Source organism: Triticum aestivum, chromosome 7A, assembly GCF_018294505.1.
Source record: "Triticum aestivum cultivar Chinese Spring chromosome 7A, IWGSC CS RefSeq v2.1, whole genome shotgun sequence".
NCBI lineage: Eukaryota > Viridiplantae > Streptophyta > Magnoliopsida > Poales > Poaceae > Triticum > Triticum aestivum.
Genome location: NC_057812.1, coordinates 593,916,049 through 593,988,137, shown reverse-complemented (window position 1 = coordinate 593,988,137; position 72,089 = coordinate 593,916,049).

Here is a 72,089-nt window from a genome sequence, read left to right as displayed (position 1 = left end):
TTGAAGATATATAAAAACAAATAGAATGATTTATAAAGATTCATATAGGAATACAAAATGGATTCGAATTTAGTTGCCAGGGTAAAAGTGGATGCTTATTATCCCAAAATTCGAAAGAAACAGCAAAATATCCACTCCCACATCGGCTGCCCGAAGCCAAGTGTTTGGGAGATGGAAATTACTGTCTACCCATTACACGAACAATCCATCGGCCCGATTTCCATTGCTCTAAATAGGGGTAGGTTAGTACCTTCAACTAGACATGACACGACCGCCTCTGAGCCCATTCCGACACGGTGGTCGTAAAACATGGGCGGCAAAACTCATTTGATTCAAGCTCGTCCGAAAGACCTTTGTTTCTCCCTCCATTCCCCATTCATACACGGTGGGCGGCAAAACACCCTCTCCTCGTCCGAAATAGATGTAGGGTAATATTTTAAATAGGGGCAGATGTGTAACTTCCATCAGACAAGACATGCAAATTTGAAATGGGGGATAAGTTCGTAACTTTTCCATATTTCGGACTGGCGCGTCCCAAAAACATGGTTCCCCGTACCTCTCCCTCCATTTTCCCATTAATACATCGTCCGCGCTAGAACACCCCATTCCCACACCAGCCTCCGTCCGCCACCCCATCCATCACCGCCATCCTCCACCACATCCATCGCCACCGTCCTCCACCATGCCGGAGCGCCTACCAAGACCGCGTCATCTACTGCTAGAGATGGACGTTTCTCATCCACGGCGATGGACCAATAGCCTTGCATCGCGTCCTATCGCTTCATCGGTGCCGTCGTCCTCTTTGTCGGGGCCGCTCACACGACCTTCTCTTCCACCGCAACGGGACTTATCCCCCAATGCACCCATCTACAATCGCAGATCTGCTTCAACGCCACCAACAGCCATCACACCCCCTATGCCTACACGGCACCACAAGAGAGGTGGTACTTTATATCTCCTCAACTTTTTGATCTCAACCGGAAAATAGATCTTAACTTGGTTACTCTACTTTCTTTTCAGCTCTTAGAATTTAGTTCTTAGTTCGAAGCAAACAATGGATGCTAAATATCATTTCTCCGGTTTGCAGCTTCAAATCTGCCATGGCACAGCCATAATACGGTTTAATTGATCATGCTTAGGGTTTAATTGATCATTTTGGTTCCGTGGTGGTTTCTTTAATAGAAATCAGAGGGGAAACCCTCTTTTGCTAAAAAATATATGGTGAGAGTTTCCCTCTTTTATGATCACTATACGATCAGAATACATGCTTCGTGTCATAATAACACTACTCCACACATCAAGCTAAACAAGGTTAGTTGTTCAAATACGAATCTGATATTATTAAAACAGACTTGTTTAATTGGTCAGCTAAATGTTCCTAAATTAGTTTTGAAAATACACGTTTGCCGCTCGGGTGTATATCTCTGTGTGTTGTCTAGTCAGCGCGGTTGGCGAGGTGAACTTTGCATATGTAGGGGTTTATAGGGAGACACTCTCCGAGTTGAAACCGCAATGCATTCCATAGATAATCTGACTACTTTTTATGTTTTCATGAATCTCAGATTCTGAACAGCATCATAATTATTATGAGCTTGCACGCATGAAAATAATAAAGCAGAACAATGCCATGGCTGTCAAACTTGGCATTAAGGGACTGAAATCAAGTCTGGATGCAATGCAATGCAAACACTCTCCACCTACAGATTCATACTCAGAATATGATCCTAATAGTGATTCTGATCTAGAGGGAAACCTAAGTTAATGTAGCTCCCTAGTGGAGGAGTCAGAGGAAGATGCCCTATCTTATTCCCCCATCAAGGTACCTGCTCTAACTTTCCAACGTTACATTGCTAGCTGATACGTCCATTTTTGCATCATGCTTTTATATCATTATTTATTGCATTATGGACTGTTATTTCACTTTATGTCACAATACTTATGGCTATTCTCTCTTATTTTACAAGGTTTACATAAGGATGGAGAATGCCGGCAGCTGGAATTCTGGGCTGGAAAACGAGAAAATATTAGAGACCTATTCTGTGCAACTCCAAAAGTCCTGAAACTCCACGGAACTTCTTAAAATAAATAAAGAAAAATCCTCGGCAAAGATGAAGGCCACGGGGCCCACACCCTGCTCAAGAGGGTGGGGGTGCCCCCCAGGGCGCGCCCCCTACCTCGTGGGCCCCCTGGTGGCTCTCCGACGCCCATCTTCTCCTATATGAAGTCTTTCGATGAGAAAAAATAAGAAGGAACTTTTCAGGACGAGACTCCGCCGCCACGAGGCGGAACCTTGGCGGATCCAATCTAGAGCTCCGGCAGAGCTGTTCTGCCGGGGATACTTCCCTCTGGGAGGGGGAAATCATCACCATCGTCATCACCAACGCTCCTCTCATCGGGAGAGGGCAATCTCCATCAACATCTTCACTAGCACCATCTCATCTCCAAACCCTAGTTCATCTCTTATATCCAATTCTTGTCTCAAAGTCCGGGATTGGTGCTAGCAGGTTGCTAGTAGTGTTGATTACTCCTTGTAGTTGATGCTAGTTGGTTTAATTGGTGGAAGATCATATGTTCAGATCCTATATGCATATTATTACCCCTCTGATTATGAGCATGAATATACTTTGTGAGTAATTACGTTCGTTCTTGAGGACAAGCAAGAAGTCTTGCTATGAGTAGTCATGTGAATTTGGTATTCGTTTGATATTTTGATAAGATGTATGTTGTCTAGCCTCTAGTGGTGTTATGTGAACGTCGACTACATAACACTTCACCATTATTTGGGCCTAGAGGAAGGCATTGGGAAGTAATAAGTAGATGATGGGTTGCTAGAGTGACAGAAGATTAAACCCTAGTGTATGCGTTGCTTCGTAAGGGGCTGATTTGGATCATATGTTTCGTGCTATGGTTAGGTTTACCTTAATACTTTTGTTGTAGTTGCGGATGCTTGCAATAGAGTTTAATCATAAGTGGGATGCTTGTTCAAGTAAGAACAACACCCAAGCACCGGTCCACCCAGATATCAAATTATCAAAGTATCGAACACGAATCATATGAACATGGTGAAAACTAGCTTGACGATATTCCCATGTGTCCTCGGGAGCGCTTTTCCTATTATAAGAGTTTGTTCCGGCTTGTCCTTTGCTACAAAAGGATTGGGACATCTTGCTGCACTTTATTTACTTTTGTTACTTGTTGCTCGTTACAATTTATCCTATCACAAAACTATCTGTTACTACTTATTTCAGTATTTGCAGAGAATACCTTGCTGAAAACCGCTTATCATTTCCTTCTGCTCCTCGTTGGGTTTGACACTCTTACTTATCGAAAGGACTATGATAGATCCCCTATACTTGTGGGTCATCAAGACTCTTTTCTGGCGTCGTTGCCAGGGAGTGTAGTGCCTTTGGTAGGTGGAATTTGGTAATGGATAGTAATTCTCTGAGGGGCTTGTTCGTGGTATCTTCACCCCGTCCAGTAGAGCAAAGAGTTGCTCCTCAACCTACTGAACCTATTGAAAATGAAATTCCTTATGATTATCCTTCGGGTATGATAGAAAAACTGCTAGCTAATCCTTTTATAGGATATGGAACAAAGCATCCTGATGAGCACTTAATATATGTGTATGAAGTCTATGGATTATTTAAGCTTGCAGGTATACCCGATGATGTTGCTAAGAAGAAGGTCTTCCCTTTATCTTTGAAGGGAGTCGCATTGATATGGTATAGGCTATGTGATGATATGAGGTCATGGGACTATAAAAGATTGAAGCTGGAATTTCATCGAAAGTATTACCCTATGCATCTTGTTCATCGTGATCGCAATTATATATATGATTTCTGGCCTCGCGAAGGAGAAAGCATCGCTCAAGCTTGGGGGAGGCTTAAATCAATGTTATATTCATTCCCCAATCATGAGCTCCCGAGAGAAATAATTATGCAAAGTTTTTATGCTCGTCTTTCTGACAACAACGCACCATGATCGATACTTCTTGTGCTGGCTCTTTTATGATGAATACTATTGAATTCAGATGGAATTTATTGGATAGAATTAAATGCAACTCTGAAGATTGGGACCTCGACGAAGGTAAGGAGTCAGGTATGACACCTAAGTTTGATTGTGTTAAATCTTTTATGGATACCGATATTTTCCGTAAGTTTAGCACTAAATATGGACTTGACTCTGAGATAGTAGCTTCTTTCTGTGAATCTTTTGCTACTTATGTTGATCTCCCTAAGGAGAAGTGGTTTAAATATCATCCTCCCATAGAATTAAAAGTAGCTGCACCTATTAAAGTTGAAGAAAATACTGTCACTTATAATGATCCTATTGTTCCTACTTCTTATATTGAGAAAACACCTTTCCCTGTTAGAATAAAGGATCATGCTAAAGCTTCAACTTTTGTTCGTAAAAGCAATATTAGAACTTATACACCTCCTAAGCAAGTTAAAGTAGAACCTAATATTGCAATTGTTAAAGATCTCTTGTCTGATAATATAGATGGGCATGTTATTCAGTTCGATGGTGAAACTGCTAGAATTGCTAAGCCTTGTGATAAAGATAAACATAGACCTGTGGTAGGCGTGCCTGTTATTTTTGTTAAAATAGGAGATCATTATTATCATGGCTTATGTGATATGTGTGCTAGTGCTACTGTTATACCTTATGACTTGTATGAAGAAATTAAGAATGAAATTGCACCTGCTGAGTTAGAAGATATTGATGTCACAATTAAACTTGCCAATAGAGATACTATTTCAGCGATGGGAATTGTTAGAGATGTTGAAGTCTTGTGTGGGAAATCTAAATATCCTGCTGATTTTCTTGTTCTTACTTCTCCACAAGATAGCTATTGTCCCATTATAATTGGTAGACCCTTCTTAAATACTGTCAATGCTACCATAGATTGCACTAAGAATGTTGTTACTGTTGGCTTGGATGATATGGTTCATGAGTTTAATTTCTCTAAATTTAGTAAACAATATCGTGAGGAAGAATTATCTAGTAAGGTTGAAATTATTGGTCTTGCTTCTATTGCTGTACCTCCTAGTGATCCTTTAGAACACTATTTGCTAGACCATGAAAATGATATGTTCATGAATGAAAGAAGGGAAATAGACAAAGTATTCTTTAAACAGGAACCTATTCTGCATCACAGCTTGCCTGTTGAAATCTTAGGGGATCCTCCTCCACCCAAGGGTGATCCCGTGTTTGAGCTTAAACCGTTGCCTGGTAATCTTAAATATGCATATCTTGATGAAAAGAAGATATATCCTGTTATTATTAGTGCTAACCTTTCAGAGCATGAAGAAGAAAGATTACTGAAAACTCTGAAGAAGCATCGTGCTGCTATTGGATATACTCTTGATGATCTTAAGGGCATTAGTCCCACTCTATGTCAACATAAAATAAATTTGGAAGCAGATGCCAAACCAGTTCGTGATCCTCAACGACATCTGAATCCTAAAATGAAAGAAGTGGTAAGAAAAGAAATACTAAAGCTTCTGGAGGCAGGTATAATCTATCCCGTTGCTGTAGTGAGTGGGTAAGTCCTGTCCATTGTGTCCCTAAGAAGGGAGGTATTACTGTTGTTCCTAATGATAAAGATGAATTGATTCCACAAAGAATTATCACAGATTATAGGATGGTAATTGATTTCCGCAAATTAAATAAAGCTACTAAGAAAGATCAATACCCCTTACCTTTTATTGATCAAATGCTAGAAAGATTATGCAAACATACACACTATTGCTTTCTAGATGGTTATTCTGGTTTCTCTCAAATACCTGTGTCGGCTAGAGGTCAATCAAAGACTACTTTTACTTTCCCTTTTGGTAATTTTGCTTATAGACGTATGCCTTTTGGTTTATGTAATGCACCTGCTACCTTTCAAAGATGCATGATGGCTATATTCTTTGACTTTTGCAAAAAGATTTGTGAGGTTTTCATGGACGACTTTTCCGTCTATGGTTCCTCTTTTGATGATTGCTTGAGCAATCTTGATCGAGTTTTGAAGAGATGTGAAGAAACTAATCTTGTCTAGAATTGGGAAAAGTGCCACTTTATGGTTAATGAAGGTATTGTCTTGGGGGACAATGTTTCTGAAAGAGGTATTGAAGTTGATAAAGCCAAGGTTGATGCTATTGAAAAGATGCCATGTCCCAAGGACATCAAAGGTATAAGGAGTTTCCTTGGTACCCCGGATTTTATAGGAGGTTCATTAAGGACTTCTCAAAAATTTCTCGGCCTCTGACTAATTTATTGCAAAAAGATATACCATTTGTCTTTGATAATGATTGTGGAGAAGCATTTGAAATACTTAAGAAAGCATTAGTCACTGCACCTATTGTTCAGCCACCTGATTGGAACCTACCTTTTGAAATTATGTGTGATGCTAGTGATTATGCTGTAGGTGTTGTTCTAGGGTAAAGAGTTGATAAGAAATTAAATGTTATTCATTATGCTAGTAAGACTCTAGACAATGCTCAAAGAAATTATGCTACTACTGAAAAGGAGCTTTTAGCAGTTGTATTTGCTTGTGATAAGTTCAGATCTAATATTGTTGATTCTAAAGTAACTATTCAAACTGATCATGCTGCTATTAAATATCTTATGGAAAAGAAAGATACTAAGCCTAGACTTATTAGATGGGTTCTCTTGCTACAAGAATTTGATTTGCATATTGTTGATAGAAAGGGAGCTAAGAACCCCATTGCAGACAACTTGTCTAGGTTAGAAAATATTCTTGATGGCCCACTACCTGTTAATGATAGCTTTCCTGATGAACAATTAAATGTTATAAGTACTTCTCGTAGTACTCCATGGTATGCTGATTATGCTAATTATATTGTTGCTAAGTTTATACCACCTAGCTTCACATACCAACAAAAGAAAAAGTTCTTCTCTGATTTGAGACATCACTTTTGGGATGACCCACATCTTTATAAAGAAGGAGTAGATGGTGTTATTAGATGTTGTGTACCTGAGCATGAACAAGAAAAGATCCTACGCAAGTGCCATTCTGAGTCTTATGGAGGACACCACGCTGGAGATAGAACTGCACATAAGGTATTGCAATCTGGTTTTTATTGGCCTACTCTCTTCAAGGATGCCCGTAAGTTTGTCTTATCTTGTGATGAATGTCAAAGAATTGGTAATATTAGTACACATCAAGAAATGCCTATGAATTATTCTCTTGTTATTGAACCATTTGATGTTTGGGGCTTTGATTATATGTGACCTTTTCCTGCCTCTAATGGATACACACATATTCTAGTTGCTGTTGATTACATTACTAAGTGGGTATAAGCTATTCCAACTAGTAGTGTTGACCATAACACTTCTATTAAAATGCTTAAAGAAGTTATTTTTCCGAGGTTTGGAGTCCCTAGATATTTAATGACTGATGGTGGTTCACACTTTATTCATGGTGCTTTCCGTAAAATGCTTGCTAAATATGATGTTAATCATAGAATTGCATATCCTTATCACCCACAGTCTAGTGGTCAAGTAGAGTTGAGCAATAGAGAGCTCAAATTAATTTTGCAAAAGACTGTTAATAGGTCTAGAAAGAATTGGTCCAAGAAACTTGATGATGCATTATGGGCTTATAGAACTGCATACAAAAATCCTATGGGTATGTCTCCGTATAAAATGGTTTATGGAAAAGCATGTCACTTACCTCTTGAACTAGAACATAAGGCATATTGGGCTATTAAAGAGCTCAACTATGATTTAAAACTTGCCGGTGAGAAGAGGTTATTTGATATTAGCTCACTTGATGAATGGAGAACCCAAGCTTATGAAAATGCCAAGTTGTTTAAAGAAAAATTTAAAAGATGGCATGACAAAAGGATACAAAAGCATGAGTTTAATGTAGGTGATTATGTATTGCTATACAACTCTCGTTTAAGATTTTTTGCAGGAAAACTTCTCTCTAAATGGGAAGGCCCCTATGTTATCAAAGAGGTCTATCGTTCTGGTGCCATAAGGACCAACAACTTCGAGGGCACAAATCCGAAGGTGGTAAATGGTCAAAGAATTAAACATTATATCTCAGGTAATTCCATAAATGTTGAAACCAATATTATTGAAACCATAATCCTGGAGGAATACATAAGAGACACTTTCCGGAATGTTTCAGACTCCGAAAAGAATAGGTATGTGGTACGGTAAGTAAACCGACTCCAAAACAATTTTTAAGGCAATATTTCTCCATTTTGGAATGTTTAGAAAAATAGAAAAATAAGTAGCAGTCCGGGAAGGACACGAGGGTGGTGGGCGCCCCCTACCTCGTGATCACCTCGTGTGATTTACAGACTCCGTTTTCTTGCATGTTACGTATTTTGGTTGGTAAAAATTCATTATATAATCTCCCGGGGGTTTTGACTCCCGTATCACACAAAAATCTTCTGTCTTTGTTTCGAGCTGTTTTTCTGACAGATCTAGATTATCATGATGTCCCCAAGTGCTTCCAAGGACAAGTTCTTCGAGAAGGTCATCAACCCTTACCTCGCGGAGGTGCTGCGACACCCTCAAACCATTGATATGCGGGATGGGTTGTTGCACATCCGCGATGTTGAGGGACCAAAGGGAACCGGAAGCGTGGAGACGAGGCTCGAAGCAATGGAGCAACAAATTTTCAAGTGCCAGGGGATGGTGGAGCGTGGAATCAACGCTAGCCACACGATGCTCGCGGAGTTCACTAACAACTACAAGCCTGATGCCAAGAACACCGAGGAGGCCATCTTCAAGCTACATGAGAAGATCGAGCACCTCCAAGCCCAAATCTATGACCTGCAAAACCAAAACTGTGAGTATGAATATAGATTCAAAAGAATGATTTTGGCTGCAGATTCGAGGATTCTGGAGACTCGATCATCCTTCTATGTTGGTGAACCTATGCCTTGGAAGATGGATGACAAGCTTGCATCATCAACAACACCTCCACCTTCTTCACCGACAAAGGAAACATAATCACATGGGTATGGGCACTCCCCTTGGCAACTACCAAGCTTGGGGGAGTTGCCCCGGTATCGTATCACAATCACAACTCCTATCTTTACCGTTTTTCTTAGTTCGATCCTATTAGTAGTATCTTGATCTAGTAGAATAAAGTTTATGGCATCATCTAGTTTTGAGTTTTGCTTTATGATCTCTCTATGTAATTGAGTTAGTGAGCTATATATAATAAAGATTAGTGTTGAGTCAAGGGCTTGATTATTTTGCCATGATCTTGGGTGAATAAAAGAAACAGAAAAAGAATAAAAAAGAAACAAAGATTTCATATGGATTTTATTGAAAGTAATGACTTCACATAGAAAGAGTATGATGATTAAAAGTTGTTGGGAGTTGGCAGACATAGCTTTGGTCATTGTTGCAATTAATAGGAAGTAATAAGGAAAGAGAGGTTTCACATATAGATATATTATCATTGACATCTTTTATGATTGGGAGCACTCATTAGAATATGACATGCTAAAGAGTTGATGTTGGACAAGGAAGACAATGTAATGAGTTATGTCTTTCTTATATCTGAGATAAAGTATGTTATCATGGATCCTCTAACTTGTTGAGCTTGCCTCTCCCCCTCATGCTAGCCAAATTCTCAGCACTAAGTACAAATACTACTTGTTCTTCCAAAATCCTTAAACCAGTTTTGCCATGAGAGTCCACCATATCTACCTATGGATTGAGTAAGATCCTTCAAGTAAGTTGTCATCGGTGCAAAGAAATAAAAATTGCTCTAAATATGTATGATTGATTGGAGTGGGAGAAATAAGCTTTATACGATCTTGTGATGTGGAAGTAATAAAAGCGACAGACTGCATAATAAATGTTCATATCACAAGGGGCAATATAAAGTGACGTTCTTTCGCATTGAGATTTTATGCATCCAACCATAAAAGCGCATGGCAACCTCTGCTTCCCTCTGCGAAGGGCCTATCCTTTATTATTATCTTCTACCTGATGCAAGAGTCATGGTGATCTTCATCTTTTCTTTTTCATTTTATCCTTTGGCAAGCTCAGCATGTTGGAAAGAACATGATATATATATATATATATATATATATCTAATTGGATGTAGGGGAGCGCGAACCATTATTGTTGACATTACCCTTGAGGTAAAAGGTTGTGGGGCAAAACTATAAGCCCCTATCTTTCTCTGTGTCTGATTAAAACTCCGTAACCACAAGTATCGCGTGAGTGTTAGCAATTATGGAGGACTAAATCATAGTTGAGTATATGGACTTGATTTTTAGCTAAGACATAGACTCTTTCCAATGTTATTATAAATTGCAGTTGCTTCAATGACTGAGATTATAGTTTGTTGGAGCCCAATAAGGTTTATGATTTATACTTTTGCATTGTGAATAGATCATCACTTGAACATAAGTAGTCATATGATAAAATCTATATATGTTGCTGTTATGAGAATAATCATGATGCCTTCATGTCCGTATTTTATTTTTATCGACGCCTCTACCTCTAAACATGAGGACATATTTATTGTTATCGGCTTTTCGCTTGAGGACAAGCGAGGTCTAAGCTTGGGGGAGTTGATACATCCATTTTGCATCATGCTTTTATATCAATATTTATTGCATTATGGACTGTTATTTCACTTTATGTCACAATACTTATGGCTATTCTCTCTTATTTTACAAGGTTTACATAAGGAGGGAGAATGCCGGCAGCTGGAATTCTGGACTGGAAAAGGAGCAAATATTAGAGACCTATTCTACGCAACTCCAAAAGTCCTGAAACTCCACGGAACGTCTTAAAATAAATAAAGAAAAATCCTCGGCAAAGATGAAGGCCAGGGGGCCCACACCCTGCTCAAGAGGGTGGGGGTGCCCCCCCAAGGCGCGCCCCCTACCTCGTGGGCCCCCTGGTGGCTCTCCGACGCCCATCTTCTCCTATATGAAGTCTTTCGATGAGAAAAAATAAGAAGGAACTTTTCGGGACGAGACTCCGCCGCCACGAGGCGGAACCTTGGCGGATCCAATCTAGAGCTCCGGCAGAGCTGTTCTGCCGGGGATACTTCCCTCTGGGAGGGGGAAATCATCACCATCGTCATCACCAACGCTCCTCTCATCGGGAGAAGGCAATCTCCATCAACATCTTCACCAGCACCATCTCATCTCCAAACCCTAGTTCATCTCTTATATCCAATTCTTGTCTCAAAGTCCGGGATTGGTGCTAGCAGGTTGCTAGTAGTGTTGATTACTCCTTGTAGTTGATGCTAGTTGGTTTAATTGGTGGAAGATCATATGTTCAGATCCTATATGCATATTATTACCCCTCTGATTATGAGCATGAATATACTTTGTGAGTAATTACGTTCGTTCTTGAGGACAAGGGAGAAGTCTTGCTATGAGTAGTCATGTGAATTTGGTATTCGTTTGATATTTTGATAAGATGTATGTTGTCTAGCCTCTAGTGGTGTTATGTGAACGTCGACTACATAACACTTCACCATTATTTGGGCCTAGAGGAAGGCATTGGGAAGTAATAAGTAGATGATGGGTTGCTAGGGTGACAGAAGCTTAAACCCTAGTTTATACATTGCTTCGTAAGGGGCTGATTTGGATCCATATGTTTCATGCTATGGTTAGGTTTACCTTAATACTTTTGTTGTAGTTGCGGATGGTTGGAATAGAGGTTAATCATAAGTGGGATGCTTGTTCAAGTAAGAACAGCACCCAAGCACCGGTCCACCCACATATCAAATTATCAAAGTATCGAACGCGAATCATATGAACGTGATGAAAACTAGCTTGATGATATTCCCATGTGTCCTCGGGAGCGCTTTTCCTATTATAAGAGTTTGTTCCGGCTTGTCCTTTGCTACAAAAGGATTGGGCCATCTTGCTGCACTTTATTTACTTTTGTTACTTGTTGCTGGTTACAATTTATCCTATCGCAAAACTATCTGTTACCACTTATTTCAGTACTTGCAGAGAATACCTTGATGAAAACCGCTTATCATTTCCTTCTGCTCCTCGTTGGGTTCGACACTCTTACTTATCGAAAGGACTACGATAGATCCCCTATACTTGTGGGTCATCACACGCACATACCTTGCAACTGATGCTTTGCATTGCTTCTACTTTGTTGAACTGCCATTAGCTTAGTTTACACATCGTGTATGTCACTACTAGGAAAAGGGCTATAGATAGGATTGATACTAATGGCGCACCATGGAAGCAGTGCGCCACTACTATATACTAATGGTGCACCGGTTGGTGATGCGCCATTAGTGTGGAAGACACTAATGGCGCACCAGAAACAGGGTGCGCCACTAGTATTAAATTATTATTTTTTTCCATTTTTCCATACATACTAATGGCGCATCAGGTCGAAGTGTGCCATTACTAGTTCTAAGTAGTAATGGCGCACCAAGCAGACAGTGCACCATTACTGTAATTTTTTTTATTCTTTTTTTTTTGCAAAACTGCTAATGGCGCATCGTTTCACAGTGCGCCATTACTAGTTTAAACTAGTAATGGCGCACTATTACCCGGTGCGCCATTAGTATATATATATATATTTTTACTTTTTTGCAAAACTACTAATGGTGGACCACCTACAGGTGCGCCATTAGTAACCAGGGTTACTAATGGCGCATTTGCTGGTGGTGCGCCATTAGTAACCTGGGACCCCAATAAGATATTTTGGACAGCCCCACACCTACCCACTCACTTTCCCCACTTCATTCCCTCCACCTCCTTCTCCAAGCTTTCGGCCATCTCCTCCTCCTCACCTCATTTCCACCATAGATTCATCAAAATTAAGTGGTGAAATTACATTTTTTCATAGGTAAGTAAGGGGAAAGCTATCTTCATGATGTAGATCTACTTTTTTTCTCCCTAGCTCGCTCCAACAACGTGCACATGCACTTTTTGTGGCCTAGCTAGATCTATGTATGTTTGTGGGGTTGCATGTGTTTGTGGTGTTGCATATATGTTTGTGTTTCAAGGTACCAGTATTTGAAATGCGATAGTTGCCAATATTTTGCCGGAATGTTTTGATTCATTTCCGTTTCGGCGAGAATTTTGGCACTATGCATTCTTTTTGGTCCTATTTTTAGGGAAGGTCATGCCAAAAATTTTCTTGGTTCTAAAATATCCTTTTGCTCTACCCCGCAGGTGACCATGGTCCGCATGATGACTGAAGGCATCGTGAATAGGTTTTTGAGCTCCGCCAAGGCCGAGATGCTTCAAAAGAATGAGACGGAGATAAGATGTCCGTGTCGAAGATGCAAGCTGAAGAGCCTTATTGCAGATCCGGATTCCGGGCAGGTGCGGGACCACCTGCTCTTGCGTGGTTTCATGGATGGCTATCGGTGGCAAGGTGATGAAGATGACTATGAAGTCATCTAGGGGGGGCGGGCAAGAAATGAGGAAGGGCAACAAGACAAGTACCACCGCGGCGAGGGCGGGTGAGAAGACGAAGAATCTCCAGGACATGATCACGACGGTGATGCTGTACACAGTCATCATGTAGAAGATGTCGTACATGATGATGAGGAAGATCTAGACGAAGGGCATGATCATGAAGATGAAGATGCCGGAGCAGACGACGATGGAGGCTGGGTGCAGGACCCTCATATTCAAGAGCTGCTTCTCAAGCAGACGGATAACGCAAGAGCTGCCGCCCGAGAGAAAGCCAAGCTGGATCAACTGGAGATAGATGCGGTTACTCCATTGTATGAAGGATGCAGGCCCGAGGATACCCGCCTGAAAGTAACGCTCATGGCTCTGGAGATGAAGGTAAAACACAAAATGACCGACTGATGCTTCGACGAGAACATGTCATTCTGGCACGAACGTCTTCCCAAGGGGAACAAGTTCCCGACCAGCTTCGAGGAGGCGAAGAAAATCATGTGTCCTCTGGATTTACCGCGCGTGAAATACCATGTGTGCATGAAAAATTGTATCATTTATTGGGACGAGCACGCGGAGTCTACCATATGTCTGGTGTGCGGTGTCACTCGATACAAGAAGAGGAAGAAAGCTCCTCGAAAATCGGTGTGGTACTTTCCGGTCACTCCTCGTCTGCAGCGGTATTTTGCGGACCCTAAGGTAGCAAACCTCCCGCGTTGGCACGCGGATAGGGAGGAGAAGAAGCGGGAAGATGACAGAAATGATCCGGAGATAAATAAAAAAGACAAGATGCCAAGTCACCCTAAGGATGCGAGCCAGTGGTAGGCGTTGAACTTCGAATACCCAGAATTTGGGAAGGATCCAAGGAACATCGTGCTGGGCGCGAGCACCGATGGCGTCCATCCGTTTGGCAGCCAGAGAAGCACACATAGCACCTGGCCTGTGTTTGTGTGGATGTACAACCTTCCCCCTGGTTGTGCATGAAGAGGAAGTACATTCACATGAGTATGCTAATTGAAGGGCCGAAACAACCAGGGAACGACATCAATCTGTGTATGGGGCTGCTGAAGGAGGAGCTAGACACGCTATGGAAAACGCCAGCCAATACGTGGGACGCCGCAGAGAAAGAATTTTCCCTATGAGAGCCGCACTACTCACGACGGTGCACGACTATCTCGGTTACGGATATCTCGCGGGGCAGGTAGTCCACGGATTTTCTGGATGCGTAAGGTGCATGGATGACACAACGTATCGCCAGCTAGATAGAGATCCCGGGTCTTCGAAAACCATGTTCATGGGACATCGAAGGTGGCTTCGCGATGATGACCCGTGGAGGAAACGCAAGGATCTGTTCGATGGTGAAACCGAACCCCGAAAACGCCCGTGTACGAGGAGCGGCGAGGAAATAGACGAGCTGTTGAAAAATTGGAAAGACTGCCCACTGCCGGGAAAGAAGCAAAAGGCGCCAGAGCTGGGAAAGAAGCGAAAGGCGCCAGAGCCACTGCTGAAGGTATGGAAAACGAGGTCTGTTTTCTGGGACTTGCCGTACTAGAAGATCCACCGTGTGCCTCACAGCCTTGATGTCATGCATATCACGAAGAACGTGATCGAGAGTCTGCTTGGTACCCTGCTCAACATGCCAGAGAGGACCAAAGATGGGCCGAAAGCAAGGGCAGACTTGAAATCAATGGGCATTAGGCAGGAGCTTCACGCTAATGATGATGATGATGATGATGATGCGAAGCAGGACACAGAAAGTCATCGCAAAGGCAAAAAGGCCAAGAAGACCGGAAATGACTACCCTCCCGCGTGCTTCACTCTATGTCAGGAGGAGATCGAGCAGTTTTTCACCTGCCTCCTAGGAGTAAAACTTCCTTACGGTTACGCGGGGAAGATAAGCAGATACCTAGACCCAGCGAAGCAGAAGTTCAGCGGGATGAAGTCTCACGACTGTCACGTGCTGATGACGCAGATACTTCCAGTTGCAATCCGTGGGATCATGGAAGCGCACGTCCGTGAAACGCTATTTGGCCTATGCAACTTTTTCGACATCATCTCTCAAAAGTCGATTGGCGTGAGGCAACTCAGAAGGATACAGGAAGAGATCGTGGTCATACTATGCGAGCTTGAGATGTACTTCCTGCCCGCATTCTTCGACGTTATGGTGCATCCGCTGGTCCATATCGTGGAGGATATCATCCAACTCGGGCCGACGTTCCTTCACAGCATGATGCCGTTCGAAAGGATGAATGGTGTCATCAAAGGATACGTTCGCAACATGTCACGTCCAGAGGGAAGTATAGCCAGGGGCTTTCTGACCAAAGAGTGCATCTCCTACTGCACGAATTATCTAGGCATCGAGAACCCCGTTGGTCTGCCCGTCAACAGGCACCTCGGCAGGCTCGCTGGATGGGGTCACCGTGAGGGTCACCGCGAAATGCTTGTCGACTTCGAGGGTCGACTCGCCGACTTTGAAAGAGAAAACCTAGTCGCGCTACAACACATAGACGTGGTCGATCCTTGGGTGGTAGAGCACAAAACCTTTATTGAGAAGACGTACAATGACCGAGGCCAATAGAGGACGGATGGAGATATACTCAAAGAGCACAACTCATGTTTCACGCATTGGTTCAAGCAGAAGCTTCTGTCGTACCCTTTACATGAAGATTCTTCCTCGGAAGAACAACTCATATGCGCCTTGTCACAGGGCGCCAAGCACAACCTGATGACCTATGAGGCGTACGATATCAACGGCTACACATTCTACACCGAGGACAAGGACATGAAGAGCGATGGTTATCAGAACTCTGGGGTAACGATGGAATCCTACACCGGTAGCAACAAGGACAGATACTACGGAAGGATCGAGGAGATCCGGGAGCTAAGCTACGCTGGAGAGAAGGTCCCGATGTTCCGTGTCAGATGGGCCAAGAGCGTCCTAAAAGAAGACCGGTATATCACCACCATGGTTATACCCGAAGCCAAATCCAAGACCGCAGGCGCAAACGTCACCGCGAAAAATGAGCCATGGGTACTGGCTTCCCAAGTGGACCAATGCTTCTTCATTACCGACCCGTCAAAGCCTAGTCGTGTTGTCGTGAGGAGAGGCAAAAGGAAGATCATCGAAATGGATGGAGTAGCCAATGAGCAAGACTTCGACAAGTACTGCGACCCGAAGATCGAACATGACGACGACGATGAAGTAGCAGCATACACCACAAGAAGAAGCAGGACCACCCTACCTAAAAGATGTCCGTTCCACAGAAGAACTCCATTTGCAAAAAAGACGGGCAAGAAGATTGTGAACAGATAGCTAGCTAGCTAAGATCGATTGTATTTAAGTCGTAGTCTTCATTTCTCGATTGTATTACATGGGCATTTTTTGAACTCATGAATATTTTTAAATTTCATGGGCACTTTTCGAATTCATCAATATTTTTTCAAATTTGATGAATATTTTTAAATCTCGATCGCTATCTCCCTTCATCTCGATCTCGATCCCCCCCCCCCGCGCCCTCCCCCGCTAGCTCCACCGCCGCCGATGACCCACCGCACCCTCCCCCGCTCCACCGCCGCCGCCGACCCACCGCACCCTCTCCGCCCCGCTCCACCGCCGCCGAACACCCCCCGCACCCTCCGCCGCTAGCTCCACCGCCGCCGACGACCCACCGCACCCTCCCCCACTCCACTATCGCTGCCGACCCACCGCACCCTCCCCGTCCCGCTCCACCACCGCCGAGCACCCCCATTTGATGATATTTTTTCATATTCATAAAAAAATTATTGCTGTTTTTATAAAAAATATTAAAAAATAGCTACAAAAAAATAATAATAATAAACATACTAATGGCGCACCGCTCGTGTAGTGCGCCATTGCTATCTAAAAAAACATTCTAATGGCGCACCGCTCTGGTAGTGCGCCATTGCTATATAAAAAACATTCTAATGGCACACCGCTCTGGGATGCACCATTGCTATCTAGAAAAAACATTCTAATGGCGCACCACTCGGGGGTGCGCCATTAGTAATCTTCCCCCCTAGCTCTACCTAGCCCAACCCCTTCGTCCCTCCCTCTCACCAGATCTAGTCCCCCCCCCCCGCACGCTGCCCCGCCCCACGTCGCCGCCGCCCCTACATGCGCCGCCGCCCCCACGCCCGCCACCACTGTAGCTCCGCCATAGCCGACGCCTCCACGACCTCGCCGTCGCCGACAGCCTCCCCGCGTCGGCACTTGCCCTGTGCCGCCTCTACCTCAGTCCGGGCACGGGGTGCAGGACGACGACCGCGGCCGCCGGCCTCCCCACGACCAACCGAGGCACCCAAGAGGATTCCCCGACGACCAATCGAGCCACTCCTTCGATGCCGCCACCGCCAACCCCAACCCTGACCCCAACCCCTCCGGCGACCGGCCGCGCCCGCCCAGGTACCTCTCCTCCTTCCTCCTTCCTCCCGCTCCACCCTTCCTCCCCATTCCATCCCTCCCTCCCCTCGACTGTGTCTGTTATCTTCTGATGATATTTGACAGCTTATGGATAGAAATGCATATTTCAGTGTATATAGCTATTAACACTTGCAAGTTACTGCACTGCTAGCTAAATTCTGGTTAGTAAGTCTGTATCCGCCTCCTGTTTAAATTTTGTGATGCGTGTGGCTGTCTAAGTACCTACACAAAATTCCCCATGGAGAAAATGATATAGCTCCTCCTACAACATGTATAGATCAATTAGTTCAGTTCTAGTGCTGCTGAACTTTTGCACCATACAAAAATGTACTACTAGTTGAAAATCTTTACTTGAGAGAGCTTCATAAGTAGAAGGTTCCAAAGAATAAAAACCAGTAGTAGCACAATAGCACAGTAGTACTGCCACCTCCCAGTAAACAGCAGGGTCTCTGATCAGCAATGTAGTCAATTAGTCAGGGCCTGAAAGCCTGCAAATGCATGTACACACAGGTAGGGAATGTAAGATGAAGCATGTACTTTACCAACTAATCTAATGGGCTGGCACAAAGTGAAAACCAAAACAATAGTTAATCAAGCAGAGGTAGATTAGATTAGATGGCAAAAAGCACAAATGTCCCTGCCTATGCATTTTTCTCTCAAGTTGAGCTGGTAAGTTTCAGATGTTCAATGATGTTGTAGGAAAAAATTGGATGAAGAAAGATGTGTGTGGCTGCCTGAGAGAAGTATTTGCACAAACAAATTATAATTAATGTGTTGATGAAATTTTGGGTTTTCAAATTGGAACCAAAAACCAACCCATACCTTTAGACTCTTTTGGAATTTCCCAAACATTTTTTTGTTTGTTCCCTTTCACTGTTTGGGGACTTTTGACTTCAGAATGAACCTTACTAAGATTCAATTAAGACTAATTAACTACATTTGATGTCACTATATTCTATGAATAACTTCAGTTATGATCTGTACTGGAAAACTTCAGTTGACACTCATTTTTCAGTTAACTCCTTACAGTTCAGATCATATTTTGATTCTCAATAATAGTGGACTTTTAAGGCTTTCTTAGAGGCAATACTAGTGGATTTTAGGCTTTTTTACATGCAATAATAGTGGAGTTTTAGGCTTTTTTGGAGGAGTGTGTTTCATGCCGGCCTACAGTGATGAATTAGTCAGAGGATTGTGCCAAAGCTACCCATTGTATCTATTTGCTTGTCCTTCAAATAGGGGCAAGACTATTACAGAAAAATTACTTGCAAGCATATTGTGATTTACTTGCAAGCATATTGTGCCTTAGTTATAGAAAAATTACTTGCAAGCATATTGTAACTATTTTCACTCTGTCTTGATGGTTTTTGACTACAGAATCTGTGGTGACCCACACTCTGTTGGTTTACACTAATTGAGTTCGCTCGTGAAGGGCCGCTGCTCCTTGAGGCCCTTGAGAGGCCCTTCGTGTCGTGATGATTTTGCAGGTACCCCAAGAGGTCCTTGAGTTTGCCGGAATGTCGATTAACTTCCGTTCCAGCAAATTCCGGTACTCCATATGTCCTATTTTCAGCAAAGGTCATGCTGAAATTTTCCGTGAATTTTAGCATGACTTTGCTAAAAATCGGACATATGAGGTACTTGCTACTAATGCATGGGCCGGGGTATCTTAGTACTTAGTTAAGTAGGATCAACTGCCCCTTTATTCTTTCTTTATTAAACCATAGGTGGCAATAGAGCCAAGTGATTAGGCCCAACCTAGGGTGCCTCGGCATCGATAAACCCTAAATGATGAAAACTTAACTTGGCTGCCCCGGATGCCTCGGTGTCGATGATAACCTAAATGATGTACGCTAAGGCTTTTAGGGTGCCTCGGCGTCGACAAACCCTAAATGATGAAAACTTAGGCTTTTAGGGTGCCTCGGTGTCGACAAACCCTAAATGATGAGACCATGATCTTGTTCCTTGACAATAACCAACTTTTTGACCAAACTTTTTTCCTATTTAGAGCGAAACATGGCCCACAACGATGAGGCCGGTGGTTCGGGCGGCAAGCAATTCTGGGAGCTGTCCCAGGAGATGGAGGAACAACCTCACCGCTATGAGGATGCCGTGGAAGACACCGATCCTGATTACACAACCCCTAGTGGCGTCGGGGATGACACCACTGATGGTGCCGCCGAGGATGCCACCACTGATTATGGCGGCGCACACATAGATGGTAGCCAACCGAAGAAGCAAAGGAAGTACCGGCGCCCGAATGCGCTCCGCACCGTCAAGGAGGAATTCACTCAAGTGGACTCCGACGGGAATCCAACGGAGCCCAAACATATAGTCAAGGGGTACTCGGTTCAGCTCGGGTGCATTCTCTGGAGCACCGTCTCGATCAATACCGAGAACCTTAGGCATAAATACCGAGGGAATTTGCACAACCTCCTTTTCACGAAGCTGCACGAACAATACAAGTTCCCCACTGAATTTGAAAACACACGCCTCTCAGGGAATAAAGTGAACAGTGCCGCCCTCACGAAGATGAGCACGGCCCTGTCTACTTGGAAAAGCGCAATGAAGAGAATGATTGATAAAGGTGATAGTTATGAGAAGATCAAGGCAAAATATCCTTTGATGAGCGAAGATGAGTACAAGGAGTTCAAGATCAAGTGCGAGAGCAGTGCAACCTCCAAATCAAGTCAGTGGGAGAAAGAAATGCGGGAGTTGAACTTAGGGGAACACAAACTCGGTCCCGGCGGTTACAGAGTGGCGGAGCCTATATGGGACAAGGAGGACGCGGAGCATGCCGAGCAAGGCCTACCGCGCCACTTCGAGAAATACAGCGGTGACAAGCAGACCAGGAACTATGTCAGGGCCCGGTACAAGGAGGACCCGATAACAAAGGAGCTTACCACGGATCCGAAGACCAGGGCGCTTGAGCTTCTTCTGGTAAGGAATACACCCCCGCGTAATTAGCTCCATATGGTTGCACTCTAATTAATCCCCAATATTTCTAAATGGTTCACGTTCCTTTCGCAGGACACTGAAAGCAGTAGCGCTGGGTCGTCTAAGAGCTCCCCTTTCGACACCCCTTTAAATAGGGCGTTGAACGTAATGAAAAACAAGGATAAGCTCACTAAGCTGATGTTAGCTGGTCGTGTGGCCGGCAAAGGCTTGTCCACAAAATGGGGGTCATACTATACCGCTGGTGTGCGAAAGGAGAAAAAGACCAGCCCGGAAAGCCAGACGCCCGAGGTTGAAGAACTCAAGGCACAAGTGGCGCGGATTCCGGAGCTTGTCCAATAGCAAGTGCAACAACAACTTGGAACGACGCTCAACGCCATGGTGCCTACGTTGATTCATGGGCTGACGACGTGGATTGCGGGCGGCGAACAGGGGCCTCCCCCGGTTCCCAGCTTCACGGCCAGCAACTCGCACAGCGCGCAGGCGGCTCCATTGGTGTCTCCGGCGGCGCCATTGGTGTCTCCGGCGGAGGCGGTATTCGTGTCTCCGACGCCGGGTGTACGCCGACCGGCACCTCGCCAGCAAGCGCCCCCTCTGTCAGTTGCACGCCCGCCGTTGGCGGTGCCTCGACATTAGCCGAGCTCGATGGCATCATGGTAACTAAGCCTCTCGGCCGATGACTTCATCTCCTTGCCTTTGACTGGGCATCCCTGACGCCCTGTACATGTTTTCGCAGGGCACCGCCGACATTCCTTGCACTGTTCTACACTTCGTGGGCGCCGAGTTGGTCGATGTCGCCTAGGGCAGAATCGTTCAACCGGGCAACCCCATGTTCCACGGTAATCCGATGCCACCCACAATGTATAGGGTTGAAGTGGTTCGGGTGCTGCCAGGCTGCGACTAGCTGTTACCTCCGATTCAACCCGCTGGGGCCGACGAAGAAGATGAGATGACCCTCAGCACCTGCGTAAACTGGCCCCTGCTTTGGCCGAAGAGCCAGATTCGTTTGGGGGCGGGGGACACAACCCCACAGAGAAGACCGCCAGTCGTGCCGGTGCCAAGCCATGGCACGAACGCCGCAACGCTACCGGACTTGCCGGACATCCCTATGGCACAGGATCCGGACAGCCCTATGGCACAGGATCCGGACGGCGACGACAATGACGGCGGTACATTTACCAAAGTTGATAAGTACTTTGCCGAACATGGGTACGCTGACGAGTTCTGCGGGCCTCTTTCTCAAGAACCCAACCAAGACGACCGTGATCTAGCTGGTACGGCGGAGAAATCCAATTGCAACAGGCGTCGTCTGGCTTCAGTTCTCAGCACACGCCTCCAGCTCCCGCCTTCACCGAGCCTGAGATAGCTGAGGTGTGAAATATTATCAGCCCCAACACGCTCAAGAAGGCGGTCTATGAGCAGAACTCGATCCCATTACAGGAGATCAAGAAGAAGGGACGGAAACGAAGGACTAACAAGGGCGCCGATGCGAGCCAGCCGGCACCGAGTTTGATCCGTGCTCAGGACGGGCCACCTTCACCTAAGGATATCTCGAGGAGGGTGCATGTGGCGGGTAGGGCGATGCTACCGCCAAATATGCTGAATGCTGCAACCGGTGCTATGCGGAGTCTGCACGACAGTGTTCTTTCTTGGGAGAAGCGGCATCTTAGAGAGAAGGATGTGGCATACCCGGTTTTCGTGGCCAAGGTGCCAGAGGGCAAGGGCTTTGTGGATGGCGACATCGGGGGTACGATCGTCCTGCGGTTTGATGACATCTTTGCTATGTTTAACCTTCATCCGCTGCACTACACCTTTGTCCAGCTGTTTTCGCTGAGTATGGAGATGGGGATCATTAGAGACAAGACCCCGGACATTGTGATAGTCGACCCCTTCTACATGCGTGCCAAGCACTTGAGCAGCGCTGGGGACCGCCAAGTTGCGAGTTCACACCTCGAAGGCGTCATTCTGGCAAACCCAGATAAGGATAACTTCCTTGTGGCTTACTTTCCCGAGTAAGTCATCCCTTAACCGCCCCGTAACATATCATTTCTAAGATTTCGATCGTTCTTTTTTTTCTAACATTCCGTGTTCTGTGCAGTGACACACATTGCACACTCATCCTCTTAAGCCCGAAATATTCCATGGCCACATATTTAGACCCGAACCGTAACTCCAAGATAGACTACACAAATGACAAGAAAGTTCTTGATGATGTTCTCCCCACCTACGCCAAATCTAGAGGCACCTTCACCAGGGCAGTTCGTAAGTACGACAAGCACATGTTCTCACACAATACGAAGTTCTGCTATGTCAAGCAGCCGCCTGGCAGTCAGAAGGATGCCTACTACGCCCTCCATCACATGCGGGCGATCGTAAGGGAACATCATCAACTTCTGCTACCAGATAATCTCAAAGATTGGGCCGCGAGCTTGTCGGCAGTCCAGGACGCGGACCTCAGACAAGAATTCTTTCGCATCCAGTCGGAGTTTGCGGACATCATCCATCAAGATGTCCTTCCTACCTCGGGGCAGTTCTTCCTTAGATATCAACCATCCAACAGTGAGATAGATGAAATGCTACAAATGCAAGGTGACAACGACCGTGATTTCATAACCATCACGACAGACGGCGGCTTCATCCACGTTCCTTTCCGATGAGTCGAGTCGAAAGTAGTGATGTGTAGTTCTGAAACATTGATTGGCTCATGTTGTAATTATACTTTAATCAATTCGCATGTCTCTTTGGTTTGGACAATCGTTCAACTTAGATGTAATCGATGTTATTTATTAGTAGGACCATGAATCGTGCTATTAATGTCTTGCTTTTCTCTTCCGATCCTTTTGTTGCATACTTACATATTGCTTATGTATTGTCTGTTGTTTGGCTTGTGCATAGAGATGTCGTCATATGTTATGTACAAGGGTAAGGTTCCCGGAGTCTACGACAACTGGGAGGAGTGTCGGAGACAGGTTCACCCTTTCAGCAGTAACAGTTACCAAGGGTACACCACTAGGGCGGAGGCCGAATGTAGATACGCCCTATATCTAGAGGGAGAGAGGAGGGAGCGTTGGAGGAACCGGATGAAGACCAGTTTGATCGCGATGATGCTCATCGTGATGACCACAGCTCTCTTCTATGTGATGGTAGTTTAGATGATCAATATCGACTTGTAATGTGAAGGCAAACTCGATACTCGCGGTCTTGAGACTTGTAATGTTTTATCTTTGTTCGGTCTTTTGAACTCGGAGACTAATATGATGAATTGTATTCGGAGACTAATCTTCTATTGTATTCGATGAATCTGATGTTGCTGTGTGCTGCTGTCTATATTCTTTCCAATAATATATTTTGTAACCTGTGTAAAAATTAGAAAAGCAAAAAAAACTAATATTCATACTAATGGCGCACCACACAAGACACTAATGGCGCACTGTGATCATCACACTAATGGTGCATTAACTACTGGTGCGTCATTAGAATGCCAAAGCACATGGGTACATATGGCCCCCTGGGAGGCATTCTAATGGCGCACTGCAGGCTATACTAATGGCGCACTGCGTGGTGCGCCATTAGAACACCAGATACTAATGGCGCACCGGTGGTGCGCCATTAGAATTTAATTCTAATGGCGTGATGCCAGTGGCGCACCGATTGTGCGCCATTAGAAGGCAAATTCGGTGCGCCACTAGCATGCCTTTTCCTAGTAGTGTGTGAATACGCCCTGCCTATCCATTTTTAGTACATATTCCATCTGTCATCATACCATGTTTATCCATTCAAATCCTATTCTTGTGTATCAGACTTTCAAAAGGAAGATGGTGATTGCTGATCATGGAGGAGCACAAGCAAAGTATTTTGAAAAGGTAGTGGCACCTGATAAATCAAATAGCCCATTAGGTGTAGTTGCAATATCACCTGACCCACAAAATACCCCAACTCTAGAAGACTCTAGCCCTACTACACTGGTCATTTCAGATGCCCCAACTCAGCAGACCCCAATTGCAGCAAATAGTATGATTATGCCAGTTGACATAGCACCGGCTGTATGACGCAAAACCCCCATTCCAGCAAAGAGTACACCAAATCCAGTTGCCAAATCCCTTTTTGAACCAGAGAGAGCCCCAATTGCACCAAATAGGACCCCTGTTCCATTTCTTCCCAGTTTAGAAGATGAAGCTTATGTTGTTGTCAGGAACTTTGTGTGCATCTTTCCTTCATGGAAAGATTATACCGCAGACACAGAACAATTTCCAGTCTTCCTACGCAACTTACGCGTAAGTAATGTACTAATGTTATTCATGGTCATTACTGCATATGTTTCTGCTGACAGAAGACACAAGATTTCATTCTTTTAAATACGCGAGGCGCAAACTGGATTGTGATGACGAGCAAGGGTTGGTTGCGCTTTTCAAGCACTCGTTGATGAAGTATCGTTCCTACCTGAGGCAAGCGCACTTCGATGGCAAGCCTCTGAACGTAATTTCTGTAAAGTCTCCGATGCTACATTTATCCGACGGTGACTGGAATAATCTTGTTACAAATTGGTCTCGGCTGCAGCGTAATGTACTGTCTATGATATCACATCACAATTTGAACTACATTTCTGCATTTGCATTAATGTCTCACTTGTACGAAAACTATTAGCAGAAGAACATTCGTTCTCAAGGGACCACATAATCTCGCAACTATACGGCACACTGCATTGCTCTTGTGAGTACCTCTTTCCGTGTATGACCATACTTACTTTCATAGCTGTTTGATTATGTAGCATCACTACACATGTTAGCCTCGTAATCGTCCATTTGGTGGACATTATAAGATCCGTATGGACTCTTACATAAATTTAGAATCAACCCAATGCTTTTGAAGAGGTTTAGCTCTGTAGTCCTCTTGTAAGGACTGAACGTGGTCTATCATTGTACTTACATTAACAGCTACTCCCTCCGTCCCATAATATAAGAACGTTTTGTACAGTACACTAGTGTTCAAAACACTCTTGTATTATGGGAAGAGGGATTGGTTCATTTTTAGCATTCTGCATCTTATGTCCCTCGCCCACTAAGGGAGTCCTGGATTAGGGGGTGTCCGGATGGCCGGACTATACCTTCAGCCGGACTCCAGGACTATGAAGATACAAGATTGAAGCCTTCGTCCCGTGTCCGGAAGGGACTTTCCTAGGCGTGGAAGGCAAGCCTGGCGATACGGATATTCAGATCTCCTACCATTGTAACCGACTCTATGTAACCCTAACCCTATCCGATGTCTATATAAACCGGAGGGTTTTAGTCCGTAGGACAACATACACATCAACAATCACACCATAGGCTAGCTTTTAGGGTTTAGCCTCTCTGATCTTGTGGTAGATCAACTCTTGTAATACCCATACCATCAATATTAATCAAGCAGGACGTAGGGTTTTACCTCCATCGAGAGGGCCCGAACCTGGGTAAAACTTCGTGTCCCCTGCCTCCTGTTACCATCCGGCCTAGATGCACAGTTCGGGACCCCCTACCCAAGATCTGCCGGTTTTGACACCGACACCCACCATCTACTAAAAAGATCAGACCTATATTTATTCTTACCAACAAGTAGAATACATAGACAATGCCAGTGCAGAAGTGTAGCCCATTGCTCTTGTTAGTACATTTTGTCCTGTAACGCTTGTACTTCCAGGGATTGGTTGTTGATTGTGTAGCATCAATCTGCATCTTATCTTCATTATCCTATATCCCTTCCTGTATTATCATATCTATAATTACTCTCTACAAAATGTAGAGTACATGCAATGCTTATGAAGAAGATTCTGTGCTGAAATTCTTGAGTTATCCTTACCTTGCCATGGAGAAGGGCATTATAAAGCCGGTGTTAACTGTTAATGTAAGTCAGTCCTTCTAAAGCTTTTATCCTCAACTGCTGTTTACTTTGCTCATACTCCCTATCTTTTATTGCTGTTTAGTTTGCTGTTTGTACCAAAATGCATGTTCGTAAGAATCGTAAGTTCTATGTTTTACTTGTAAAACCAAATTCCTTATGCATACCATGCACAATACTTAATACTCCCTATATGTATGCTTGTTTTTGTGGATCTATAATCCAGTGTGTGGTGAAGCAGCCCACATTTGCACCTTGTCATCTCCTGTTTTATCTTACTGATGTGGCTGATGATATGAACAACATGCCATGCACATTATCCAAAATAGATACAATAATTTTCTTTGCCCTTCATCTATGCTTGTTATGTTGACATGGTAATCCAGTATTGTTTTGAAGCTCCCCGCATTATGAACAATGCCAAATTATGCTATTGATATTTTGAACATACTCTTTATTTTCTAATTTGAAATTGGATAGAATTGACAGAACAGTTACCATCTTTGTTTATACACGTGCAAAACATGTCATCTCTCTGCTTTGTTTCAGGGTGATATGCCTGATGGCATGCACACGTCTGCTGAAGGCTGTGAGACAAACCCAACATATATTGCAGCAAAGAAGGCAAAACATCTTGAAGATAGCGAGACAACTCCAAAGTCTTGTCTTGATGCAGTGTTCAAGTTACTTGAGACCAACAGTCAGACAAGCTCACAGAATTCGTTGTCTGAATCAGTTCGACTTCTTCAGTTCCAAGTTCTAGCAGAAAGGCATTCTGCAACTCAACTTTGACTTGAAGTCCTATCTCTAAGAAAGATTGCGGAGGACACCAATGAGAACCTCATCGCTAAAAAGCTACACCTGGAAACTATGACCAACATGCTAGGCCGGTCTCACAACCTTGCTCAGCAGCTTGCGCAGCAGTTCCCCCGCAAGGCTAACCTTTCTTGAACTGTCTTGGATGTGGTCTCGGTTCAGTATTAATTTTTTATGCTGCAATGGTGCCCAGTATTTGTAATCTGCTTCTTCCTTGCGCTTTATGATCACTGGTGGCGAACTTCGATGCCTAGTGGATGTAATATACCTTAAATCCTTTATTGTATAGTGTAGGTTTATTTTTAGTTAATATGCCGTAATTTCTTTATTGTATAGAGTAGGTTCGTTCTTAATTCCTACTAGTTACGCAGTAGCCCGAAATGAACCCCGGCCCATGATTGTGCGAATCAAATCACGGGCTTTTAACATGCCAAAATTGTCTGGGTCCTTGTTTGGCCCAATCAGATATCGGCTACGAGCAGGCCGGATGCAAACCAAGCCGTAGGTAGGCCCAACTATATGACGGGCTTTTAACAAGACGAAACTAATATAGGGCCGAAATGTTAAACGGGCCCTTAACTGGCCAAAACTAATATCAGGCCGAATTACTAAGTGGGCCTTTAGCAAGTGGGCCCAAAAGCATAGTGTCCAGTTGACGAGCCGAATCTGATATGGGCCATAATTGAGCCCAAAGCATCTTAATGGGCCGGACCTGATCTGGGCCGTATTTTGGCCCAGAACGTTGTAGGCTTTTAACGGGCCGGATCTCATATGGGCCACTATTAGGCCCGGAGCGTGGCAGGCCATTAATGGACCGGATCAAATATGGGCCGGCATTTGGCCCAAAACATGGCAGCCAGTTAATGGGCCGGACTACTAGGGTCCTCAAAATCTTGTGGGCCTACAGCTGGGCTGGCCCACTAATGTCGGCGAAATCTCGTGGGCCTTTAGCTGGGCCGGTCCATTATGACCCGCAAGAATCTTGTGGGCCTTTACCTGGGCCGGCCCATTATGGCACACAAAAATCTTGTGGGCCTTTACCTGGGCCGGCCCATTATGGCCCGCAAAATCTTGTGGCCTTTAGCTGGGCCAGCCCATTATGGTCCGCAAAATCTCGTGGGCCTTTAGCTGGGCCGGCCCATTATGGTCCGCAAAATCTTGTGGGCCTTTAGTTGGGCCGACCCATTTAAACTTGTTGGGCCGTGCCATGTGTCGACGTATCATAGGCGCCTTCTGTCCAATGAGTGGATGAAATATGTCCCGGCAATGAGCCGACACGTGTTTCCTCTAGCCAATGATGATTTTACGCGTGGAAAATCCCCATTGGTCGGGGCTGTTAACGGGTTTATCAGATCCAAAACCCGACCCGATAGCTTAACGGTGTTCCGTTATGGTGGATCCCACGTGTCGCTCACCCTTGACAAAATCACTTCTGTGACGCGCGATTTATCGTCATGGAAGTGGACACTTCCGTGATGATAATTTTGGTAATGTCATGGAACACTTCTACGACAGCACAGGTATGACTATCTTGATTCTGTCATAAATTTGTCATGGATGTACATGCATGACAAAAAAAGTGACCTACTGTGACAAACACGTATCATCACGGAAGGGTGTTTTTTTGTAGTGACTCTGCTTGCTGGCCGCCCACCACCTTCGGTTTGACATTGAAGGTTTTCAGCCATAGGGCGAAGTGCGGCCTGATGCGGAGGAAGGCCTCGCACACGACGATCAACACCGAGATGTTGAGGATGAAATTGGGGGCCAGATCATGAAAATCCAGCGCATAGTAGAGCATGAGCTCGCGGACAAACGAGTGGAGGGGAAATCCCAGTCCGCGGACAAAATGGGTAACAAAAACTACCCTCTCATGGTGTTCGGGCATTGGGACGATCTGCCCCGCATTTGGTAGCCGGTGCACGATATCCGCGGCCAGGTATCCGGCTTCCCGTAACTTTTTGACGTTCTCCTCCGTGACGGAGGAGACCATCCACTTGCCTCCTGCTCCGGACATGCTTGTAGTGGTTTGAGAAGAAGAACGCGAGCTTGGGCGCTAGAGCTCGAGTGTGCGGGAATGGGTAAGTGAGGAGGAAGAAGGCGTGGGTGAAAAAAGTAAATCTTTGTCCCTTTATAAGGGCGGAAGAGGCGATGTGTCTCCCCACTTGCCTAGCAAAACCGCTTATTCCCCAGGCGCTGTAATTGATGGCGCGCTTGGGTTACCCACGTCCGTATTGATGAGAATCCCGTGATAAGGGGGACACGATCTCTGCTTTGACAAGACGTGTCAAGAAAACCGCCTCGTGTTATGTGCGGAGATGGTTGAGAAAAATAGTTCGAATAATGACCGGGCGATGGCGTGATGTCATGCTATCAAAACATGTCAGCAAATTAGAGTTGTGGAAATATTATTATCTCTACATTAGTATGTGGAACTTATTTTGCAGGGTCGGACACTATCCTTGTATTCAAACTTTTCCATGGTGTATTCGGAGGAGGAACCTGCCTTGCAATGCCGAAGACAACACTGCACGCTGGACTCATCGTCATTGAAGCCTGGTTCAGGGGCTACTGAGGGAGTCCTGGATTATGGGGTCTCCGGACAGCCAGACTATATCCTTTGGCCAGACTGTTGGACTATGAAGATACGAGATTAAAGACTTCGTCCCGTGTCCGGATGGGACTCTACTTGGCGTGGAAAGCAAGCTAGGCAATACGGATATGTATATCTCCTCCTTTGTAACCGACCTTGTGTAACCTAGCCCCCTTCGGTGTCTATATAAACCGGAGGGTTTTAGTCCACAGGACAACATACGATCATACCATAGGCTAGCTTCTAGGGTTTAGCCTCTTTGATCTTGTGGTAGATCAACTTTTGTACTACTCATATCATCAAGAACAATCAAGCAAGACATAGGGTATTACCTCCATCATGTGGGCCCGAACCTGGGTAAACATCATGTCCCCTACCTCCTGTTACCATCTGCCTTAGACGCGCAGTTCGGGACCCTACTACCTCTTGAGCACTGCGTTGGTTTTCCCCGGAGAGGAAGGGATGATGCAGCAAAGTAGCGTAAGTATTTCCCTCAGTTTTTGAGAACCAAGGTATCAATCTAGTAGGAGCCTACGCGCGAGTCCCTCGCACTTGCACAAAACAAATAAATCCTCGCAACCAACGCAAATAGGGGTTGTAAGTCCCTATAAGGCCACTTACGAGAGTGAGATCTGATAGATATGATTAGATAATATTTTTGGTATTTTTATGATAAAGATGCAAAGTAAAATAAAGGCAAAGTAAATAGCAAAGGAAATAACTAAGTAGTAGGAGATTAATATGATAAAGATAGACCCGGGGGCCATAGATTTCACTACTGGCTTCTCTCGAGAGCATAAGTATTCTACGGTGGGTGAACAAATTACTGTTGAGCAATTGACAGAATTGAGCATAGTTATGAGAATATCTAGGTATGATCATGTATATAGGCATCACGTCCGAGACAAGTAGACTGACTCCTTCCTGGATCTACTACTATTACTCCAATCATATACCGCTATCCAGCATGCATCTAGAGTATTAAGTTAAAAACAGAGTAACGCCTTAAGCAAGATGACATGATGTAGAGGGATAGACTCATCCAATATGAAGAAAATGCCATCTTGTTATCCTCGATGGCAACAATACAATATGTGCCTTGCTGCCCTTACTATCACTGGGAAAGGACACCGCAGGATTGAACCCAAAGCTAAGCACTTCTCCCATTGCAAGAAAGATCAATCTAGTAGGCCAAACCAAACTGATAATTTGAAGAGACTTGCAAAGATAACCAATCATACATAAAAGAATTCATAGAAGATTCAAATATTATTCATAGATAGACTTGATCATAAACCCACAATTCATCTGTCTCAACAAACACACCGCAAAAAGACGATTACATCGAATAGTTCTCCACAAGGGAGGGGGATAACATTGTATTGAGATTCAGAAAGAGACAAGAAGCCATATAGCTACTAACTATGGACCCATAGGTCTGAGGTAAACTACTCACACTTCATCGGAGGGCTATGGTGTTGATGTAGAAGCCCTCCATGATCGATTCCCCCTCCCGCGGAGCTCCGGAACAGGCCCCAATATGGGATCTCGTGGATACAGAAAGTTGCGGCGGTGGAATTAGGTTTTTGGCTCCGTTTGATATTCCTTTTCTTCGAAACCCTAAAACAGGCAAAAAACAATAATTCTAGGCTGGGCCTCCGGTTAATAGGTTAGTCCCAAAAATAATATAAAAGTGGATAATAAAGCCCAGTAATGTCCAAAACAGTAGATAATATAGCATGGAGCAACCAAAAATTATATATACGTTGGAGACGTATCAAGCATCCCCGAGCTTAATTCTTGCTCGTCCTTGAGTAGGTAAATGATAAAAACAGAATTTTTGATGTGGAGTGCTACTTGTCATAATTTTAATGTAATTCTTCTTAATTGTGGTATGAATATTCAGATCCACAAGATTCAAGACAAAAGTTCATATTGACCTAAAAATAATAATACTTCAAGCATACTAACAAAGCAATTATGTCTTCTCAAAATAACATGGCTAAAGAAAGTTATCCCTACAAAATCATATAGTCTGGCTATGCTCTATCTTCACCACACAAAATATTTAAATCATGCACAACCCCGATGACAAGCCAAGCAATTGTTTCATACTTTTGACATTCTCAAAACTTTTTCAATCTTCACGTAATACATGAGCATGAGCCATGGATATAGCACTATAGGTGGAATAGAGTGGTGGTTGTGGAGAAGACAAAAAGGCAGAAGATAGTCTCACATCAACTAGACGTATCAACGGGCTATGGAGATGCCCATCAATTTATATCAATGTGAGTGAGTAGGGATTTCCATGCAACGGATGCACTAGAGATATAAGTATATGAAAGCTCAAAAGGAAACTAAGTGGGTGTGCATCCAACTTGCTTGCTCATGAAGACCTAGGGCAATTTGAGAAAGCCCATCATTGGAATATACAAGCCAAGTTCTATAATGAAAGATTCCCACTAGTATATGAAAGTGATAACATGAGAGACTCTCTACTATGAAGATCATGGTGCTACTTTGAAGCACAAGTGTGGTAATAGGATAGTAACATTGTCCCTTCTCTCCTTTTCTCTCATTTATTTATTTTTTTATTTGGGCCCTTTTTCTTTTTTCTTTTTTATGGCCTCTTTTCTATCTCTTTTTTTATTTTTACTTTTCATCCGGAGTCTCATACCGACTTGTGGGGGAATCATAGTCTCAATCATCCTTTCCTCAATGGGATAAGGCTCAAATAATGATAATCATCACACTTTTATTTTTCTTATAACTCAACAATTACAACTCGATACTTAGAACAAAATATGACTCTATGTGAATGCCTCTGGCGGTGTACCAGGATAAGCAATGATGCATGAGTGACATGTATGAAGGAATTATGAATGGTGGCTTTGCCACAAATACGATGTCAACTACATGATCATGCTAAGCAATATGACAATGAAGAAGTGTGTCATAATAAACGGAACGGTGGAAAGTTGCATGGCAATATATTTCGGAATGTCTATGGAAATGCCATAATTGGTAGGTATGGTGGCTGTTTTGAGGAAGGTATATGGTGGGTGTATGATACCGGCGAAAGGTGCGCGGTATTAGAGAGGCTAGCGAAGGTGGAAGGGTGAGAGTGCGTATAATCCATGGACTCAACATTAGTCATAAAGAACTCATATACTTATTGCAAAAATCTATAAGTTATCAAAGCAAAGTATTACGTGCATGCTCCTAGTGGGATAGATTGGTAGGAAAAAAACCATCGCTCGTCCCCGACCGCCACTCATAAGGAAGACAATCAATAAATAAATCATGCTCCGACTTCATCACCTAACGGTTCACCATACGTGCATGCTACGGTAATCACAAGCTTTAACACAAGTAATTCTCAAATTCACAACTACTCAACTAGCATGGCTTTAATATCACCATCTCCATATCTCAAAACAATTATCAAGTATCAAACTTATCATAGTATTCAACACACTCATAAGAAAGTTTTATTATTAATCTTGTATACCAAGCATATTAGGATTTTAAGAAAATTACCATGCTATTTAAAACTCTCAAAATAATCTAAGTGAAGCATGAGAGATCAATAGTTTCTATAAAACAAATCCACCACCGTGCTCTAAAAGATATAAGCGAAGCACTAGAGGAAAATTATATAACTCAAAAGATATAAGCGAAGCACATAGAGTATTCTAACAAATTCCAAATCATGTATGGCTCTCTCAAAACGTGTGTACATCAAGGATGATTTTGGTAAACTAACAAGCAAAGACTCAAATAATACAAGACGCGCCAAGCAAAACACATATCATGTGGTGAATAAAAATATAGCACCAAGTAAAGTTACCGATAGAAGTAGACGAAAGAGGGGATGCCTTCCGGGGCATCTCCAAGATTTGGCTTTTAGGTGTCCTTAGATTATATTGGGGGTGCCATGGGCATCCCCAAGCTTAGGCTCTTTCCACTCCTTGTTCCATAATACATCAAATCTTTACCCAAAACTTGAAAACTTCACAACACAAAACTTAAAATAGAAAATCTCGTGAGCTCCGTTAGCGAAACAAAACAAAATACCACTTAAAGGTACTGTAATGAACTCATTCTTTATTTATATTGGTGTTATACCTACTGTATTCCAACTTCTCTATGGTTTATAAACAATTTTACTAGCCATAGATTATTCAAAATAAGCAAACAACACACGAAAAACAGAATCTGTAGCTACCGCAAGATCTGGAACCCCAAAAATTATAAAATAAATTGTTGGACGTGAGGAATTTATCTATTAATAATCTTCAAAAAGAATTGACTAAATAGCGCTCTCCAAATAAAAATGGCAGCAGTTCTCGTGAGCGCTAAAGTTTCTGATTTTCACAGCAAGTTCAACAAGACTTTTGCCAAGTCTTCCCAACGGTTCTACTTGGCAAAAACACCAATTAAACACTAAAAACACAACCAAAACAGAGACTAGATAAATTATTTATTACTAAACAGGAGCAAATAGCAAGGAACAAAAATAAAATTGGGTTGCCCCCCAACAAGCGCTATCGTTTAACGCCCCTAGCTAGGCATAACAAGGAAGGATAGATCTAGGTATTGCCATCTTTGGTAGGCAATCCATACGTGGCTCTCTTAATAGATTCATCAGGTAATTTAATTTTATTTCTAGGAAAGTGTTCCCTGCCTTTCCTTAATGGAAATTGGAATCTAATATTTCCTTCCTTCATATCAATAATTGCACCAATCGTTCTATGGAAAGGTCTACCAAGAATAATAGGACATGAAGGATTGCAATCTATGTCAAGATCAATAAAATCTACGGGCACATAATTCCTATTTGGAACAATAAGAACATCATTAATTCTTCCCATAGGTTTCTTAATAGTGGAATCCACAAGGTGCAAGTTTAGAGAGCAATCATCAAAATCACGGAAACCTAACAAATCACACAAAGTCTTTGGAATCATGGAAACACTAGCACCCAAATCACATAAAGCATAGCATTCATGATCTTTATTTTTGATTTTGATAGTTGGTTCCCACTCATCATAAAGTTTTCTAGGGATAGAAACTTCCAATTCAAGTTTTTCTTCATAAGATTGCATCAAGGCATCAATGATATGTTTAGTAAACGATTTATTTTGACTATAAGCGTGAGGAGAATTTAGCACGGATTGCAGCAAGGAAATACAATCAATCAAATAGCAATTTTCATAGTTAAATTCCTTGAAATCCATAATAGTGGGTTTAGCAACATCTAGGGTTTTAATTTCTTCAATCCCACTTTTATCAAATTTAGCATCAAGATCAACAAATTCCGAATTCTTGGAACGCCTTCTAGGTAAAGGTGGATCATATTCAGTCCCATCATTATCAAGATTCATATTGCAAAACAAAGATTTAATAAGGGACACATCAATAACTTTTAGATCTTCATCTTTATTTTCATAGGAACTAGAAGAACACGCTCTTATAAAGGCATCTTTCTTAGCACGCATCCTAGCGGTTCTTTCTTTGCAATCATCAATGGAAATTCTCATGGCTTTGAGAGACCCATTGATATCATGCTTAGGTGGAATATATCTAAGTTCCAAAGAATCAACATCAAGAGCAATTCAATCAATGTTCCTAGCCAAATCATCAATCTTAAGCAATTTTTCTTCAATCATAGCATTAAAATTCTTTTGCGAAGTAATAAATTCTTTAATATTAGATTCAAAATAAGAGGGCATCTTATTATAATTTCCATAAGAATTGTGGTAGGAATTACCATAATTATTAGAGGGATTACTAGGATAAGGCCTAGGATTAAAATTTCCTCTATACACGTTGTTACCAAAATTGTTCCTACCAACAACATTCACATCCATAGATTCATTATTATTCTCAATCAAAGTAGACATGGGCATATCATTAGGATCAGAAGAAACACTCTTAGTACCAAATAATTTCATAAGTTCATCAATCTTTCCACTCAAAACATTAATTTCTCCTATCGCATGCACCTTTTTATTAGTAGATCTTTCAATATGCCATTGAGAATAATTAACCATAATATTATCTAGGAGTTTAGTAGCTTCTCCTAAAGTGATTTCCATGAAAATGCGTCCCGCGGCCGAATCTAAAATATTTCTAGAAGAAAAATTCAATCCGGCATAAAAATTCTGAACAATCATCCACAAATTTAAACCATGAGTAGGGCAATTACGTATCATTAAATTCATTCTCTCCCAAGCTTATGCAACATGTTCATGATCAAGTTGCTTAAAATTCATAATATCGTTTATAAGAGAGATGATGTTAGCGGGAGGAAAATACTTAGAGTTAAAAGCATCTTTGCACTTGTTCCATGAATCAATACTATTTTTAGGCAAAGGCGAAAACCAAGCTTTAGCACGATCTCTAAGCAAAAAAGGAAATAGCTTCAATTTAACAATATCATTATCCACATCTTTCTTCTTTTGCATGTCACACAAATCAACGAAGCTACTTAGATGGGTAGCGGAATCTTCACTTTGAAGGCCGGAAAACGGATCTTTCATGACAAGATTCAGCAAAGCAGTATTCATTCTCAAGATTCAACATCGGTAAGAGGAGCAATCAGAGTGCTAATAAAATCCTTGTTGTTGGTATTGCTGAAGTCACACAATTTAGTATTATCTTGAGCCATCGTGACAAGCAAGCAAACTAACACACAAGCAAACAAAAATCAAGCGGGCAAAAAGAGGCAAACGGGAAAGAGAGGGGGGATAGAGAGAGAGCGAATAAAACGGCAAGGGTGAAGTGGGGGACAGGAAAACGAGAATCAAATTGCAAATAATGTAATGCAGAAGATAAGGGTATTCGATGGGTACTTGGTATGTTGACTTTTGCGTAGACCTTCCTGGCAACGGCGCCAGAAATCCTTCTTACTACCTCTTGAACACTACGTTGGTTTTCCACGAAGAGGAAGGGATGATGCTGCAAAGTAGTGTCAGTATTTCCCTCAGTTTTTGAGAACCAAGGTATCAATCCAGTAGGAGGCTACGCGCGAGTCCCTCACACCTGCACAAAACAAATAAATCCTTGCAACCAACGCAAATAGGGGTTGTCAGTCCCTATAAGGCCACTTACAAGAGTGAGATCTGATAGATATGATAAGATAATATTTTTGGTATTTTTATGATAAAGATGGAACGTAAAATAAAGGCAGAGTAAATAGCAAAGGAAATAACTAAGTAGTAGGAGATTAGTATGATAAAGATAGACCCGGGCGCCATAGGTTTCACTAGTGGCTTCTCTCGAGAGCATAAGTATTCTACGGTGGGTGAACAAATTACTGTTGAGAAATTGACAGAATTGAGCATAGTTATGACAATATCTATGTATGATCATGTACATAGGCATCATGTCCCAGACAAGTAGACCGACTCCTTCCTGCATCTACTACTATTACTCCACTCATCAACCGCTATCCAGCATGCATCTAGAGTATTAAGTTAAAAACAGAGTAACAGCTTAAGCAAGATGACATGATGTAGAGGGATAGACTCATGCAATATGAAGAAAACCCCATCTTGTTTTCCTCGATGGAAACAATACAATACGTGCCTTGCTGCCCCTATTGTCACTGGGAAAGGACCTCGCAAGATTGAACCCAAAGCTAAGCACTTCTCCCATTGCAAGAAAGATCAATCTAGTAGGCCAAACCAAACTGATAATTTGAAGAGACTTGCAAAGATAACCAATCATACATAAAAGAATTCATAGAAGATTCAAATATTATTCATAGATAGACTTGATCATAAACCCACAATTCATTGGTCTCAACAAACACACCGCAAAAAGAAGATTACATCGAATAGTTCTCCACAAGAGAGGGGGAGAACATTGTATTGAGATCCAAAAAGAGAGAAGAAGCCATCTAGCTACTATGTATGGACCCGTAGGTCTGAGGTAAACTACTCACACTTCATCGGAGGGGCTATGGTGTTGATGTAGAAGCCCTCCATGATCGATGCCCCTCCAGCGGAGCTCTGGAATAGGCCCCAAGATGGGATCTCGTGGATACAGAAAGTTGTGGCGGTGGAATTAGGTTTTTAGCTCCATTCGATATTCCTTTTATTATAAACCCTAAAACAAGAAAAAAACAACAATTCTGGGTTGGGCCTCCGGTTAATAGGTTAGGCCCAAAAATAATATAAAAGTGGATAATAAAGCCCAATGATGTCCAAAACAGTAGATAATATAGCATGGAGAAATCAAAAATGATAGTTACGTTGGAGATGTATCAGACCCCCTCCCCGAGATCCACCAGTTTTGACACCGGCACCCATGCTAGACAAAATAAAGTTTGAGCACATGCGTGGGATGACCCCCCCCCCCCCCGCCACCGCTGCCTCGAAGCTGGGAAACTGACATCATATGTATTGAACCAGGCTTGGAGTCGGGTATGGTGTTCGCTTTGTAATGTAGTTGGTGGCCCATCGAAGTTGTTGTAACACCCACGATGCGGCTATATCTCCCATGTGTCGGAGCACGACTTAGAGGGAAAACCGCATTGTAGGCATGTCGCAAGAGGGGTAATATTTACACAACCCATGTACTGAACAAGATAGAGATAAAGAGTTGGATTACAATCGCCACTTCACACAATACATAAATATAGCATTACATCATACAGATACAAACAAGGTCCGACTATGGAACCAAAATAAAGACAACCCCAAATGCATAAGGTCCCCGATCCCCCCCAACTGGGCTCCACTACTGATCGTCCAGAAAAGAAACGTAGTAACGTCCCGAGTCCTCATCGAACTCCCACTTGAGTGTAGTCACATTCCTTTGAACGGTATCATCGGCACCTGCATCTAGTTTTGGAAGTAAACTCTGAGTCACGTGGACTCAGCAATCTCACACCCTCGCGATCAAGTCTATTTAAGCTTATGGGAAGGAAAAGGTATTTGAGGTGGAGCTGCAGCAAGCACTAGCATATATGGTGGCTACCTTACGCAAATGAGAGCGAGAAGAAAAGGCAAAGCATGGTCGAGAAGCTACAAGAAGACCATGTTCAAGCATAACACGAGACCATGTTCTCTTCCCGGACTCCGCTGAAAAGAGACCATCACGGCTACACACGTTGTTGATTCATTTTAATTAAGTTAAGTTTCAGGTTCTCTACAACCGGATATTAACAAATTCCCATCTGCCCATAACCGTGGGGAGGGTTAAAATAAAGATGACCCTTGAGTCCATGGAACCCAAGGGAAAAAGGCTAGGTGGCAAATGGTAAAACCAAGGTTGGGCCTTGCTGGAGGAGTTTTATTCAAGGCAAACTGTCAAGGGGTTCCCATTATAACCCAACCGCGTAAGGACGCAAAATCAAGGAACATAACACCGGTATGACGGAAACTAGGGCGGCAAGAGTGGAACAAAACACCAGGCATAAGGCCGAGCCTTCCACCCTTTACCAAGTATATAGGTGCATTGAAGTAAACAAGATATAATAGTGATATCCCAACAATAATCATGTTCCAACAAGGAACAAACTCCAATCTTCACCTGCAACTAGCAACGCTATAAGAGGGGCTGAGCAAAGCAGTAACATAGCCAAACAACGGTTTGCTAGGACAAGGTGGGTTAGAGGTTTGACATGGAAATATGGGAGGCCTGATATAGCAAGTGGTAGGTATCGCAGCATAGGCATAGCAATAGAGCAAGCAACTAGCAAGCAAAGATAGAAGTGATTTCGAGGGTATGGTCATCTTGCCTGCAAAGTTCTCCGAGTTGACGTAAGCTTGATCCTCATAAGCGTACTCAATGGGTTCCTCAATCACGTACTCGTCTCCCGGCTCTACCCAAAGCAAGAACACAAGCAAAGGGAACCACAATCAACTACGGTGCAATGCGCAAGCAACATGATGCAAAACAAGGCATGATATGCGGGATGTACTATGCAATGCATATGCGTGCTCTGGAAGGAAAAGATTGAACCAGGCCTCAACTTGGCAACCAAGAGTGCTGCTGGAAAGATGAGTTGATTTCGGTCGAAATCGATATAAAGATCACCGGAATCGGATGCACGGTTTGCAAATGGCAAGCAAAACAATAATGGCACTATTCTGCGATTAACAGCATGATGCCATCTAGAATGCAACAAGAAACTAATCTACTAGACTCCAACATAGAAACAAAGCACATGTCAGTGATCCACTCAAGATGCTTGACAAAATATGAACACGGAGCTATGGCTAAATCACCCAATAGCAGGTTCAAACAAGCATGGCAAAAGTGCGAAAGATACCAGGTTCTCCAACTGGACATGGCATAAACACAGTTACATAGGCATGTTTGCGAGCTCGATGCACTCATCACAAGGCATTGCATGACAAGCTAAGCATATACCCAGCAAGAAGACATGTTCAAGAAGCTAACCATGGCAAGAACAAACTCATAGCATGCATGGATCAACTACAACAACCTCAGCAAAATTGATTAACACATACACAATCTGCCAGGAACATTTTATAGCAAAAGTAGAGCAAAATTGAGTCATGCTATGGTACTTCATAATTGCAAACAAAGACACAGATGGATAGACCATAACACTATATCAAAATCATCCTTATTGAACATGCTCAAAAGAGGCATGGATCACTCTGTAGCAACATGCATACATGGCATAAAAATAACATCAGGGAAAATGACTTGGGAGGACTCAAACAAGCATGGTGCAATGGAACAAAATGAAGAGGACAATCAGATGAACATTTCGGTATATTACACGCCCAAAACGGAGCTACGGATGCAAAGTTATGATGCAATGAACATGCCATAAAATTAACCAGAAAAAGGACTTGGGGAAATTCCGTAGTCAACCTAGGGTTTGTTCAAAACCAGATTTGGTGGCACGGACTCCGAGGTTCGCTGGATGTATCGCCGGAGTTGAAGGAGGGTGGCGGCCGGAGGTTGGGACGAGGCTAGAGAAGGTCGGGGCGGCGTCCGGCGACGCGGGGCGCGGCGCAGCCAGCGCGGGAGGCGGCGGCCGAGGCGGGCGGAGGCGCAGCGAGGCTGGGGCGGCGAGGTGCTGCAAGGTTCGGTCGGTGATGATATGGTGCGCGGCGGCCGGAGTCGGCGAGGAAGATCCGGCGCGGGGACGCGGCTCAGGGAGCCCGTGGGGCGGCGGCGCCCGAGCGCGGGCCGGGAAGGGCCCCGCCTGGGCCTGGCGGGCCGAGGAAGTGGGCGCGGGGCGCTGGCGACTCATGAGGCGACACGTGGTGGCGGCGCGGAAAAGTTGGACATGTCCGGCCGTCTCGGACGTGTCCGGCGGCGGCGGGGGAAGAATTCTAGGGTTTGGACTACGGGAAATTCGGAGGGGAGCACCTATTTATAGATTCTGGGAGTTAGGAGAGTCCAAATGAGGTGCGGTTTTCGTCCACGCGATCATGATCGAACGGTCGAGAGGATGGAGGGGGTTTGGATGGGTGTTGGGCCACTTTGGAGGGGTGTTGGGCTGCAACACACACGAGGCCTTTACGGTTCCTCGGTTAACCGTTGGAGTATTAAACGAACTCTAAATGGCACGAAACCTTACAGGCGGTCTACCGGTAGTATACCAAGGCTGCTTCGAAAGTCTCGGTCCAATCTGAGAACGTTTAACACCGGCCCATGAATAGAGGCAAAAGGGGACACCGGGGGACGTAGGAGTGCCGGAATGCAAAACGGACAACGGGGAAAATGCTCGAATGTATGAGACGAACACGTATGCAAATGCAATGCACATGATGACATGATATGAGATGCATGACATGGACAAAATCCAAAACGAAGCCAAAACCCTACCACGAGGGAATATCATTACTTAGTGCCGAAATGGCAAGAGTTGGAATACAAGTATGGCAAGTTACATACGGGGCATTACGGTTGTGCATTTGGGATTTAAACACATCATACACCGGCGCACCCGTACATATTTTCGGGCCGCATGCAGTGTACACGGGGTATTCTGATCGACCATGTCTCCCTTGTGCGGTTTTTTGTGATGACACAGATATCTGTGTGCTCCTCGAGTGTATATATATCATCCCTTTGACCGATAATGAAGGGTATGTGTTGGCCATGAATGGATTCCTCCTAGTTTGTGTTAGGGCCGGTCACTGTGAAATGTCGGTCAACCAAAGCTCGAGCTCATGTGTTTTCAGGATTTCCTCCCAGATGCTCGGATTGCTGGGTTCGACCTACATCAATCCATGTGTATCTCGTCCTTAACTACCTTGCCTTCATGGTTGTTGTCTGTATCGAGAGGTAGGCGCCATATCTAAATTGTATATTATTCTATATTGAAAACACACATCACGCCTTCCCAACGTACATCATTTTGGGCCGCATGCAAGAGGTGCTTGTTTTGTGGTCCCTCTTGTGAGATTTTTATGATGGTTCAATCTATTGGACCAAGCGGCTTATCGACAACAACAACTGTCATTTGACCAAACAATAGATTCATTGGTATGTCTTATGGTAGGTCATGGCGACGTGCATGTATCACCAAAGTATCGATCATTACATGCATCCGCCCCGCTCACACAAAGTGGGAGGTGTGGGCCAAGCATCCTAGCTAGGTACGACATTATGTCATTTTGTATATCCTAGCTAGGTGGTTGTTAGGGTGCTTTCGGGTTTGCGAGGCAAGTGCCACCAAAGTAATGCATGGTGTATTTAAAGTTTTAAACAGCCCCAATATTCGTACAAATATTTGGCCACTTCGAGGTGGTTCTTGACTTCTTGCCCCTCTCATCGATCTTCAATGACGCGCCCAACCGTGGGCCCGCGGGGTCAAAGTTGTCCATTGGAATTTTGAACATCACAAACCACCCATTTCACCCATATATATTTGGGCCACATGCTGGTGTGGCTGTCTTTTGACCCTCTCTAACGTTATTTTTTGCTGCAAAGACTCTGATGACCCTCAACGGACATGGGGTATAATATCTTAACTGTGTGCCATACAAGTGCGATGTGAATCACCACGCCTGCGCAAGCACAAGCAAATGAAGGTGGAGGTACTGGCTCAACTGTGTGTGATGCAAGTGCGCTGAAATCACCACAACCGCGCACACGCGAGAAAATTATGGTGGAGGTACTGGCTCAACCGTGTGAGGTTCAAGTGCGCTGAAATCACCACGATCGTGCAAGTGCGAGCAAAGGGTGGAGGTACTGGCTTAACCGTGTGCGATGCCAGTGCGCTGTAAAACCACCACCTGTGCAAGCTAAAGGCAGGTAAGTTTATTTGGAAATTATGACGAACCGTGTGCGATATACCAGTTAGCTAGAAATATAAAAAACAAACTACCCGCCTTGAGCGTTGCAAAAATCGGCGGATCCACGCCACTTTTCCTTATTGTCATACACGCTTATTGTTATTGGACCGTCCGCGATACTGGGCACTCCCGCCCCGCATCAATTCCTTTACCCAAATTCTAGTAGCGGCCATACTTGAACCGTCGCCCACACTCCTCCAGGACCGACCTTAATTATAGTAAAATTGCAGTAGCCGATGCATTTGAACTGTCGCCCTCCCTCGTCCACCACCATCCCCACCCACCATTACTAAAATTTTCAGTAGCCGCAACGTACCCTCAAACACCACCCCCCTCCACAGTCCCCCACCCGCCACCCCCTCCCCCCCTCGAACCCTAGCTCGCAGCGTCCGTCGACGCCGCCGTCAAACCTTGTCGGTCTGCCCGTTCCTCCTAGCTTAGACAATAAAGTTCAGGTTACCTAGAGATTCACATATTGTCGCCCACTCCCCCTGAGGTTTTAGTTGAGGCCTGCAGTGTACCTCCCCACCAAATCCACATCCCCTGCTCCAGAATGTCGCAGCCTAAGCTCGACCACGTATCACGGGGAGCCCAACGAGCGTTCGGACACGTTGGCGGGGTGGCCGCCGTTCGCCCTGACCTGTCAATGTCGGAGCAAAACATCGCCATGGAAGTTGGCGAAGACGTTGACTACGTTGGCATGTCGAAGGCTTCAAGTCAGCAGGATAGCGTATTACTATATCTCGGGAAAGCTGGCTACGACATCAAGCTCATCCACACCGACAGCTTCACGCGGGCCATATCATAGGTTAAGTGGTCCATCCCCAACCCCTCTGGTTCAACCGCCATCGATCTCTTCGACGGCCCTGCTGCTGATCTCCTCCGCCAAGTAGTAAAGATTTGCGAGCTTTATACACCATCGAGCTAATTTTCTCATTTCTGAAGGACACGTTCTACGACAGCGGCTTGGGATCCTCAATTGCCAAGTCAGATCTCATCGACCATGACCACGACCACGAGGAGGGCACCCACAAAGGTTCTTCCAAGGTGAAACAGCCCATATGTGACATCAGAGAGCACACAATGGGTTTGTGCTCTTCCAACTGGAAGGATCCCGTCCATGAAATGTGAGGCAACATTCTGTCAACAAATCTTACCTTTTCTAGCTTGCCAACTTGTACCCTTTGTTGTAGTAGCACTTGCCGTGCGGTGCTTTAACTGTGTCGTGTTTAATTAGTTTAGTTATGCGAAAATATATTATTCAATAGGTCTATGTGATGTTTAAGTATGAATTGTCCGGTTCAGTTTCACGAATGGCTATATTTGATTGTTTATAGTGAGTAGAGGCCTCGTTTATATGTATTTGGTTGTTGGGTTGGTTGGAGTGAGCATTTTCCAGTTATCGAGCAGATGCCTTGTTTATCTGTATTTGGTTCTTAGTTTGGTTGCAGTGAGCATTTGTCAAGTTATCAAGCAGATGCCTTGTTCATCTGTATTTGGTTGTTAGGTTGCTTTTTTTAGCATTTGTCCAGTTATCAAGAAGATGCCTTGTTTATCTGTATTTGGTTGTTACGTTGTTTTTTTAGCATTTGTCCAGTTATTAAGCAGATGCCTTGTTTATCTTTATCTAGTTGTTAGGTTGGTTGTAGTGAGCATTTGTCTAGTTTTCAAGCATATGCTCTGTTTATCTGTATATGCTTGTTTGGTTGGTTGCAGTGAGACTCTGGTCATCAAGTGAGGAAACTAATAAGGATTATTAGCAAAAAGATACGAATGGTGGCAAGCAAATTATTTGTTTATGCTCTATCCAATACAAAGTGAGCTGTAGGATGGTAACTACAAACTCTGCAGCCATCTCTTTTTACTGCCCATAATGAGTTGTTAGACAACAATGTCTGAATCTTTTTCGTTCCCAGTGGTTCCCGATGAAGTTCAGTCAAGATTACCTCGCAAAGTACATGATTGGTGGACACGCAATGAAGGTTAAAGTATTTCATCCAGACTACAATGAGCATCGAGAAGTCTTAAAGAAGACAGGGAAGGATGGACGGGCAGCCATCACAAGGGGTTGGCCTAGAGTCGTGCATGCATTACACATGGAGGAGGGCACAATATGGGCATTCCGCTTCAACTTCTCCAGCAACCAGAATGTCTTTCACCTCTCTCTTTACAGTCTTTAGTACAACTGTGGTTCATCATTCTTTACTTGGTGCTTCTGTAGTTCTTCAGTATATGTACCTGCGCATCGAATTATGGATTCATGGTTGAACCTATATTTGTAATAAACATGGTTGGATACGAAATAAGTGATTGCCTAATTTCAAATTCAAAACATGTGATTTTTAAATTAGGGATTAATTAGGGATTACACTGCATTGCGAAAGAGAAACGTCTGCGATATACATGGAGATCAGGAATGTTTCTAGGATCCACTACGTGTGCGATCAATCTCCACTACACACACGACTTCTCTTAAAAACTGTTTGCGTTAGGCCACCTTACGCAAATGTTTACCACATAAAAAGTGTGTGTGATGGACAGCCTTTGCCACACAGTTTCTTCTATGCACCATGTGTGATGCATTCAATAACGCAAATGATAAAATTATTAATATCGTGTGCAATGGCAACGCTATCACAAATGATTTAACAGGAAAACTTGCGTGTGATGTACCTGTGAACGGAAACGTTTTCCTTGGAGTGACTGTGTGGGATGTACATACGAATGGAAATGTCTAGCGGGGACTGACTGTGTGGAATGTACTTGCGACCGGAAACAATTTCGCCATATAATTGTATTTTTTAGCTCTATTGTACGTAGTTCCGTATTTGAGCGATCGTCGGTCGCACACGACCTCATTTTGCCGAGCGTGTGTGCTAGGAGGGCATATCCCCGACGGTTTCTGGGTCGTATGGGAAGGACCCCCCTATCGCCCACACTCACTTTGTGACGGTTCCAAATGTCATCGCGGAAAGGGATTAAAAACCGTTTGTTTAGGACCGACGTGCACTAGTGTTTGGACAGTTTTATGCATTAACTGATTTTTCAATGCATTTATGTGCATAATTCAAATTTGAACTACATGCACATGCTCCAGTGCATATAAATTGGTTGATAAATCAAATATGTGTCTTCGGGTGCATGCTTAGGTGCCATGCAAGAAATGGTAATGAATTTCAAACACCAGGGCACCATTGATTGCCGGCAAAACATTGAGATACCTAATTTTTAAATTCTAGTAAATCCAAAACTTGTCGGAAATTCATGAAACTTGGCATCGTATCATGGAGCGGCATCAACATGCCGTGGTAAAAAAGTTGCCCAATTTGGGGCAGGTTTAGGTATAAGTTTCTCATAAACCAGAGATTATCACAACAAGCATGATGGTTTCAATAGGGAACGTCCCACCTTTGGGCACGAAATGGTATCCATTGCCTCTTATTCCTTTCAATTTTTTTCTCGTGTCAACACAGAACAACAGTAGTGTTGTGTCAATTTTTGTGATTTTTCGGGGTTTGTTTGGACTTTTTTATGCATTATCTGAGTTTTTAATGCATTTATGTGCATAATTCAAATTTGAACTACATGCACATGCTGCAGTGCATATAAATTGGTTGAAAAAACAAATCTGCGTCCTTGGGTGCATTCTTAGGTCCCATGCAAGAAATGGGAATGAATTTCAAACACCAGGGCACCGTTGATTGCCGGCAAAATGTTGAGATACCTTGTTTTTAAATTCTAGTAAATCCCAAACTCATCTGAAATTCATGAAACTTGGCATGGATCATGGAGCGGCATCAACGTGTTGTGGTAAAAAATTGTCCCATTTGGGGCAGGTTTGGGTATAAGCTTCTCACAAACCAGAGCTTATCACAACAAGCATGATGGTTTCGATAGGGAACGTCCCACCTTTCGGGACGAAATGATATCCATTGCCTCTTATTGCTTTCATATTTTTCTTGTGTCAACATAGAACAATAGGAGTGTTGTGTCAATTTTTGTGATTTTTTGGGGTTTGTTTGGACGTTTTTATGCATTAGCAAAGTTTTCAATGCATTTATGTGCATAATTCAAATTTGAGCTACATGCACATGTTCTAGTGCATATAAATTGGTTGAAATATCAAATATGTGTCCTTGGGTGCATGCTTAGGTACCATGCAAGAAATGGGAATGAATTTCAAACACCAGGGCACCGTTGATTGCCGGCAAAACATTGAGATACATTGAGATGCCTGGTTTTTAAATTCTAGTAAATCCAAAACTCGTGTGAAATTCATGAAACTTGGCATGCTATTATGGAATGGCATCCGACATGCTGTGGTATTGTTCATGTCCATTTCGAGAGAAGGCGCACTCGAATAATGACGGACAACAAAGGCATTTTGGAAAAATAGCTGCCACTTTAATATCTCAAACGTTTGTATAATTCAAACCATGTGTGTTCTATTAACCATTCATGTGACGCCATGTGTCTTGGTTTTAATGGCTATAGGAGGTGCCATGTGGACAGCTGCTTGACTGAACGGGAGGCATGCAAGTGCAGTCCGGTGCACAGGCTCACCGGAAAGTGTACAAGTTGTTCAATGCTGGATCTATGCATCTCTTCAACGAAAACAGTTCAGACTGCGGTATGCAAATTAAAGCCAGACTTTCGGTGCTAAGCCAAGAGACACTGCGATTTGTCAAAATATGCAGCTAAAAATCAATAGCACTATCTATTTTTGGAAATAAAATTCAGTAATTAAGCATAGATTTCATTCATACTAGAGATTAAGTAGTCGTTCTCACCGGGAAGCGAGACAGCCTAGGACCGCCGCCCGCCTCACTCCCACTGTTCTATACTAATGGCGGTGCCGAGCGGCGGCACCCCCCATCCTCGCCACATACACAATTCCTCTCTCTCTCTCCGCCCGCATCCACGACGCCGCTCTGAGTCCTCAAAGCTGTTAGTGTACGAGGATGCCGCTGAAGCGCCCATTCAGAGGGAGTGGTGATGCCGAGGCTGCTGAAGCACCGGGACACGGCGTGAATATGGAGACAGAGGTTTTCGTCGCCGCCGACGAGGTGGAGAACGAGGCTGGCAACAAGCGGAGGCAGGTCGAGAAAGAACCGCAAGCAACTCCAACAGGCCTAGACTTCATCATATCACTCCTCCCAATCAAATATCGGACGAGGACAGCCGCCCTTTCCAGCGGTGGCGCCCCCTATGGCTCCTCACCCCTGTCGACCCCCTCGACGCCCACAAGCTCTGCCATGGCTATCGCCAAAGCTTGGATGCGTTCTCCCAGATCCTCGGCAGTCACCATGGCCCAATCAAAGGCCTTATCACGGGAAAGTTCTGTTCTAATGGCAAGGACCCATCCAAGCTTGACGAGTGGTTCCAATCACCCGCCATAGATTAGCTAGAGAAGCTCAGTTTTAATGATGGGCATATGCACTTGCTACCAACGTCCATGCTCTGCTTCGCGCCCACGCTACGCCTCGCCAAGTTCATGAACTACCATCCCCCCCCCCTTAATGATACGCCCGCTCTTTTTTACCATGACTAAAGAACCTTGAGCTCGTCGTCGTCCGCATCCCAAATGATGACATGGAACGCCTACTCGGCGGATGTACTGCACTCGAGTTCCTTTGTCTTTAGGTGATGAATTGGTCGAATACCTTGCACATCACCTCCGGGACTCTCCGGACTATTTATGTGTGTTGCTGTTGCTGCAATGAGAGATCACAAAAGGCGGACCACAATATTGTCATCCAGGACACACCTTCACTTGAGAGATTACTTGTAGTTGATCAACAAGGTCCAACAAGAATCAATGTCTTTTATGCGCCTAAATTGAAAGTGGTGGGCTACTCGTCTCTCAAATACTACAACTTTCAGGTACAGCAGTCGCCTTATACCTCTCCTTCTTGATATCAATGTTATTCCAAGTTTTGAAGATGTTTGTTCGTCTGTCATCCAGCGAAGCTTTACCTAGACTTTGGGCACAGTGAAGGTCTTCGCACTAGAATCTATCGGCCCCAACCTGGACCAAGTTGTCAGTTACCCGAGATGCTTTCCGTTCCTGAGGAAGCTGTATATTGAGGTGATGTTCCTTTCCTGTTAAATGTTAACAATAAGGGAGTTCAATTTCTTGCACCTTTTCCCAAGTTTAAAATGACAATGTACTACGATTTCTGAAGGAATTTTGTAGGATTTTAGGACATACACCCCAACCCCATATTGGTTGCTTCATTCATATGGTTACAATCATCCTCAACACTACAAAAAATAAACTTCCGTGATGATATGTGTTTGTCATAGTAGGCCATGTTTTCTGTCATGCATGTACATCCATGACTATTTTATGACAGAATCAAGATAGTCATACCTGTGCTGTCATAGAAGTGTTCCATGACATTACCAAAATTATCATCACGGAAGTGTCCACTTCCATGATGATAAATCGCGCGTTACAGAAGTGCTTTCGTCAAGGGTGACCGACACGTGGCATCAACCATAGAGGGTCACCGTTAAGCTATCGGGTCCGGTTTTGGATCTTATAACCCATTAACAGCCCGGACCTATGGCGATTTTCCACGTGTAAAATTCTTATTGGCCGGAGGAAACACGTGTTTGCTCAACAGTCGGACAAATGTCATCCACTGATTGGACAGGAGGCGCCTATGATACGTCGACATGTGGCACGGCCCAATAGAGGCCCATTCCGGTGAAAAGGCCAGCCCAGCTAAAGGCCCACCATGTTTTTTCAGACACTAGTGGTCTGGCCGATTAATAGCCTGCCATGTTTTGGGTCAAATTGCAGCCCATACAAGATCAGGCCCATTCACAGCCTGCCGTGTTTTTGGCCAAATTACGGCCCATATCGGATCAAGCCCGTTAACAAGCCACTGTTCTTTTGGGCCCGTACAAAGACAGGTTTGTATTTTAGCCTGTTAAATGCCCGTTTACCAGTTCAGCCTGATAATAGTTTTGGCCTGCTAGCAACCCATGGTGCATCTGGGACGTTGTCGGCCCATTTAACTTTAGTCCATTTAATGACCCATGCAAAAACTGGGCTATTTCTTGTCCTAAGTAACTTTAGGCCTCTTAACAGCCCGTAGTCTTCATGGATAAATTTCAGCCCAACTGGCCAACCGGCCTGTTAATAACCCGTGTATCAGTTGGGCCTAATAATAGCCCGCATTGAATCCGAAATGCTTACAGCCCATCTGGTAATGGCCCGTGACACTTTTAGGCCTATGGCCCGTGCAGATACCGGCCTTCTTAAAGCCCAAAATTTTATTGGGCCAAACAGGCCCGAGATATATTTTGGCCTGTTAACTGCTCGTCCTATTTGGCCCGAACATGGGCCTTAGGCAGTTTCGGCCTGTATTGGCTCATGATTTTTTCGGCTCAACGCTATCCCAATCTAAGTTTTAGCCCGTTAAAAGCCCATGGTATTCTCTAGCCCAGCTGGACAAAACTTTACTCGACCTGTTAAAGGCGGGAAACAACTATCGGTTTAGACCTGCTAATGGCCCAAGATGATTACAGGCCCATGTTTTGGCCCATATGAGTACAGGGCCGGCCTAAAGACCGACAACACTGAGATCCACTAAACCTTCCGGCCTAAATTACAGCATACTGACCAAGAATAAACCTAGACTATAAAACAAAGAAATTACTGCATATTACATCCCCTCAGCATCAAAGTTCACCTCCCGCGGTAATAAAGGGCAACCAAACAGCAGATTACATAAACTGGGCAGGTCGCCACCAGTGGAAGTTAACAGGCAGACAAAATAATAGACAGAACTGCCAGCACTTCAACAAAGTTCAAGAAAGGTTAGTCAGGCCAGGAGCTGCAGCACAAGCAGCTTAGTAACCCGATGAGACTGTGCTTCTTTGGCGCTCATATCCACCAACTTAAGCTGCGTAGCTTCAATGACATCCTATACTTACAGTTAATCTTACATAGAGATTGGAGTTCCAGTCGTATTTGAGTGGAAGCATGTATTTGTGCTTGAATTTTAGACTGAAGAAGTTGAATAGTTTCAGGCGGCGACTTCATCGAGCTTGTGTCACTGAGTAAGTTTGACACTACATCAAGATGTGACTTCGTGGTTGTATGCCTACCCTCAATATGTGTTGCCTTCTCCTCTGGAATATGTGTTAGAGGGGCAAACAATGGGTTCGTCTCACTATCATTGTGGCACTTCTTCCTAGCAGTAGTGTTGTCACCCTGAAAGAGAAACAAGTAGGTAGATAACATGTTTTGCATGTATGAGCATCAGCGCTATCAATTCATCTCCTTTCTTTGTCATAAATAAAGAGACACGGTTTAAAATAGCATTAACATAATAGGCATTGTTCATAGTTAAGACGACATGAAATGGCATTGTGCAGGAGCGGCCAGCTTCACCAGACCACTGGATTACAGATCAAGAACACAAGCATAGATGTAGTTCTTAACAATATATAAGCATGAATGGTGAGTGCATGGTCAATTTATACCATTTCAGATTGGTAAATTAAGAGACACGATTTAAATAACATTACTATAATATGGCATTGTTCATAGTTGAGACATAGTAGGATATGACATTGTGCTGTTGTTGGTAGTCTCACCACACCATTGGATTACAGATTAAGAATACAAGATACACACAGTGCTAAAGAAGATAACTTGCTATGTTTAGTTTAATTTCCATGGTATGAATAAGGAACTAGATTGTAAAACTAAAGACTGAAATTGAGAAGGACAAACTTATGTTTATGTACTTCTACCTTATAAACTTTGAACAAGCAATTTGATGCAGACGATAAAAATAAACAACATTTGCACTCATAGCTATCCAAATATAAACAACAAAGTTTGAAGGCTCGAGGAGGACAAACTTACATTAGTAGTGAAGACAGGCTCTATAAAGGCCTTGTCCATATTGATGGGGGGGGGGGCAATTCAAGAATTTTACCGCACACTCTTCTTCAAGAGTATTGCCTTTATTCTACATTTTTTAAGAGTAAATATATATGTGAAAATATAGGAACAAATGGCGATTATTTAACTTAAGATGGAGAGTACAAACGTAAATACAACATACATGCAGAAGGCACTGGCAAGAGAAATGTGGAGCTAAACTTCTTCAGTAACATTGGTTTTATTCAATATTGTGGCAAGAGTAAATGAAGATCTGATGTGTAGAAAAATGGAGGACAAGGGAAAATAGGCTGCAAAGTGTACATGAAGAACTAGCTGACAAATATAAGTATAGTGATGAAGGACAACAGATACTTATAAGAAAAATGCAGAACTAAATTTCTTCATAGGCATTGGGTTTATTCTACATTAATGTCAGGACCTCGACTCGATGTCACATCGATCTAGCCGGTAACACCTCATATCACTTTGCGGCCTCACGCACGGTATCCCCACGGGTGTCGCCTTACCTTTGCCCGGGACCGTTTGCGCCTTTTGGCTCACGTATATGATAGTGTCGCTAGCATCCATATGATAAGGAGCCCGGGCTGACATGACTAGTCGTAAACCCAAAGTGGCACAGACTTACAGGGACAGGAATCCATGACCCAGCTTCGAACGTGTCGGTCATCAACAAGTGGGTCCGGGCTGTAGCACTGGGCTAGCAGGATTCCGGTAAACCGGGCTGTAGCGGGCTAACAGGACTCCGATACTCAATGCGTGACATTTCCCCGAAGGGACAGACACAGGAACGAAGAAGGACACATGCCGGCCAGCCTAAGTGTTCCAGAGCAGTAGCAAGCTACCATGGCTCAGCGGTAACACTAGGAGACATTTCCCGGTAAGAGAGGCTACTAAAGATAAACAACTAGATAGTCAGATCCCACACATACCAAGCATTTCAATCATACACACAATATGCTCGATATGTGCAAATACAACGAAGCATCACAACATGACTCTACGACACAAGTACTTTATTTAAGGCTCAGGGAGCCATACATAACATACACAAAGGTACGGGTCTCACGACCCAACATACAAGTCATACAGTCATACAAACCAGCAGCGGAAGTAACTTGTCTGAGTACAGACAACTAGTAAAATAAAAGAGGCTTGGAAAGCCTAGCTATACTACGTGGTCCTTCACAAGCTCAGGGTCACCACCTGGGTCTTTAGCCTACTCGTTGATGTCAACGTCTACATAGAACCCATCAGAAGGGGTTGCAGCGTCTTCTGTAAAAATGTAGATTATAGCAACATGAGTACAAAGGTACTCAGCAAGACTTACATCAGATCCTACATACATGCATATTATCAAGAAGGGTTTGGTGGGGTTATTGCAGCAAGCCAGCTTTGACTGTTGGCTAGGCTATCCTACGATACTTCAACTTGAAATGGTTTTGCGCACACGAGTCCACTACTCACCAATTCAATACACTACCGAGGATCCACCTCCGTCTTCCTACGGAAGAGCCATCCTCGGCACTCACACTTATCTTGAGGCTTTTAGTAGTTTCCATTTACTTGTCTATGAACTGTATAGGCAACCAAGTAGTCCTTTACCGCGGACGCGGCTATTCGAATAGGTTATGATAACCCTGCAGGGGTGTACTTCTTCATACATGTTTCCACCACTTAGCGTCTGCACACGACATGTGCTCGGCAGACTTCAAGCGAAAGCCGACGTGGGTGTAGACCACGACCTACCTAAACACTTAAGCCTCTAGTCCAGGTTTATCGCCTATCCAGGTTCCATCCGCAGGGAGTCCGGCCGAGGTTTCCCATACGGCCCCGAACGATGTGAACAAGGTTCCCGAGATACCTAACGGGTATTCGGTACACCCGGCCACGTACCTACCGCATCACAGCCCACCCCTACGGTCAGCGCTGTCCACGGCCTCCAGTAGACTACAAACACCAGAAACTACTTGCAACTCCTGGACAGAGAGCTAGGGTGAATAAGAAGTCGAGCGGGGTCATATTTCAGGGCCCAATGCATGGTAGTAGCTGTATCTTAAATCACACATACAGATCTCAGTGCTTACGGTCGGCTTCAATGAAACAACCCACCATGTACTCCTACATGGCCTCTCATTGATACCTTTACCAAATCATGTTCACCACACCACTCTCATTACCAACATAACCATTTCACTCCAGCCCATCACCCAGATGAACCAGACCTGACACGACTCTAAGCATAGCAGGCATAGCAAGGTAGGAACAACACATACATATGGCTCACTCAACTCCTACACATGCTAGTGGGTTTCATCTAGTTACTGTGGCAATGACAGGTCATGCAGAGGAAATGGGTTCAACTACCGTAGCACACAGCAGTTTGAAACGCGTTGTCTTAATGCAGTAAAAGAGAGTAGGAGCGAGAACATGGGATTGTATCGATATGATCAAATGGTTGGTTGCTTGCCTGATGGTTCGATGCACTGATACGGTTCTTCGTTAGGGTAATCACGGTACTCCTCGGAGGCAGAACCTGTCGCAAAGGACACCGATACACAACCATCACCAAACAATGTGCAACAATATGATGCATGCATGAAACATGGCAAAATGAGTGTGTTGGGCTAATGCAACTAAAACCAGAAGGGTTTGAACAAATTTGAATCAAAGATTCAAATTTCAAACTCAAACATGGCCTTTTAAGGTGCTTTTCCTTGTTCTGCTTAAAACATCAATTTAACTTGTTTGATCATGCATGAAAATAGTACAGATGGATAGATTGGATTTTTCTGATCATTTTTCATATATAATTTGTCCAATTTGGAGTTACAGAATAAAAGTTATGAATTTTTGAAGTTTAAATAATATTCTGGAATTTCCTGATTTAAATTAAATCCAGAAATATAAATATTGCGCCAGCATGACGTCAGCATGACGTCAGTGGTCAACTGCGGCTCGCTGGGGTCAAACCTGACGTGTGGGGTCCACACGTCAGTGACAGGGGGGTTTAACAGGGTTAAATTGATCCTAATTAGGGATTAATGGCGCTGGGGCCCACTGGTCAGTGTCAGGGGGGTTAACTAACAGTGGTTAGCGCTAATCCTAATTAGCTACAGGGCTGGGCCCACCTGTCAGGGACTCAGGGGGGTCCTGCCGTGGTCAAGGTGGTCAAACCCACCGGCGACATGACGCCGGCGAGGCCCGAGACGGCGGCGCGGTGCGGAAACGCGCTACAGGGCACGGGCGAGGCCGTGCTTGGGCTCGTTGGAGAGCCCTTGCTCCCGCGCGTCGAACGGTGGTGGTGGCCGAGCCTGGGGTGGCCGGTACCGATGACGGCGACGACCGTGGCGGCTGCCGGAGCTCGGTTGAGCTCGGGATCGAGGCTACAACGGCTGCGGAGATGCGGGGTTGGCACCTATGGCTTCTACGCGGTGCGGTGAAGACGTGGGTGTGCTCGGTTGGGCGCTACGGTGACTGTGGCCACGACGGCGACATCGCCGGCGGCGTGGAGCTCTCGGCCAAGACGGGGCTAAGGCCTAGAGATCGAACGAGACCAGGGGAGAAGGGGAAAATGACCCGGGGGCTCACCGCGGAGCTGCAGGGATGGTTAGCGGGCTCGGGGACGCGCTGGAGACGGCGAATTCGACGGCGATGATGGTCGGAGCCCGAGGAGGGGAACGGCGACGTGGCGGCGATGCAGGGCTTCCGGGGGGGCTTGGCTTGGTGGGGAGGAAGAGGGAGTCGAGGCGGAGCTCCTGAGCTAGTCGGGGGAGCGAGGGAGGCCCGGTGGCCGTGGTTATGGCAAGCGGCGGCGATGGTGGTGTTCGGCCGTGAGAGAGAGAGCGAGGGAGAGGAGGGAGGAACCGCGGGAGAGTGAGAGAGAGCAGGGGGAGGCGTGGCGTCGTCCAGGGGCATCGAGGCGAGGAGGGGAGGGCAGGCAGGCAGGCGAGCAGGTGGCATGGCGCGGTGGCGCGCGCGCGCGCCGGCCACACTCCCCTCCCTCTCTCGAGGACGAAGACGACAGAGGAGGGAGGCGGGCTGAGCCGCCTGCTGGCTGGGCCGGCCAGCTGGCTGGGCTGCATAGGGAGGAGCCCAGGTAAGCTTCTCCCTTTTATTTATTTTTCTTTTTCTAATTTCTGACATTTGTTTTGATTTAAATAAAATATTAAATCATTTATTTACCTTATGCCAATTTTTGCAGGAACTAGATATATTATTCCAAAGCTCATTTATAATTGGCATAATATTTGGACATATATTAATATATATAAATAATATATTTCCAATGCAAATATTTATGCATTAATTCCAAATGCCCAAAATAAATACCTATGAGCTCTTAAAAATATTGGTTTGATTTTTATCTCTGTCCAATATTTTCAGAGAGCAACATGAGCATTTTCTTGGACCCTTTTGGAGAAATTTTTATTTGGATCATTTTCAAAAATGATTCTGAGGGTTTCACAAATCCCCATTTCAAAATTAAATGGAAATTTAAACATGATGCACACACTTTGATGCATGACTAGCTAGGGTGTGACAACTCACCCCCACTCAAAAGAATCTCGTCCCGAGATTTGGGTTCCTCCGGGAAGAAGGCGGGATATTCAAGTCGAAGACGATCCTCCCTTTCCCAAGTTGCTTCATCCTCAGAATGGTGCGACCATTGAACTTTGAGAAACTTGATATTATGACGTCGGGTGGTACGTTCGGCCTGATCGAGGATACGAATGGGGTACTCTCGATATGTAAGATTATCTTGGAGATCAAGCGTTTCGTGGTCCACTTCACGGATAGGATCCGAGAAGCAACGCCTGAGTTGAGAAACGTGGAAGACATCGTGGACTCTGGAGAGGTGCGGAGGTAGTTCCAACCGGTAGGCAACTTCTCCTCGTTTGGCAAGAATGCGAAAAGGTCCAATGTAACGAGGAGCCAATTTGCCTTTGATACCGAAACGATGGGTTCCCTTCAGAGGGGTGACCCGAAGATAAGCCTTCTCGTCAACCTCGAAAGTCATAGCCTTATGTTTTCGGTCATATTGACTCTTTTGACGAGATTGGGCTGTTTTCAACTTTTCACGAACGATACGAACTTGTTCTTCTGCTTCCTGAATCATATCCGGGCCAAAGAATTGTCTTTCCCCGGTCTCTGACCAGTTAAGGGGTGTTCGACACCGTCGTCCATAGAGAACTTCAAAAGGGGCTTTACCCAAGCTAGATTGATAGCTGTTGTTGTAAGCGAATTCGGCAAATGGAAGGCACTTCTCCCAGTCCATTCCGAATGAGATAACAGAGGCTCGAAGCATGTCTTCTAGAATCTGGTTGACGCGTTCCACTTGACCACTCGACTGAGGGTGGAAAGCGGTGCTAAAGGAGAGACGGGTTCCCATAGCATTTTGGAAACTTTCCCAAAATCGAGAGGTGAAAAGACTTCCTCGATCCGAGTTAATTTCCAAAGGAACACCATGGAGAGACACTATTCGGGAGATATATAAGTCTGCCAGCTGGCTAGCGGTTATACTCTCACGAACAGGTAAGAAATGGGCTACTTTGGAAAGACGATCGACCACGACGAAAATAGCATTATTCCCTCTCTTGGTCCTGGGAAAACCGGTAATGAAATCCATACCAATTTTATCCCATTTCCATTCAGGAATAGCTAAGGGTTGAAGGGTGCCAGCAGGCCGTTGGTGCTCTGCTTTTACACGACGACAGACGTCGCAATTAGCTATATACTGAGCAATTTCTCTCTTCATCCTAGTCCACCAGAACCTCTGGCGTAGGTCCTGATACATCTTAGTACTACCGGGATGAATGGTGAGAGGAGATTCATGAGCCTCCTTAAGGATCAACTGCCGTAGATGCTGGTTCTTGGGAACCACTAGACGGTTCTCAAAGTACACAACACCATGATCATTTGTGGAGAAACAACTAGCACCTCCGCTAGCAATGTTCTCTTTGATTTTAGATATTCCCTTATCTCGCTTTTGGGCAGCAATGATTTGATCCGAAAGAGTAGGTTTTGCTACCAAGGTGGAAAGAAAACCTTGAGGAACAATGTGAAGGTTAAGCTTCCGAAATTCCTCATGGAGAAGCGGTTGACTTTGTTGTAACATCAGGTTGTTACAATAAGATTTACGACTTAGCGCATCAGCCATGACGTTGGCTTTCCCTGGGGTGTAGGTTATTCCTAAGTCGAAGTCTGTGATCAACTCAACCCAACGTCTTTGCCTGAGATTCAGATCCGGTTGGGTGAAGATGTACTTCAGACTTTGGTGATCAGTGAATATTTCGCAACGATTACCGAGGAGGTAATGTCGCCAGGTCTTAAGTGCATAGACTACGGCTGCAAGCTCTAGATCATGAGTAGGATAATTCTCCTCATGTGGGTGCAATTGCTGTGAAGCGTAGGCAATTACGTGTCAATCTTGCATGAGAATGCAACCTAGTCCTTGTCGCGAGGCGTCGCAGTAGATAATAAAGTCTTTGGAGAAGTCTGGCGGTACCAGTACGGGAGCAGAGGTCAGGCGTCTTTTCAGTTCCTGAAAGCTGTGCTCACACTGTAGAGTCCATTCGAACTTCTTATCTTTCTTGAGGGGTTCGGTTAGAGGTTTAGCAACCTTGGAGAAGTTCTCGACAAAGCGACGACAATAGCTCGCTAAGCCTAGAAAACTCCGAACTTGCTTGACCGATTCGGGTGGAGTCCAATTAAGGACGGCTTGAACTCGCTCAGGGTTAACAGCAATACCTTTACCAGATATTACATGACCCAGATAGGTCACTTCTGACAACCAGAATTCACATTTAGAAAATTTGGCATAAAGGCGATGCTCTCGAAGTTTCTTCAACACTAGCCTTAGATGTTCGGCATGTTCTTCCTCGTTCTTGGAGTAGATGAGTATATCATCGAGATAAACTACGACGAATTTATCCAGATACTCCATGAAGATTGAGTTCATTAACCGAGAAAAGGTGGCTGGAGCGATGGTTAAGCCGAAGGACATGACTGTGTACTCGTATTGGCCATAACGAGTAACAAAGGCCGTTTTAGGAATGTCCCCGTTTCTGATTTTGATTTGATGGTAGCCCAATCTCAAATCCATCTTGGAGAAGACTGAGGATCCAGCGAGCTGATCGTACAGGTCGTTGATCCTGGGAAGCGGATATTTGTTCTTGATCGTGACCAAATTGACAGGTCGGTAATCTACAACCATCCGGTCTGTACCATCCTTCTTCTTGACGAATAGGACGGGGCAAGCCCACGGAGATGAGCTAGGTCGGATGAAACCCTTTTTCAAGGACTCATCGAGTTGTTTCTTAAGCTCGGCTAGTTCTAGGGGTGCCATCTTATAGGGTCTTCTAGCAATCGGAACGGTTCCTGGAATGAGGTCTATTACGAACTCAACATCCCTGTCAGGTGGAACACCTGGCAATTCCTCTGGAAAGACATCCGGGAAGTCACGGACTACCGGAATGTCCTCAAGGTCTGGCAAAGGGCTGGCGTTAAGAGAATATAACTGTCGCTTGGCTAATCGGGTCAAGACGTTGACTATCTTCCCCGAAGGATGGGTGAGTTGAACAGTCCTAGAGAAGCAATCAATTTTGGCTTGATGAGCCGACATCCAGTCCATACCCAGAATGATATTAATATCTGAAGATTTAAGGGCTATCAAAGACGCGAGGAAAACAAGTCTGTCGACTTGGATTTCATTTCCATAACTTACCCTAGAGGTCTGCCATCTAGACCCGGGAGTAGAAATTTCCATAGTGGATGGCATGTCACAGAATGCAACGTTATGCAAACGAGCATAATTTTTGGATATAAAAGAATGAGAGGCTCCTGTATCGAAAAGAACAGATGTCGGGTGGCAATTAACAAGAAGCGTACCGAGAACGACGTTGGGATCCTCTTGAGCTTCTTCGGCAGAGATACAGTTGACATGGCCACGTGAAGCGGTGACCAGCTTGGCGTGGAAAACTTTTCCTGTCGGCTTGCCACGGCCAACAGCTTTAGCAGATTGATTGGGGTTGGTCTGGGGACACTCACGCATATAATGGCCAGATTCCCCACACTTGAAACAAGTCACGGAACTGGTACGTGGAGGAGCATTGTTGGCTGGACCCCCATAGGGCTTGGCCGGTGCAGACTGTTGAACAGGGCGAGGCGCCTGGAAAGATGGCCTCGGTGTGAACCTGGGTGGCAGGGCGGTGTTGGGCACCCACACGCGGCGCTTCTGAGGACCAGCACCGGATGAGGAACCCATGTCACGGCCATGCTTGCGTGTTGCGTCATAGTCAGTCTGACCAGTTTCAGCACTGATGGCTTTGTTGACAAGTTTCTGAAAAGATGTGCACTCATGCAGACGGAGGTCGCGGCGAAGCTCAGGACTAAGGCCCTTACGGAACCTTGCCTGTTTCTTGGCGTCAGTAGAAACTTCCTCGGTTGCATATCGTGGGAGGTTACGAAACTCCCTGCTGTAAACATCCACAGAAAGTCGGCCTTGGGTGAAATTGCAGAATTCCTCACGTTTACGGTCCATGAGACCCTCCGGAATGTGATGTGCACGGAAAGCCTCGCTGAACTCAGCCCAAGTTGTGACATGGCCCGCTGGGCGCATAGCTCCATAATTCTCCCACCATAGACTGGCGGGGCCTTCAAGATGATATGCAGCAAAGGTGACCTTGTCAGCCTCCGCTACCAGCGCGGAACGCAGTTTGTGAGCGATACTGCGAAGCCAGTCATCAGCGTCGAGAGGCTCGACGGAGTGGTGGAACGTGGGTGGATGCAATTTGATAAAATCACTGAGTGACACCAAATTAGTCCTCTGATGGTGTGATGTGTTCTGTTCAATACGCTCCAACAAACGGTTGGTCTCCCGCTTGTTTCTCTCAGCTTCCATCATAACCTCGGCTAGGGAAGGAGGATGAGGCAGATTTGCATCCCTGACTTCACTGCCTTCGGCCTGCTCTTGAGGAGCAGGGTTAGTGCGCGTGTTGACCATCCTAGGTAAACAAGACAATGATTTAGTCAGGATGATAAAATTCCGACATAGGATATAAAATGTAAGGAATAACTCGAAATGCAAGATGATCATCCGTATGACATGGTAAATACAGAACTGCTTCTTTATTCCATCGTCATACACGCCATACAGGGTTTAGTACAAGACCAAACAAAGTACTAATACGGTGAAAAGAGGATTACATCTCATCGGAGGCATTCCAAGCTCCTATACATTATTTTTCTACACCTCCGGAAAGAGTACAAACTAGGTCATATCCCACGAGTCACGCAGGACGATAGACGACACAGCTAGTGCGAGCTAGTGATACAACCACTAACTCAGACCGATCCGTAGTAGTCCTCGTAGAAGTCACCTCCATAGCCTGGAAGCTCAACATGATCATCCGGAAACAGACGATCTCGCGGAGCTTGTGGACCATAGGGGCTAGGATGAGGCCTTGGACCAACAGACGGTGGCCTGCGGGGACCGCGAGGTGGGGTGATGCCTCCTACATCACGCCAACCCATCACGTCTGGCAAAGCAGATCTCACAGGATAGAGATCGCGCATATCTGAAAATCCAGCTTGCACCGCCGGTGCGAACCGAGTCAAAGTGGCCCAGTGGTCAGCACGGGTATTGAAGAGCTCTAACCTTAAGGCCCGATTTTCACGGTCCTTATCCTCGAGCATCTCAGCAGTGGTGCGAGTCTGTGAATCCTCCTGAGTGGGGTCAGCATAGATAGCCTGGAGATAACCTTGTGCTCCCGGAAGTGATCCTGGCATATACCGGAAATCAGAGTCCCGAAATAGACCAGATCTGACTCGCATAATGGTCATCATAGAGTAGGCGGCGTCCTGCACAGCCATCTCAATAGTAACCCGAGTCCATAGGAGCAGTGAAGGGGCTCGGTGGATCCAGGATAAGATGGAAATATCCTGACAGTGCATAGATACTGGCTTTGATTAAAGTCCCGAAATTGCTCTTCGACCGTGTACTCAGGATACCAGCGGTATCCAGCCTCAGTCATTACCCTGACCAACTTAGCAGTATGGCCGGGTACATCTAGGCATCGAGTCAGGCGAACCACTTGATTGAGGTCGCGAGTGGCCATCTGAAAGCACAATCATAATGCAAAGGCATTAGAATTTCTAGCAAAATTTCGGCAGCATAACAGCTGTAAATGCTCAAGAAGGATTTGAGACATTTGACAAAGGATTTCGTACACACTCAACATCATCATATCAAAGTTCTGAATCCATTCTAACAACATAATGTGGTAGTAGAACTGAACTAGGCTTGTATCCATCATACCTATAAGGTACTACTGATTAGTAACACGTGATCCTGATAGAGAGAATAGATCCTAATTCCTTAACCCCCGGTGGAAGAATGGACTGACTCAGATCAGAATGTCATAAGATAGAGGAGTAAAAAGAGCCTTACGTTCCATCCCACAAACAATTCCCCTACATATAACTAAAGAATTTCTAGACTCAACATCGACCAGTTTGGCTTGGAGAACCTACAGGCAGTCCGGCTCTGATGCCAACGCTGTCAGGACCCCGACTCGATGTCACATCGATCTAGCCGGTAACACCTCATATCACTTTGCGGCCTCACGCACGGTATCCCCACGGGTGTCGCCTTACCTTTGCCCGGGACCGTTTGCGCCTTTTGGCTCACGTATATGATAGTGTCGCTAGCATCCATATGATAAGGAGCCCGGGCTGACATGACTAGTCGTAAACCCAAAGTGGCACAGACTTACAGGGACAGGCATCCATGACCCAGCTTCGAACGTGTCGGTCATCAGCAAGTGGGTCCGGGCTGTAGCACTGGGCTAGCAGGACTCCGGTAAACCGGGCTGTAGCGGGCTAACAGGACTCCGGTACTCAATGCGTGACATTTCCCCGAAGGGACAGACACAGGAACGAAGAAGGACACATGCCGGCCAGCCTAAGTGTTCCAGAGCAGTAGCAAGCTACCATGGCTCAGCGGTAACACTAGGAGACATTTCCCGGTAAGAGAGGCTACTAAAGATAAACAACTAGATAGTCAGATCCCACACATACCAAGCATTTCAATCATACACACAATATGCTCGATATGTGCAAATACAACGAAGCATCACAACATGACTCTACGACACAAGTACTTTATTTAAGGCTCAGGGAGCCATACATAACATACACAAAGGTACGGGTCTCACGACCCAACATACAAGTCATACAGTCATACAAACCAGCAGCGGAAGTAACTTGTCTGAGTACAGACAACTAGTAAAATAAAAGAGGCTTGGAAAGCCTAGCTATACTACGTGGTCCTTCACAAGCTTAGGGTCACCACCTGGGTCTTTAGCCTACTCGTTGATGTCAACGTCTACATAGAACCCATCAGAAGGGGTTGCAGCGTCTTCTGTAAAAATGTAGATTATAGCAACATGAGTACAAAGGTACTCAGCAAGACTTACATCAGATCCTACATACATGCATATTATCAAGAAGGGTTGGTGGGGTTATTGCAGCAAGCCAGCTTTGACTGTTGGCTAGGCTATCCTACGATACTTCAACTTGAAATGGTTTTGCGCACACGAGTCCACTACTCACCACTTCAATACACTACCGAGGATCCACCTCCGTCTTCCTACGGAAGAGCCATCCTCGGCACTCACACTTATCTTGAGGCTTTTAGTAGTTTCCATTTACTTGTCTATGAACTGTATAGGCAACCAAGTAGTCCTTTACCGCGGACGCGGCTATTCGAATAGATTATGATAACCCTGCAGGGGTGTACTTCTTCATACATGTTTCCACCACTTAGCGTCTGCACACGACATGTGCTCGGCAGACTTCAAGCGAAAGCCGACGTGGGTGTAGACCACGACCTACCTAAACACTTAAGCCTCTAGTCCAGGTTTATCGCCTATCCAGGTTCCATCCGCAGGGAGTCCGGCCGAGGTTTCCCATACGGCCCCGAACGATGTGAACAGGGTTCCCGAGATACCTAACGGGTATTCGGTACACCCGGCCACGTACCTACCGCATCACAGCCCACCCCTACGGTCAGCGCTGTCCACGGCCTCCAGTAGACTACAAACACCAGAAACTACTTGCAACTCCTGGACAGAGAGCTAGGGTGAATAAGAAGTCGAGCGGGGTCATATTTCAGGGCCCAATGCATGGTAGTAGCTGTATCTTAAATCACACATACAGATCTCAGTGCTTAGGGTCGGCTTCAATGAAACAACCCACCATGTACTCCTACATGGCCTCTCATCGATACCTTTACCAAATCGTGTTCACCACACCACTCTCATTACCGACATAACCATTTCACTCCAGCCCATCACCCAGATGAACCAGACCTGACACGACTCTAAGCATAGCAGGCATAGCAAGGTAGGAACAACACATACATATGGCTCACTCAACTCCTACACATGCTAGTGGGTTTCATCTAGTTACTGTGGCAATGACAGGTCATGCAGAGGAAATGGGTTCAACTACCGTAGCACACAGCAGTTTGAAACGCGTTGTCTTAATGCAGTAAAAGAGAGCAGGAGCGAGAACATGGGATTGTATCGATATGATCAAATGGTTGGTTGCTTGCCTGATGGTTCGATGCACTGATACGGTTCTTCGTTAGGGTAATCACGGTACTCCTCGGAGGCAGAACCTGTCGCAAAGGACACCGATACACAACCATCACCAAACAATGTGCAACAATATGATGCATGCATGAAACATGGCAAAATGAGTGTGTTGGGCTAATGCAACTAAAACCAGAAGGGTTTGAACAAATTTGAATCAAAGATTCAAATTTCAAACTCAAACATGGCCTTTTAAGGTGCTTTTCCTTGTTCTGCTTAAAACATCAATTTAACTTGTTTGATCATGCATGAAAATAGTACAGATGGATAGATTGGATTTTTCTGATCATTTTTCATATATAATTTGTCCAATTTGGAGTTACAGAATAAAAGTTATGAATTTTTGAAGTTTAAATAATATTCTGGAATTTCCTGATTTAAATTAAATCCAGAAATATAAATATTGCGCCAGCATGACGTCAGCATGACGTCAGTGGTCAACTGCGGCTGGCTGGGGTCAAACCTGACGTGTGGGGTCCACACGTCAGTGACAGGGGGGTTTAACAGGGTTAAATTAATCCTAATTAGGGATTAATGGCGCTGGGGCCCACTGGTCAGTGTCAGGGGGGTTAACTAACAGTGGTTCGCGCTAATCCTAATTAGCTACAGGGCTGGGCCCACCTGTCAGGGACTCAGGGGGGTCCTGCCGTGGTCAAGGTGGTCAAACCCACCGGCGACATGACGCCGGCGAGGCCCGAGACGGCGGCGCGGTGCGGAAACGCGCTACATGGCACGGGCGAGGCCGTGCTTGGGCTCGTTGGAGAGCCCTTGCTCCGGCGCGTCGAACGGTGGTGGTGGCCGAGCCTGGGGTGGCCGGTACCAACGACGGCGACGACCGTGGCGGCTGCCGGAGCTCGGTTGAGCTCGGGATCGAGGCTACAACGGCTGCGGAGATGCGGGGTTGGCACCTACGGCTTCTACGCGGTGCGGTGAAGACGTGGGTGTGCTCGGTTGGGCGCTACGGTGACTGTGGCCACGACGGCGACATCGCCGGCGGCGTGGAGCTCTCGGCCAAGACGGGGCTAAGGCCTAGAGATCGAACGAGACCAGGGGAGAAGATGAAAACGACCCGGGGGCTCACCGCGGAGCTGCAAGGATGGTTAGCGGGCTCGGGGACGCGCTGGAGACGGCGAATTCGACGGCGATGATGGTCGGAGCCCGAGGAGGGGAACGGCGACGTGGCGGCGATGCAGGGCTTCCGGGGGGGCTTGGCTTGGTGGGGAGGAAGAGGGAGTCGAGGCGGAGCTCCTGAGCTAGTCGGGGGAGCGAGGAAGGCCCGGTGGCCGTGGTTATGGCGAGCGGCGGCGATGGTGGTGTTCGGCCGTGAGAGAGAGAGCGAGGGAGAGGAGGGAGGAACCGCGGGAGAGTGAGAGAGAGCAGGGGGAGGCGTGGCGTCGTCCAGGGGCATTGAGGCGAGGAGGGGAGGGCAGGCAGGCAGGCGAGCAGGTGGCGTGGCGCGGTGGCGCGCGCGCGCGCCGGCCACACTCCCCTCCCTCTGTCGAGGACGAAGACGACAGAGGAGGGAGGCGGGCTGGGCCGCCTGCTGGCTGGGCCGGCCAGCTGGCTGGGCTGCACAGGGAGGAGCCCAGGTAAGCTTCTCCCTTTTATTTATTTTTCTTTTTCTAATTTCTGACATTTGTTTTGATTTAAATAAAATATTAAATCATTTATTTACCTTATGCCAATTTTTGCAGGAACTAGATATATTATTCCAAAGCTCCTTTATAATTGGCATAATATTTGGACATATATTAATATATATAAATAATATATTTCCAATGCAAATATTTATGCATTAATTCCAAATGCCCAAAATAAATACCTATGAGCTCTTAAAAATATTGGTTTGATTTTTATCTCTGTCCAATATTTTCAGAGAGCAACATGAGCATTTTCTTGGACCCTTTTGGAGAAATTTTTATTTGGATCATTTTCAAAAATGATTCTGAGGGTTTCACAAATCCCCATTTCAAAATTAAATGGAAATTTAAACATGATGCACACACTCTGATGCATGACTAGCTAGGGTGTGACAATTAATTTAAGCCTCAATATAGATCTGATAATTTGGAGCGAAGAGTGGATAAGCAAGCTATAATGCACAATGATGTCACATAATCGACCAGGTACGAATGTAAGGACAACGATAGGACAATAGGTACTCACAAGAGCAAAGCAACGACCAGCATAGTTGCGATATCCTAGGTTTTGCGGCACTGGTTCTATCGCCAATATATGCGGGAGCTATGTGATTTCTCCGGTAGCACCACCTTTTTCAAGGACTTTGCTTATACTCCTTCGGGTTATGCAATCACCCTCTTCCTCTTGGATGTCTGAAACACAAGAACAACATTTGAATGGAAAAACATGGTATGACGACAAATGGAATAGTTGTTGATAATGGATGGGCATGGCATCTTCACATATATCATGAGTAAACTAAGCAGATGGCGGTGCAACGAAGCAAAAGAAATGCAAGACACCTTATGCAAGATATGTGCAACCAATAAAACATTGCCACATTAGAACAATCACCTTATTGGGTGAAAAGGATAGGCCATCTGCCTTTGACTCCTTGAGCTCGGAATAGTCATTGGGATCGTATTCTGAATACGAATCTATAGGTCGGGAGCATGTGGGTTTCATTGCATCCACAGTGGACCTCAATCCCTTGATGCCATGTTTGTTACCCATTGAAATGTTCCGCAATATTCTTCTGATGTGCGCATTCTTATATTCATTGTGATTACGTACAATATCTGTAAAGCATGAAAACATAAATAGTAGTGAGATTATCTTGGTAATGCAGAGGATATTGTAATATAATAGAGGCTCACTGTAAACCCTTGTGTGTTATCACTGGATTCATATGAGAGAGCCCATGTGTGTTGTAATATGGTGAGTAGATTAATATAATCTGTCACAACTACACACAAAAATAAGCTCCCTGTTGGGGGCCCCAGATGTAAGGATAGTTGGCAGACGATAGGTTCATAATATACCATATAGAAAGTTTATTGCCAAACCACGATAACAAGAGCGCAGAACCAGTAGGCAGATCGTAGTGTAGATAATAGGGGTACACCATAACAACCATAAATAAATCGGGAAAGCGGAACTGGCTGGAAAACATAGGGTTTTGCCGCTACTAATATGCAGCCTATCGATCACCTACAGGCCAGCTCTATTCATCTGAAGGCGCACAACTGTTACTATCAGTTTTGCCTATCAAAGACCGCACGGCTCCCACCATTTCCGGAGTATTATGGCAGACCAACTCAAAGTGCGAAATCATTTAGCAGAACCGGCCCAATAGAGGTGTCGACTGCAGATGTCCCTGCTCCCCTTCCTGACAAGGAACATATTGTGCTTACTAAAGAAGAACAGAAGAGGAACATGTTAAAGAACAGAAGAGGAAGCATATTCTGCATGTCTACATGCAAGTCGCATGACTTTTGTCATTTGGGTCAGTCAACCATTTCAGATGGTTGGTTGAAGATCCTAAGTCTCCTACCCTTTCTGCTTCCTCGTCTCTGATTCTTCCCATATAGAACACTACACAGGCCGCCGACCGAACCACCGTCCCTAACCCCACCCCCTGTCCTCCCCGGAACTGCCCCCACCGCCTGTGTTCCTCCGCCACCCCCACCCCCACCTGCGTCGAGTTTTCTTCCTTCGGCGAGGCCCCACCACCGCCCCCACAACCACCGTCCCACCCGAGCCCCTTCCTTCGCAACGGCGAACTCCGGCGAGCTCTCAAAAATCGACTAACCCAATTTTCAAATTTAGTCTATTTCATTTAACTAGTGTGGAATATAAAAGGGGAAAATCATAAGCATTGCAAGTATAGTGTTGAGCATGCCATGGCGGATCTGAAGGTGCAAACCAGACAAACGCAACTTCACAACCAATGTTTGCTTTCAAATAACAAGTAAGTGATGGACAAGAAATCAGAGTAAAGCAGTGGCGATCTGTTATCTTGCTGTAGTAAATAAGTTGAGGAGATACGAAAGAGTACCGCCTCTGGTGCGGTGCCGTGTATGCATCTGCTGAGAATTTGACGGTGTTGCGGTAGCGATGGCTATCGGCGGCATGGAAGCAGATCTAGGAAGGTAGACGGTGGCGGTGGGGCACGGTGGACAAGAAGGTCGTAGGAGCGGCACCGGCAAGGTGGATGACGGCGGGAATGAAAAGAGAGGATAGGATGTAAGGATACCAGTCCGAAGCCGTGGATGAGAGAGGTCGATCTCTTGTAATGGACAACGGCATCGGGGTATCAGCTCTGGCATGGTGGAGGAGTACGGTGATGGATGGGGTGGCGGACGGAGGAGGCTGGGGTGGAGAGGGTGCTTTCGCGCCCATGGAGTAAGAATGGGGAAATGGAGGGAGAGAGAAAGGGGGGAACCATGTCTTAAGGGCGCGCTTGTCTCAAATGCCAGGAAATTTACAAACTTAGCCCTTGGTTAAAATTTCCTACATTACAGCAATATTAGTCGGTTGGGGATAGGACGGTCATATCACATACACCGACTATTTGCGGACGAGACTTTGTTTTTGGCGCCCACCTTGTATGAATCGGGGAGGAAGTCGATTTTGGCCGAGGAGACACTGTGTTTTGGAACCCACCGTGTATGAATCTGGGTGAGAGGCGGTTATGTCATGTTTGAGTGAAATTACAAACCAACCCCTATTGAAACCTATAGAAATCGAGCCGATAGGCTCTGTGTGTCAGGGATAGGCAGTAATTTCCATCTCGCAGATTTTGGTTTCGGGCGGTTACTGCAACTTTACCCGCTTCGTTCATTTTTTTGCAGAGCAAGAGTGCATTTTTACCGTGCCAACTCAATTCAAATCCAGTTTGTACTCTATTTTTGTTCGGGTAGGATCCATTTGCGATTGGAATAAAATTCTATATACATCATTTTTCTATATATACTTTCAAAAGCACAACACCCTTTATACATAAATATGGTTTACAAATGGCATGATGTCAGATTAATAAGGTTGTATCCATCTTAATTTGGATTTCCAAATATTTGAAACCACTTTATGTTGAACTGCAATGTATGCATTCCTCGCTTACTGTCTCCAATTAATGTGTGTTTCATGTGGGTGTTTTTACTTCTCAAACATGTATAATGTGTTTCACACACGCAACATATAGTATAATCCCGTTTAGACATTAATTGCATATAAATCATGCATTGTCTCAAATTTAAGAATCTATGGATCACCAATATCGATAAACTATACAACATTACATGTGTCCCCAAATTCAAATGAATATGCCTGTTTGATACACCAATTTGCGTTATGATATTATCGATGTCGTGATCTCCTGTTTAAATATTTGAATCCCCTTTAATCTGGATATTCGTCTCATATAGCTAGCACTCATGCTTATATAGGAGTATCTCTCTAGACCTATACGCGTTGAACGTCTCTCGGGTATCTCTCGTGCTATGTGTTTGTGGAGAATTATCTTTTATCTTCGCAACACACTGACGGTACTATCTCCCTCGACCTTCATCACTCTATCTCTCTCTATGTATATGTCGCTCCCTGCTATGTGTCTCTAACTATGATTCTCCATGTGAAATCTCTTTCTCTCACACAAACACAAACTTCGTCTCCCGGGGTCTCATTTCTCTCTACTATTCCCATGTGTGCCACTCGCACACACCCTCTCACACAGAGATGTCTTTCGCTCCTTAGATATGAGAAGCCACGACTCTTCCTCTTAAATATATCTTTCTCACACACAAACAGAAAATCTATCTCCCAGGGTCTCATATTTGTCCACCATTCTCATGTATGTCGCTCACACACACACACACACACACTCTCTCTCTCACTAGAGATATCCTGCGTTCCCTCATATGTCTCTCTAGCTATCACTCTCGTTCTGAAATATCTTTCTCTCTTGTAGACACAAAACTCAATATCTCAGGATCTCATTTCCCTCTAATATTTGTTTGTATTTGACTCACATGCACACTCTCTCTATCTCTCTCACATCCACACACATAACTCAGCCTTCTGATCCACTCGACTCCTATCTCTAACACACACTAGCTAGAATCTTTATCTTTTTATTTATCTGTTTCTCCGTCAACCTTCTTTCTCGCCCTCACTCTTGCTCCCTATCACGCAGATTATATATATTTCTCTCTACATGCAGTCAAGTGCCCTCTTTTTTATCTTTCTCTCACACACACATAACTTCACCCTCTGAACCACCCGGCGGTCATCTCCAACACTCAAACTAGCCGATGTCCCTCTAGCTAGCATCTTTATCTCTGTATCTATCTGTAGTTTCTCTGTCAACATTTCTTTCTCGCCCGCACTCTTGCTTCCTATCACCCACACTATATATGTCTCTCCATACATGCATTTATAGGTTGATGTCTTTTGCAGAATCGTTGTGTCTCGCTCCCTTTGCTCGCCATAGATGCATGCTCCAGCCCATGCCACTATCTCTTAAAGACAAAAACGCATGCTCAATTATCGAGCCTTCTTCCCTGCACTCTCACATGCATGCATATTGTCATACCGATCTCTCCCATATCGTTGATCTTATGACTTATGTCTTCTTTCTTTTATCTCGATCATGCTTGCGCGCTCACACACACATCCCACATACAGCCCGAGGAGTCAGCCAGGAAATTCTGGACTCGGTTCCTAACTAAAAAGAACCAAATTGTCGAATGTCCGGATGCTGAGGCCTTAGCGGCATTTAAACATAACATCCATGACGAGTGGCTCACCCGACACCTCGGCCAAGAGAAGCCGAAGTCCATGGCAGCCCTCACGACACTCATGACCCGCTTTTGTGTGGGTGAGGACAGCTGGCTGGCTTGCAGCAACAACACATCTAAAAATCCTGGCAATTCAGATGCTAGAGATAGCAACGGCAAGCCACATCGCAACAGACACAAGCGCCGCAACAACGGTGTTAACACCGAAGACACGGCAGTCAATGCCTGATTCAATGGCTCTAAATCCGGTCAGCAGAAAAGGCCATTCAAAAGAAGCAATCTGGGCCTGTCTAGTTTGGACAGCATACTCGATTGCTCGTGCCAAATTCATGGCACCCCCGATAAACCAGCCAACCACACCAACAGAGAATGCTAGGTGTTCAA